General features: G+C 33.8%; 2 protein-coding genes and 1 non-coding gene across 4 annotated transcripts; 1 reads left to right on the top strand and 2 right to left on the bottom strand.

Moving 5' to 3' along the window:
* Positions 1-14,220: 14,220 nt before the first annotated feature.
* LOC107931735 (uncharacterized) lies at positions 14,221-16,162 on the bottom strand. The gene is made up of 4 exons (XM_016863669.2): positions 15,703-16,162; positions 15,423-15,603; positions 14,969-15,024; positions 14,221-14,584 (listed from the first exon to the last, which is right to left on the bottom strand). The coding sequence occupies exons 1-4, from the start codon at positions 15,817-15,819 to the stop codon at positions 14,420-14,422; spliced, it is 519 nt and encodes a 172-aa protein (XP_016719158.1). The 5' UTR covers positions 15,820-16,162; the 3' UTR covers positions 14,221-14,419.
* Positions 16,163-17,263: 1,101 nt separating this feature from the next.
* On the top strand, positions 17,264-19,446 carry LOC107931702 (ubiquitin-conjugating enzyme E2-23 kDa). 2 transcript variants are annotated; one of them, XR_001693293.2, is made up of 3 exons: positions 17,264-17,498; positions 17,700-17,784; positions 19,106-19,446. XR_001693293.2 is itself a non-coding variant. In XM_016863638.2 (3 exons), exons 1-3 carry the CDS (start codon positions 17,456-17,458, stop codon positions 19,228-19,230), a joined length of 249 nt encoding a protein of 82 aa, XP_016719127.1. In that variant the 5' UTR covers positions 17,310-17,455; the 3' UTR covers positions 19,231-19,446. The 2 variants fall into 2 exon arrangements, 1 of the variants encoding a protein (XP_016719127.1); XM_016863638.2 differs by having other exon boundaries at positions 17,310-17,498; positions 17,704-17,784.
* A 30,563-nt stretch (positions 19,447-50,009) lies between these two features.
* Positions 50,010-50,116, bottom strand: LOC121205154 (small nucleolar RNA R71). The gene has a single exon (XR_005900239.1). It is a non-coding gene; the product is annotated as a small nucleolar RNA R71 (small nucleolar RNA).
* Positions 50,117-62,104: the final 11,988 nt, after the last annotated feature.

Here is a 62,104-nt window from a genome sequence, read left to right on the forward strand (position 1 = left end):
ATTAAATTATATATGAAATATTTAAAACACAAATTCATTCAAAAATTGATAATCCACAAGATAACTTAAATAATGTATTAAATATGAAGGAATGCCAATACATGATATAAAATATAATAAATTTATGAAACATGTATATACAAGTATAATTAGGTATAATACAAAGTAAATGTATAAGTTATATAGGTAACAAAAATTTCTAAAAAAAACAAGGTCATATACAAAAGGCAAAACTATATTTTCACACAAATTTAGCGATATGTATTTATAAAATTATGTTTAGAAAGAGAATTTGGAAATAAATTAATAATATTTAATTTTACAGGAAACAAATTGATTTAGAGTGACGGAATATATAAATAATACGTATAAGGATAATAAAATATGAGAGTGTATACAATAAATATGATTTAAAATATGGTTCTTAAAAGAAGTATATTATACACATAAATAACTTTGAAATAGGATATATGCATGGAAAAATATTTACATAAAACCATATAAAACTAATAATGTGACTTATAAAAATTATGTAATATGAGTAATGTACATGTGAAGAAATTTTAGAAATAATGGTATGTCCAAAATAATATTGAATTAAAATATGACTTATAAGATTAACTTAATTTTATCATAAATTATATATGTAATAAATTTAATAACACAATTATATACAAATTTATTGAAAAAAAAACTATATATATAAAAATAACATGGCTTTAATAATGTATGTAAATTAAATATAAGTACTAAATATATGTTTAATAATAACTTAAATAATACATAAACTATGTGAGATTTTCCTTTAAATAATAAGAATATTTAATAAAATATGTGAATTAATCTAAAAGAAAATATATGTATAAAATACTATTATTTAGTAATGTATATAAATTTAATATATATACCAATGTTTTTTGTATACGTATAGTTTGAATTTAAATAATGTATAAAACACATGATTTCATTTTAAATATCCAAATACATATATATATAAATATGTGAGTAAATTAAAAAAAACAGTTAAATGTATATAATAATTTAACATTAATAATATTCGTAGAATAAAGCTAATTTTATTATAAGGTATATATATACATGTATAATAATATATAAAGCATTACAAAAAAAGTATACAACATGTGGAAATATAATTACACAAATTACAACAAATAAGTAACCAATAATACAAATGATACAATTAATATAAACATTCCCAAATAATATACATGTTTTTAAAAAAAATAAAAAAAAGTATTAAAGTAGCTCAAAATATACCAGTAGACAAGTTCAAATTTAAATAATATAAAAAAAATGAATCTAAACAAATAACCTAATTGAAATCAAAGTAAAATTCCTAATTGAAATCAAAGTAAAATTAAAAAGATAATTTACAAAATAGATGAACTACTAATAATAAAATAAGGACTCATATATAACACGCATGAATTCACAGGGACCACCATTGAAATTATCCCTGATCCTGAAACACTGCGTCGAGTACTTGGGTTAAAATGCAAAATCATACAAATTTTGGGAAAAATTAAAAAAAATCAAAACAAATCAGTCACAAATAGGATCCAATCACAATGCGGCGCAAAGGGAAGGGCCTGCTACATAAATAATTCATTTTAGGCGCAAAAAGCCCCTCCTTTTTACACTGCCGTTTTGCTTAATTGGTTTATTCAAAACCTTTCCTTTCCCATTTATTTTCCAAACGCAGCCAACAATTAAACTAAAAGCCACTGCCCTAAAATCAAATTTCTAGGGTTTATTCCAGCAGCCTCCATTTGCTAAGGCCCGTTCATCACCAATTCACCATTAAAATTGGTGAGTGATGTAGAAGCAGCCTTTACTTCCTCCGAAATCAACATTCAAAGACCATTCTCACTTGATAATCCGCATTGCTAACCCCGATTCCGACGGAGAAGCCAAGGGATCTCATCGATGCGTTTAACGAAGGTAACTTTCTCGCTTTTCTTGCTTTTTATTTTAAAAAAAACTAAACACACCAGACATATCCATAAGAAAAAGAAAAAAAATATTGAAGATGGAAAAAGATTTCAAATTACCTTTTGCTTTTCTTATATTTCAGTATATGTGTATATGTATAGCATGCGTCCATTTTGTAGGTACATATCATTGGCTTTTTATAGTTGATTTACAGAATAAATAAATAAATAATAAAAATATATTTTATTTGTTGTCATCTGTTGTATTCTGTTAGCCTCTTTCTCGTGTATTCTTTGCAGGATCATCCGTACGGAGGAGCGGGGAGAGGCACGCTTGAACGAAGCCGTGCGAGGAATTCGCTTGTGAGACCCAACTCCTTGGCTGGAGCACCCCAAACCTGGCCCAAACGTTATGACCGGATCTGACATGCCACATCGAAGCGTTCAAAACATTTTATATTGTTGATCCAGAAAAACTTACTTAGTGTTTTAAAAGATAATTTCATTATAGGTTAAAGTGAATGGAAGCTGTGCACCAGGTAGGAAACCGAAAAAGAGGTGGTGAGTCCATCGGACTGCTTAAGTACTAAGCTCCCTTCGGATCCAATCCTAGACATGCATACCGCCATTGCCACACCTTAACGTCATGGATATTTCTAGGAAACCGATTTGATTAAGTCATTTTTAGGAAAAGTGATTAATTTTGGAAAATACTTTCATTGCGGAAGTTTTGCTTGTTGTCGTGTTATTTTGAAATCAACTGTTGTTTTTGAAAACGCGCCCTAAAGCTATCCAATTTCAACAGTTAAAATAAGTAATACCTATCTTAGTAATACATATTAAAACCATCAAAAATAATAAGCGGCTTTATTACATTTAAAAACCCAAAACTTCAAACGTAAATAAAAGGATGTCCAGTTCACCAGAAGAAAATCAAACTTTCAGAACGGGTGGCCACTCCGAATTCCCTCACAACTCCAAGCCCACTATGGTTGGGGATTTCCTGCGTGGATGAAAATAAAAGGGGTGAGTTTGGGGAAACTCAGTGTGTAAGGAAAACCCATTCAAAGCCCAAGTCAGCTCAAGCCTATTGGGCCTAAGCCCATTTAGGTAACAGTGGTACTGGGCCAGAGCCCTTTTCAGATTACAATAAACTGGGCCTTAGCCCCTTATTCAGATAACAGTATGGCCCATAGGCTCATTTCAAAATACATGCAACATCAATAAACATATGCAAGCCCATTTGGGGAGACTACTCAACCCACCAACCACTACACTCCACCCGTACCAGCCATACACTCCATGTGGGGAATAGCTCAACCCACCCAGCCCAACACTCCACAGTTGCAGCCTTGCTGCTCAGTTAACAGTAAATTGAGGCAAAGCCTCCAGTACGTGGACAAGCCACTTTCAGTACTTCCTCCGTCAATATCCCAATTCCATGCATCAGATAATAACAACATGGCATGCAGTAAATAACAACAGTCAAACATGCATTTAGGTCAATTTAACCCTAGGGGTATTTCGGTAATTTTGCACCTAGGGGTATAATAGTAATTTTCCATACATAGGGGATTATAGTAATTTAGCTATTTTTAGGGTTTTTCATGCATATTCCTACTTTTCACGTACTAACAGAATCACGTACCGAGGGTTCTTACCGAATTGGGCCCGTTGGCCCATCATTCCAATTTTGGCCCATTAAGCCCAAAAATATCGAGGGCACAGAAATCATGCACTTCGCAGTCCAAATTTTGCAGCTTACCAAAAACATTAATCGATTTACCTTACGAGCATTCGCACACTCGCAAATCTACAAAATACCGGTTTTCGGCATTTCGGCTTTTCGACTTTTGCCGATCCAGACTAAGAAAGAGGGTGTTAGTTACACACCTGTTTGCGACGATATGCTGACGAGATCCACAAACGAACCGCCTACAATTGGATTACTAACACGTTAATCTAACTATTCAAATACGAACTACGTATTAACCCCTTACAATATTTGGCCAACCACACCTATAGATCATAGTAAGCTTATAAGAAAACAATAAGCAACTCATTAACAAATTTTTGTCAATGTTTACCACATAATCATAATTTCACTGCAAGCTGTCTTCCTGAGCAATAGTCACTAAATTATTTATAACTAGAGCTACGAAATTCCAAATCAAGTGCCGTTAATTTTCCCTGAAAATAGACTCATATATCTTCTATCCATAAAATTTTCAGAATTTTTGGTATGGCCAATCAATACCATATTTTTCTTAAAGTTTCCCATGTTTCACTGTTTGACTAATCCGACCACTCTGCATTACGAATCAAATTTCTCATTGTACAGAATTCAAAATATGTTCTCGTTTATTCCATTTGAAACTAGACTCATTAATCTTTAATTACATAATTTATGCAGCTTCTAACTCATCTCCCACAATTTATGGTGATTTTCTAAAGTCACGTTACTGCTGCTGTCCCAAGCAGATTTATTACCAAATCACTCTTTCACACCTAACTTGCATGCTTGTTATTTAAACATGTATATCACCAATAAATCATCACATATCTATGATTTTACTTAAGTATAATCTCCATTTCATCATTTTAAAGCACAACATGTTAGCTGATTTTTTTCCCCTTAGCATCTAAGGCACATGCATGCTCATTTGCTTGGCTCAACTTCACCTATCTTCCATTTTTCATCAAAAGAACATGAAACAACAACCATTTCCTTCATTTTAATTAATGACTAAATACTTACAACACAACTAAAAACCAAAATATGCTTCAAGAGTTAATGTAGAATCAAGAAGAACTCATGAACATCAAGATAGAAGCAAACTACCATGAACTTACCTTTAATTTTCTTCCCCAAGTGACCGAACATTCAAGAGCTTTCTCCTCTCCTTTCTCTTCTATAAATTTAGGCCATGATGAACAAAGATGGACAAAACTTTGTTCTTTTCACCCCTTTTTCTTTTAATAAAATTTCATATTTCATCCATTTAATTCTTTAATACAAAAGACATGAAATGCCCATCATGGAACATTTACCTAAACCATTATCATGGAACATTTACCTAACCCATTATCATGGAATATTTACCTAATCCATTATCATGGAACATTTACCTAACCCATTATCAATTTGTACCATGAATTATGGATATCAAGTACTCATATTGTCTACAACAACATGATGGCTGGCCACTTCATGTAAAATGGGAGGTTTGTCATGCAAATCCTCCTATTTTGCACTCCTATTTATTTGGCCACTTCAATTTAGCCTATAGCATTTTCAAACATTTTCACATAGGTTCTATTTCATAATTTCACCCCATTTTTCTTATGGAACAAAAATTAACTAAAATTGCCGGGTTCTATCTTAAGCTTGGGCCTTCTAGAGGCCCACTAACATAATTCAAAACTATTTATTATTAATTGTTATATTTTAATTAAAATGCATGACAAGTAAAATTAGGTAAGCAATTGAAATGATGATATTGATTTGAAAGAAATGGATTCAAAAATGTTTATGGCTATTGAAATTGAATGTGAACAAATTGGAAATTAAAAGTGATTTGAATTAAGTAATTGAATTATGAATTATATGAATATTTGAAAGTATATTGATTGGAAATTAAAAGTGATTTGAATTGAATCAAATTGAATTGAATGAAGAAAATATGTGAGTATTTGAAATGTATATTGATTGAAAAGTAATTAGTGATTTGAATTTGACTGGAAATGAATTAAAAATATGAATTAAATAAAAGTGAATTAATTTTTGAATATGTGTGAATATGTGAATTGTGTATTGATTGAAAAGTGGTTTGAATTGAATCGAAATATGATTATATGTGATTATTTGAAATATGTATTGGTATTGAATTGTTTATTGATTAGAAAGAGGAAAAGTGAATTTGAATTGAATGAGAATTGAATTGAATAGTGAATGTGTATGTATAATTGAACTGTATATTGATTTGAATGTGAAATTGTAATTGAAAAGTAATCTTGAATTGGAAATGAAAGTGAATTGAGAATTAAAATACCCTATTAACTAGTCGAGCTGAGTCATATATAATTGGCATGCCAGGCACTTTATGTGTCGTATATCAGACACTTTATGTGTCGTATTTCAGGCACCTCGTGTGTCGTTTTAGGCACTTATGTGTCGTATATTGATAGGTACTATGTACCGTTTTAGGCACAATGTGTCGTATTGGTGTGTTTGGGTTGGAATCCGTGTATCCGTCAAAGTCCGGGTTTGTTAATAGGGTGAATAACTGAAATGAGAAAATTAAATAAATTTGATTGATCGTACTATTAAAAATATAAGAAAGAAATTATGAGCTGAATTGTGAATGGAATTAAGATGTGAGATTTGAAGCATGAACTTAAGGTTCATGAATTTGCTAAAATATCGAATTATTGATATTGAAATTAGTTGAATAAATGAAATGAGAAAATCAAATGAATAGATCGATTGAACTATTGAAAGTATGAGAAAGTGAAATTATGAATTGAAATGCGAATTGACATTGAGATATCGAAATAAGAAGTGAAAATAGAATGAATTGGAAATAATGAAATAGTGTTTGAGTTAGTTGAATATAATCTTATGAATTAATTATAATTATTTTTATTGAAAAATGTTGGTTTAAATAATTATTGAAAGACTAATGTTGTAAGGTTTTAGATATGGAATAGAATAAGTTATTGAGCTAGGATATAGAAATAAAATATATGAAATAATGATTGAATGAAATGGTTATTGATGAAATGCATGAAATGGATATTGATATAATAAGAATATGTATAAAATAAAATAAAGAAAAGTTATTTAAGATACATATTATTAGAATAAATTTAAAGTTTAAATGCATGAATGATTTATTGAAGGTAAAATAATGGTAAGATTTAATGTGTATATATATTGTTTTTACCTTAAGTATTTGAATTATAGTAATACCAGTGGGTGTATACTCAGCGTAGGGTTTGTTTCCATGCGCAAATTAGGTACAAAAATTTTGAAAGGTTGTATTTGAGATTACGAGTCTTCATCTCATCACATCTTCAAGCAACAGGAGGGTACGTTTTAAAATTTTGAATAGAATGACATGTACTTAGGAAAAATTTAGTATGTCCCAAGTAGTAGTAATGGATTTAAATATAAATTATTTAAATTTATTATTTGTCCGTTTTTATGTTCAAATATAATAGTAATTAGCCAAGAATTACTTTGGCACCAAATGTAATATTCTTATATCAGGTTCCTTAAGTCAAACATGGTATAGGGGTATTACACCATTAATACCATATTTAATAATAAAATAAACACAATAACTCAAGGATGAAAATAAAAAATTGAGTAATTAAAAGGGGTAAAAGTGTAAATGACATAAAAGTGCTGGAAATAATGAAAGAAAATAAAAAAAGTAAGCAAAGGACTAAATTGAAACTTAAAATAAATTCAAGGTATAAATTACAAAAACAAAAAAAACTAAAGGATTAAATCAAAATATGTGAAAGGCGTAGGGACCTAGTGGGCAATTATCCCAAACTCAGTACACGTGTCATCCCCAAAGGGGTTAATGGCGAGTTAGAGATTGAAATGCAAAAGGATAAAAGAAAAGGGGTAAAAATAATAAAAATATGGGAAAAAATAAAAGAGAAAGCAAAAAGCGGAAGGGCCTAGACAATAATTAGATCCTCCCCTCAGAAACACGTGGATCCCAGGGGATCTAGGTCAGGTCATCGGGTCAAGGCTCAAAACGATGTCATTTTGGGGCTTCTGTAGCCAAACCAAAACAACGTTGTACCAGGGGCTCTATCTAAGTCAAAAAATTTTAAAAAATTCATTTCGTTCTATTTTTTAAAATTGTCCTTCTTCTTTTTTTTTCTCTCAAACCCCCTTTGGCCGGCGATTGAGACGATGGGTCTCTACCGTGGCCACTGGTCATCGACGATGGTGATCGCTGCCTCTGGTGGCCGAAGTTCTTCAAAAACGACCCATTTTGAACCTTTTAGCACCTAAAATATAGATATTGGGTTAACAAGTTCTGAAACCTAGTCAAAACTCAAAAAAAAAGAAGAAAAAAAGAAACTTTCAGTTTCTTTGAAAGAAAAAAATCTACTCCCTTCTTCCGATGAAACCTAAGCAAGCTAAGAAAAACCTAAGGGCCTCTCGCGTTGAAAACGGGCTATCCTTCATTGGAGATAGTGGCCTCGTTTACCTACTGTGATAAAGATGAAACGACACTTAGGTAAAACCTAGATCTTTTCATTTTTTTATATTTTTTAGAAATTTAAAAACAATAAAAATGAAATACCTTTTAAATTGTTGTTTTTTGTATTCTATTTCATTCATCCTCTTTACAGATTGGTAGTTGAGGCTTTTATAGCCACATTGGATATTACAAAATGTCTTTGTTTTTTTTCTCTGTTTTCTCTCTATTTTCTGTCTTTGTTTTACAGGTTTTTGCAAGTTGGTGGTGAAGGACTCTTCGGTTAATCATGGTGGGGGATGTGCCCCTTTGCCATTTTGATGAAATAGTGGTAGATGGGTGACAGTAGAAACCTTAGATGGTGTGCTACTGACATGGTGAATGTTGAAGAGCGGCGGTGACGCTGAAGGCTTAGAGATTTTTAGGGTTTCTATTTAGGGCATTTTAGGTCTTGGGATTATATTTGGGCTTTTGGATATTAGGTAGTTGGGTGATTTGTTTTATATTTGTAAAGTGGACTTTTATTAATTTTTGAACTTTTGAACCGGACGAATTTGGGTCATTATAGTTGTCCCACTTTGCTCATTGTTGTGTAAAGGAAAGGGAGCAAAGACTCAAATGAAGGCTAATTTCATCCGGTCCTATTGAATTTTGGCTTCTCTGGTGTTTCTTTTTTCAAGGGATCCACTCTTTTAATTCATTGGTTACTCTACTTCTCTGTATCCGCTTCGCTACAACTTTAGGAAGATAGGATTTAGTGTCACAGTTTCATCTTGCTTTATTGCAACTTCAAGGAGATAATGTTTGTTGTTTTAGTTTCATTCCAAACCGCTACAACTTCAGAGGGACTGGAACTATTGTTTTATTCATTTCACTGCAACTTTAGGAAGATAGGATTCAACGTTGTAGCTTTATCTTACTTCACTGCATTTTTAGGGAGATGAGATTTGCTACTGTAATTTCAATCCATTCCACTGCAACTTCAAGGATATAGGATTTACAGCTTCATCTTGCTCCACTGCATCTTTAGGGAGATAAGATTCGCTCTTATAGCTTCATTCTAACCTGTTACAATTTTAGGGCGACTGGAATTGCTGTTTTATCCGTTTCACTACAACTTCAAAAAGACATGATTTAGTGTCATTGTAACTTCACCCTATTCCACTGCAACATTAGGGATATGAGATTTGTAATTTTATCTTACTCCATTGCATCTTCAGGGATATGATATTTGCTACTGTAACTTTACCCCATTCCACTGCAACTTCAAAGTCATATGAGTTGTTGTTTTATTGATCCGTTATGCCATTCTTTTGGGGGAACAAGACTTGTAGAATCCATTTCATAGGTATTTTTGCCAAGTGATTAGGATGTTATGATTGAAATGAATCAAATGCTCCTAACTAGATATGTATAAATGGTATTTGTATGAATGTAAAATGTCATATTTGAGAATGGTCCCATCTTTTAGTCCTTAGATCGACATTGTTTGTCATTCGTCCTGGTTCTATCATTGATGTGTTACCATGCCTTCCATTCAGGTCCGGTATCTTTGACAGAAATTCGAAGGGGTAATCACAATCTAGACTATTTGTTTCAGGATCTTTCTAACCTTAAAATTTGATTATCTTTAACTAGTGGTCATGTTTCAGGTCCCTGTACTGTTTAGAAATTTTCCAGAGCGATATGGAAAAATCTTTTTATGCTTTATAACATTGTTAGTCCACTAACCATTATTTCAATGCAGAAATGCTTGAACAAGGTTGCAACATGGATAATAATGAAATTTATTGCAGACAAAACTTTAATGAAAAGATTAGTTAAAATGACAAATATTGCTAAAATGAAAAATGAGTAAAAATGAAATTAGGTGCCCGAGACATCACAGTATGAGCTTCTCTGAACAAATTTCCTGAGTACTATTATGAACCTAATATGTGTTTAGGAGATTTATAGTATTTTACCGATATCCCATGATGTAAAGCTCATCCTCTCTGTTATCTTTGAGGGGAAACAGCTATTACATGCTTATTCTTTAGTCCAAATTTGAGCCGCCCTTTTCGAGTTTTAACTCAAAACTCCTTAGGTTTCAAGACACCTTTTGCGGATTTTCATTCTGACCTCTCCTTTTTTTCAGGCGAAATATTTCTTAATTGAATCCGAATTCATAGGGTTAGACAGTCGTTGCTGTCCATCTTAGTCAAAATCAACACTCCTCCAGAAAAGACTTTTTTTACCACATAAGGTTCTTCTCAATTCGACATCCATTTTCCTCTGAAGTCTTTTTGTATGAGAATGATCGTTTTCAAAACCAAGATACCTTATGGAATTCTCTAGGGTATACCTTTTTGTAATAAGCTCACATTATTCGTTTTTGGTACATCTGACCATGATGAATAACTTTTATCCTCTTTTCTTCAATCAAGTTTAACTGATCATATCTAGATTGGATTCATTCTGCCTCATCTAAGTTCAACTCTGACAAAATTTGGAGGGATGGAATCTCGACAATGGGTAAAATTGCCTCTATTCCATAAACCAATGAAAAAGGTGTTGCCTCGGTGGAGGTTCTGACAGATGTTCGATAAGCATATAGGGCAAATGGTAATTTCTCATGTCAATCTTTATAAGTCTCCATCATTTTCCCCACAATCTTCTTAATGTTCTTATTAGTTGCCTTCACTACTCCATTCATTTTTGGGCGATATGGTGTTGAGTTGTGATGTTTGATCTTAAATTGACTGCAGGCATCTGGTATTGTACTGTTATTCAAATTCAATGCATTATCAGATATGATCTTTTCCGGCATTCCATACCGACATATAATCTCTTTCTTTAAGAATTTGCCAACTGTCGATTTCGTGACATTGACATAAGAAGCGGCTTCTACCCACTTGGTGAAGTAATCAATAACCACGAAGATGAATCGATGCCCATTGGAAGCCTTTGGCAAAATTTGCTAATAAATGATAAAACTAACATATTTTAATCTCGTTCTTAATACGTTTTTAGATGATTATTTATACAAATTGGTGAATTTGATGCTTCTAATCATTTGAATTCATGTTTTTATATTTAGGTGAGCATTTGAGAGAAAAATGAGTGAGAAACGAGCAAAATTTGGTAAAAAAAGAAGAAGCAAATTTCAAGAGCCACACGGGCTGGACACACGATTATGTGTCAGACCATGTCGATTTCGCAACTCGCATCCCAAACACATGGAAAAATGCAATTTTTAAGCTTTTTGGGCATTCTAAATTCTACAAATACCAAAAAAAGAAGAGAGAAGGGATCCATCAAAGAATATTGTAGAAAACAACTTGAAGAACACCATTGGAGCCAATTCTGAAGCAGATTTCCATCAAGATTGAAGACCTTTTAATTTCTTTTGATGTTTTTATGAGTTTCTTTATTTCTTGTGGCTATTCTGATTTTGAGATGTTTTTATTTACAATTATAAACTAATTCCCTAGATACTTAGGGAAGATGAACCCTATGATGAATTTTATTATTTAGTTTCTATTTTACGCGATAAATATTCAATTTTTGTTCTTAGTTATGTGTGTTTATCTCTTGTTTTAATATTTTCAAGATATTAATTCTTGTTTAATGTGCTTAAATTAGTGGAGGAAAAGTCCTTATTTAAGGGTAGATCTAACATAATTGCGTGGAGTTGCATGCAATTCTAGAAATTGGAGACATAAATCTACCGGATTTGAGTCAAATCTAATAGAGGAATCCATAGATCGAGTTAATGTGACAATAATGGTTTTAATTAGAAAGAAATTTTAATTAATCAACTTAGAGTTAGTTGCTCTTACTCTCGAAAGAGATATTAGCATAATTTAGGGATTTCTACGGATCAAGATACCAAGTGAATAAATAATTTAATTCAAATTCATAATAATCGATGAAGTTTAGGAGGATTTTTTCTGGGTATTACCTCTCTCTTTGGTTATTATTCGATTATTTTCCTGATTCATTCTCTGTTGAGTTCTTTAGTTAAATTAATTTAGTAATTTTAGTAGGAAAACGGTAATTACTAGTACTTTTAGTCCTCATGGATATGATATCTTTACTCACTATAGCTATACTATTTATAGATAGGTACACTTGCCTTTGTCTTATTTTTAGTTAATTTTGTGACTATCAAATACGTTTTGACTTTTTTTTTGTGTATGTGTTCTATTTCATTTATCTTCTTTACAGATTGGTAGTTGAGGCTTTTATAGCCACATTGAATATTACAAAATGTCTTTGTTTTTCTTTTCTTTGTTTTTTGTCTTTGTTTTGTAGGTTTTTGCATGGTGGTGGTGAGGGACTCTTCGGTCAACCATGGTGAAGGATGTGCCCCTTTGCCATTTCGATGAAACAGTGGCAGATGGGTGACACCAAGAGCCTCGGATGGTGTGCTGTTGATGTGGCAAATACTGGGGAACGACGGCGACGCTGAAGGCTTAAAAATTTTTAGGGTTTCTGTTTAGGGCATTTTAGGATCTTGGGCTTATATTTGAACTTTTGAGTATTGGGTAGTTGGGTATTGGATAGTTGAGCCAATTTATTTTTATATTTTTAAAGTGAAATTTTATTAATTTTTTAAGTTTTAAACGGGACGAATTTGGACCCTGCATAGATATTCTGATGTTGAATACTCAATTAATCATGTTGTTTTATGTCTATTACATGTAACACAAAGAATCCTTATATCTCAATCTATGTGCCAGCTTAAAGGCTGGTCCACAATTCCTAACATTAGCTGAAATGAGTTGTTGCCAGTCTGATACATCATTGACAAATGCAGTTGTGGAAGTTTTTTTTTTTTTGGTGTGTATGCTTATTCCTTGTTCACAAGATGATACCTTAAGTGAACTGGTAAAGATAAAAGCTAAAGATGTTTTGTGGCACGGTAGATTGAATAGGCTGTAGGCAATGTAACTTACCTGAAACTCAGTGCCATCAATTAGCCAGTGGTAGATGACTTGCGTTGCCCAAATCATTATTAATACTAAGTCCCAAAATCAAATCTGGACAACCACTTTGTTCTATCTTAATTAAAAAAAAAACATGAGTGACACTGCACACTCAAGGGGTTATTATAAGTACTATATTGCAAATTCCAATAAGAAACAGGAAACCAACTTAAATGTTGCTTATCGAGGGTATTATCTATCTTGATAGACTAAATGCGTGATAATAGCACATAGTGAGAGGCAGGGGGAGTTTATTTATTTATTGTTATTATTCTTCTAGTAACGGGATAAAGTTGAAAGCGGTTTGAGGTAATTTTGGATGAAGCTATTGTAAAGCTTAATCTTGATTTCTTCTGAATGGGTGGAGGAGAGGATTTCAAGCTCGGAATCTGAGCCCCTGAAGTTATCAAGTACTCTGTCAAGCCTTTCATTGCCAGCTGCAGTGGTTGCTGATCATGTCAGTTTGTTTTGCAGCAGTTCAATTTATTTGGCAATAGTGACACATGATTCAGAGACGGCCACGTTTTGCATAAATCTAGGCTATTCAATTCTAGAAAGAGGAAGGGACAGAACAAGATTGCAGTGTTTCAATTCATGCACCATTTTTATAGCGTTTGACATCCTTGTGTTTCAATGTCCCAATTTTCTTCAGGATGACTTGCTACATAACAATCTTTTAACTAGTTTGATGTTTCCATGGAGGGAATATATCAGTTGATGATTTCAAATAAGCAACCCATGTAACTGTTTCCTTTTTCATATAATGAACAACAACTCAATGCAAATGGCTACGGAATGTTTACGGCCTCATTCTTAACCAGTAGTTTACTACATAGACATCCTTACCCTGTGCCTGTTAAATCTGTGTTCTTCCTTTTTAGTACGTATAGTATAAAATATGAATTCAAATTTACATGTGTTCGAACTTTAAATAAGAAATATTTTTATTACAAGCTATTATCCATCAATGATCTTCACAGCAACATAGTTGGGGTAAAAATTTCGAAGTTGAAACTGCTGATTTTATCTACTAAGACAATAATGCCTTTTGCATAGTTGGAGAATGGTGTCTGAATTTTTAACATTTATCTTATTAATTACAGACCATGAAATAGCATTCAATAATAATAATAATAATAATAAAAGCCCCTTGGAACTGGTCTTTTGTGGTCTTTGGGGACGACGAACCATATTTCTATTATATCGTGATTTTATATAAAACTAGAAGATAAGAATAGCATTTTTGGATACGATTAATTAGAAAGAGAGCCTAATTTTTTAATTTTTCATTATGAATAGGTGGTTTCCGATGCGGTTGTGCGTAATCCATTACATCAATGTCCCCCACATTATCCTTTTCCTTGGAATCGAGAGCTTCGTCAGCCCCAGCATCTGAATTTCCCAACATCGACCTTGCTCTTACTCTCTTCCATCCCTACATAATATCACGTATAAAAAAAAACAATGAATTTTCTCCAGGTTATGAACTTCTTTTTATCTCTTTCTAATTTTCCATGTCAAGAATCCGAAAAGACCAAACAACTTGAACTACTTCCTCTCAAATATTGTTTTGTTATTTTTCTTTTTTTCAAACTAATAATTTTTTTACTACAATTGCATGCAAAACAATACCCAAGCATGCACGTGAATACCATCTGATTTCTGTGTTCTGTCCTGACTTGCTGAAGAAGATGGGCCATTAGTAAGTACGTAGTCTTGGTCTTTTACCATAACCAGTACTGCACTTTAACAAACCTGAATCACTTACTGAATCTAGGTTCTAAAGATATGGTCTCTTTTTTTCTTTTTTTTTTTTTACCTCGACTGTTTCCTTGCTTTGCAAATCAACCCGAGAGGAACTCATAATTCCATATTCTGCATGCGAATATCAGCAAAATTCCAGCACCGTCAATAATATTTACATGAAACATGGTGTCTGAGGAAGATTAAATCTTAGTTTTGTACATGTACATATGTAACTATATTTATATCCCAATGACTGATTAGGATCAGATAAAGTTGTTTGTGATATTCTTTAGTAATCTTTATCAACGAATTATTGAGGTTTATCATTATGCGACAGAACAACAGATTTCCTGAGCCAACCAAGTTGTAGAAGTGTTGAAGAATAATAAATGGTGTAAAGCTTGAAGAAAGTTCAAATTTAGTTTAAATAATGATATCTTTTTTGAATTATTTGCATGTATATTTCCTGTTGAAAAGGCACATAAATTCCAAATAAAAAAGAGAATAATAATTAGTTTGAATATAACCTGAAATTGCATTTTGAACAGCTTCTTTCGCCAGAAAAGAGTCCGAAATTGTTTGCTTCATAGTTTTTGCACCAATTATTCTCCTTCCATGTGGCCTAACTTCTTGTAATTCTGGTATTTGTAGCTTCTTTGAGATTGAAGGCCCCATCTCTAACTTATGGCCTTTCAACTTATTGGCATCCTGTATCAAATTAATTAATAACTTAGTTATTACTAGACCAAGATTTTAACATAAAATTATTATAATCTATAAAGTCAATAATATCTTTTCTGCACTAACCTTGCTGGCAAGAAAATCGACATGATTGCCATTCTCTTCAGCAGAAAAACCAAGACGGTGAGCATTGCATGCATGCAAAGAAAAATAAAGGAGAAATAATATCGCAAGGGAAGACATGATTATGAAATTAGAGCTTAATTAGTTCTGACGAGAAACAGAGAAGATTTAAAAAAAAAAAAACGATATGCAGTTTGGGGATGCTACTGCAATGTTAAGTTTCTTTTCTTTTTCCAAGTATTTGTAATGATGGAAGCATCAAAGGAGCATTAAATGCAAGTTTTGTATTGAATTGAAATACGTTCTTTAAGAGAACATGCAGGTGTTCGGATGATGGATCCTGAAAACGAAATTGAAGATATTCGGGGGGGCCTCCCTTTGTCGCTTACACTTGAGTTTTTAATCAAAATTTGGGGCCCTAAAGTAAAGAATTATAGAGCAATACGGACGAGACATATGTAAGGTCTCAAAGATATTAACAAGGGAAGCTGGGAGATTTTATAGAAATATATACACTGTACGCATGTATATAATTTTATTTTTTTATTAAACCAACCATCTGGTTTGTGTATGTTGGAATTGCAAATATATTTAATTGGCTAATGAAATTGGAGGGGAAAAGTATGAGTTTCTTTTTTTGTCGGGGGATAGGTGATGATAGGTTTGTTAAGTATTATGAAACATGAAAAAATGGAAATTAAATATAATAGAATTTTTATAAAAAAAAACTGAAAGAAGAAAAGATTTGGAATTAGGATAAAGAAGTAAAATAAGGCAGCTACAACAGTAAATCAAGGTCCTACCCATGTGTTTCTGCTGAGGAAGTCAACTTCTTGCCCCCTAATTTATATTGTAGAATTATTACTGCTTTGATTATTTGCTTTTGTTTGACCGTTTCAGTTTTTTTTTTAATAGAAAAAAAAATGGTTGCAAACGCTATAACTCGAGCCCTATTATTTAAGGACAGAACGACGAAAGCTAACTCTTTCATTCTTCTATGTTAATAAGAAATTGAATTGTTATTTAACCGGAGTCAATTAATATAAGAGAATTCCGAGATGGAGAATTTTGGTTGTTGAAATTAAGAGGGCAAAAATTAATATCAATTTACCATCGATTACGCTATTTAGGATTTTGTTTCAATCAATTCAACAAGTTTTATAAAAAAAAAAGGGAAAAGAGAAATTAATTGTGGTTGTGGGAGAGAAAACACATCTCTTTCTTTCAGGTTGAAAAGGTTCAAAGTTACCTCCACAATTTTTAAGTTTTTAGCGTGGGATCATCCAATAGTTTCAAGATCTTTCTTCTATTTTTTAACCATAACTGTAGATTTAACATGGATCCCATGAAACCCCACTTTAGATGTTATTGTGCATTTCATAATACAATGTATCACAATATATACAAATTATATAGATAGAGATGACGATTCATTTTATAATACCACATATTATATAATAAGTATATAAATTCCATAAACCATATTAATAGCTTTTTATGCATCTATTCATCCATAACACATACATCATGTTTGGTTGGGGGGCTTAAGAATAGATTCCAGCCCAATTCGGCGGGCCCATCACCAAACATTAGTTTGGTTGCTGTAATGCTATTACAGCCAGAATCTATTCAGGGCGTATTACAGGGAAAATGTTGAATAGCCATTCCGTTCCCTCACCACTGAATAGCCATTCGTTCCCATATGAAGTAAAAAGTTTTCCCCCTTTTCAATTTTTGCCCTCACCTCTAACAGAGAATGAAGCAACACTGGAACCATCATCTTCTCCCTCAGTTCACAGGTAACTTTCTTTTTTCCTCATCTCTATGTTTCCCTTTTTCCCTTTGATTGCAGAAAATACCTAGGTCAATCTATTCTTCGTTCCTTCTTTTTTTTTTCTTTACCTTTTAAACCAATAAAACCCTTTGGTTGCAGAGTTGCAACACTTTTTTTTAGCTTTTTCACTGCATTTTTGATTTCCCCTATATGAACTTTTTGGTAGTTAGAGTCATCAAAAAGGAATCAAGAGATATCGGAATGGGGAAATCTGGGACTTCGAGCACGAAGTGGTGGTGGCAGCGTCGACGGTAATTTCACTCCCTCCCTTTGAATTTTTTCTATTTATTGTTATTTTTAAGCTTAGGGTTCTCATCTTTATTTTTCTTAGTTGGAAGCCAAAGACAATAAACTTTTCATGCATTTAACAGAAATAGTTTCATATTCGAATAATTAAAGCACGAAGATTAACATTTGTGAAGAAAAAAAAACAAAGGCAGTATTTTGTTTTTATTGGCAGCATGATTATGTGAAAATGCTGAAGTTGTCTCTTCATTAGAAACTTCTAAAGAACTAGTGAAAAACAGGATTAGATAGTGCATGGAATGCATTTTGATATTTGATTGTGGTTACACGAATTATCATTCATTTGGGGATCATCTCCATGAAGATTTTCCCAGCTTGTAAAAGCATGTGTGTGTTGTCCTGCTTTAAGGTCAAGATCTCGACAACCTGTTAAGCATTACAAGAAATTATTATCTGAAATATTCCCTAAGTCTCCTGTGAGTATCTACTCTTTTCTTTTTCTTCTTTTTGGATTATACATTTTGGTTATAGTGGTTTTGGTGAAATTAGAGAGGAAATCTTTGTACATATTTGGGTTTTTGGTGATGGCTATTTAAGTTAGCTTGCTTTTGAGTACTTTAATTTTTAATATGGGGATATCAATAAGGAATATTCGATCCTGCAATAGGCCAATAATGTCTGCTAGAGTTTTTCTTTTTGAATCGGCGCTAGATTGTTGTTGTGATTGTGGCTATTCAGTTGGTTACTCAGACTCACCTGTGAGTGTTGGATACAAGTATGTGTCCTGTAAGGATATGTTCAATTTTGACACAAGTTTTTCATGTATTTGGAGATTCATATCCTACACTCATATTCATGCAAAATGAAGAATTAAGCTACATAGCTGCCTAGAGTTCTCGGCTTTGACTCTAATTCCATTTGAGTACTGTAATTTCACAAATAGAATAAAAATACACTCCTCTATAGTTGGTTTTTATACTTTAAAAGAAAAAAAAGTTATTCTTTGATTGGATCTTGGAAGTAACTAGAGATTAAGCAAAATTGTTAGATGCGGTTAATTAGAAGTTCAGTTGGTGCATTTCTGAAGAGTCATTGTTCATTTTTTGTTAGTTCATGCCATTGTTTTATATGTCAATTTTCGATACATTACAGAAACTATGGCCAGGGAAACATTAGATCAAGTTATGGCAGATGCACTTTCAAAATCTGGTTTTAATCAATCTGCAGCATACATTTCATGTCTTCTTTTTGCAATGGCATTTTAAGGATGCCTTTTTTTTCTTATTCCTAGAATGCTTACAAGTTATGACTCTTTTCGTGTACCAGAATACTGTGAGAAATATGTCAAGCCTAAAGATATTGTAGAAGCAGAAGAAGTGAAGTCAAGTGACGAAAAACTGAGTGAAGATGAATATGCTGCCTCGGATGATGATGAAATCGCCGGAAAATAGATCTTTAGGCACATATCTGGTATACTCACTACGAAAATTGTCTTGTGTTGTACATGATGTTCAGCTCCAGGAAAATTCGAACATGACAGAACCGGGGAATATTTGGAAAAATTCCTACTTACCCTTTTTTGTCATTACTTTCCATGGATGTTTGTGTAAATTGATCCATTGTTGTTCAATAATTCAAATATTTATCCACTGCTGAGACTTTAAAAAGCAATTCTCCCATATGCTCCTACTCCTTATGTGCCTGCATCAATTATAATACCGTTTATTATGCTTTGTTAGTGTTCATTTATACATTGGTTGATCTAACTTTGGTGATGAATTATTTGGCTGCCAATGGAATTTATATCTCCTATATCTCCAACACTTTATGGTGGAATCCATTTTGCATGGCTTTTGATTTGGTCTACAAATTTTTGGTTGGCTAGGGTAGTCTCATAGAGAAGTTAAAACATGGGTTTGTTTGGTGTATAAATGTTTGATATTTTTCATATATATAAAAATAAGAATAATTATTGCTTTTGGATCAATATTTGTAATTTTGGCAACTTTGTAATTTTGGCAACTCCGATCCTATGAGATTATGTTATGATTTTTATTAATTCATATTTTAATAAAAATTATATTAAGAATATTATTAAATTATATGTTTTTATTTTTATTTAATTATATTTAGTAATAATTATATTAAAATATGATTAAATTATTTACTATTTTAATAATAATCTTAGTAAAATTTAATAACAATAATTATGTACTTAAAAAAATCTGTTAGGGGTATTCTGATCATTTTAACTTTTTTTCTTATACTATTACAACATCATTCTATTCAACCAAACACAAGAATACCATTACAGTTTTATTCCATTCCATTCAACCAAACAATTGAATTACTGATTACAGTTCTATTCCATTACAACTCTATTCCGTTACAGCTCTATTCCATTACAGCGAACCAAACGCACCGATAGTGTATTTATTACAATGTTTCTTGAATTATTATTTTTTATGAATATATTTAGCTAAAAATTTTGCAAAGAGAAACCTAATAAATTAGAAAAGCTTAGAGAACGAAAAAGAGTACAATATTCATAAGAAACATTCCCTTAAGTATAACCAATCATATAATACTTTAGGACGACGAATTCCAATGTTACGTACATGCATTTTGAAAGTTAAAATTGGTATTGAGTATGGATTTGCAAATTTAGCACCTTTATGTAGCTACTTTTAATGTGTGTAATGTGTTGCATTATGTTGTTGGCTTGTCAATTTTTACAAGCAAATCACATGTTTCTCTAATATGTTAACTCATGTCCACGAATTGCTTTGTGGAAGTTCATATTTATGAATGGTTTGATAATAGTGGCAATAGTTTGTTTGCATATTGTTCTCAGATAGCAGTATAAACACATATGAATACATAGTATGTTCATGATTGAGCTTTATAGGAATCAAAAAGATATCTTACATCAGTATACGTCATCAATTCTAGTTTTGCTTCATTTTGGGAAGAAAAGAAAGAAAGTCCATATTTGATGTGCCAAGGAGATCACAAAGAACATGTTTCACTCAATTCCAATGTCCTTGTGTTGATACTAAACTAAGCCTTGCAAGTAATTGATTACAAATGATATATTTGGTCTAGTGTAATTTTCCAGATACAAAAGTACTCATTTTACACAAAGAGACGATACTTTAAGATTGGAATTTCTTTATCATCTTCTTGGTTATAAAAAAGATCTCTTTTTACATAATGTAAAACACACTATTAAATTGTTTCAAAGGCTTTTCTATATAAGTTGATTTATGAACAAGTATTGTGCTTGCTAAATATTTAATTTGAAATTCAAGCAAAGTTTTGTTTTCCCAAAATCTTTCATAATTCTTTTAGATAATTAAGCAGTCAAAGAGATATATTTTGAAGTTTTATTATGTTTTAGTCATCAACATAAATTGCAGCTATAGCTATCCCAAAAATTCACTCTCTTGATAAAAATAGAAAGATAAAACAATATTGCTTTCATATCATTTTTCAATAAATATTCATTTGGACAATTGTACCACAAACATTGGGATTGCTTTAGTATGTCTAAGGATCTTTGAAGTTAAATGGAATATATTTGCTAATGTTTCTAATTATCAGCATCAAACACCTTAAACCCTTTAAGGGTTATCATGTAGATGTCATTATCTAATGACCCATACAAGTAAGTCATTACATCGTTTATTTTTTCTAAACTGGGCAGAGAGTATCAGGATGCAATGAAGTGGATTATGAGATATCTTTGGGGCTCATCCAACTTAAACTTTGTTTCGGCAATGAGAAATTCATTCTAGTTGGATACACAAATCCTAATATGGTCAGAGATATTGTTTTAAGAATATCATCTTTGGTTTACTTGATCCCTTTTGCAGGGGGAGTTGTGGCTTGGCAATATAGATTGCAGAAATGTGTTGCATTGTCTATTACTGAGTTTAAGTTTATTACAATTGCCAAAGCTTGAAAGGAACAACTTTGGATAAAGAAATTTTTCCAAGAACTTATATTTGCTGAAGATAAGTATTACTTTGTGATAGAAGCGCTAATCATCATGGTAAGAATTTGACTTTTCATACTCGGTTTAAACATATCAATGTGAGGTATCAAAAGATACAAGAAGTTCTTGAGGCTAAGTTGTTAAAACTTGAGAAAATTCACACTGATAATAATGGTGCAGATATATTGACCCTCACATAGTGGGAGGGAGAGATTTGTTGGACTTTGGTTCCCACCATATGTAGGAATCCTAATTGTCCATATGACCTATCATATATAAGAGGGGGCATTAACTTTTTATTAAATTTTTAAGTGTGTATGTGACGCGCCACATAAGTCAAAGAAAAAAAGAGAAAAATTGGGAGAAAAAGACAGCTTTGTTCACCAAGTGCAATTTTGATAAACTATTTGATCAAGTTTTTATTTGATATCCATTTGAACTGTTTTTTGGGTAGTATCTAGTAGACTTAGTGATCTCAATTATGTATGATGGGATTTCCATACGAGTATTGTAGCTTCTAGTTTTCATTTTCAAAGTTAGCCCTATTTGTGGTGATATTTTCCACTTTTCTCTTTATTTTATTTGAGATTACTTGTTGATAACATTATTGTAACTTTTTATTGTGGCTTTGTTTTATGACCTCGTAGTAAGACTTTTGATTACATTGGAGTTTTGAGTGGATTTTCAAGTCTCGATGTTTTTGCCTTTTTCTTTAAAAGAGTTTTCCACATAAAAATGAGTCTCATTTTATTTTTCTTACTTGTGGTATTATGGTCAATTTGTGTTTATTGTTGATATATATTGTGCTATTAGGTTTGCCATAATTACCAGCTCATATTTCTCAAGAGAGAAAGAACATCAAGTGTGCTTCTGCACTGTTGGATGAGTTGTGTTTCATCCCATCAATATGTTAGACATATTAATAAATATAAACTAATAAAAGTTAATGAATTAATGCAGATTTTTATGTGATAGACATGGAGGATGACAAATCTTTGAGTTCTTCAGACATTTTGTTAGGAAGACCATTTCTTAGCACTACAAAAACCAAAATAGATGTCTGCAATGATGCACTCACTCTAGAGTTTAATGATGTAATAATTAATTTTAATGTTTATGATGCAATGAAACATCTCAGTGAAGTGCCCAATGTTTGTAGTATAGATACTAGGTGTTCTTTAACTAAAAAAATCCTTTGACTTTAATGATAAAAATGAGTTGGATTTAGTATTTTGTAGGATTATCAACAAAGAAATTTGAAACCAACTTGAAGGAAGAAAAAATTATTTATAAAAATTTACTAGACCTATTGTGCGAAACGGAGGCATTGAAGCCTCTAAAGTATTTTTTTAAAATATTTTCTACTAAGTTGCATACAAGATAGTTAAGCCCTTTTATAATTACTAAAATTTATTCTTATGTTGTAGTACAATTTCAAAGCATAGAGACAAGTAAAATATTTAAGGTTAATGGACAAAAGTTAAACCTTTTTATGGAGGATTCAATTACACAAGATAGAAGAAATTACCTTAGGATATTTAGATACATAAACAGAACTAATGGACAATATTGAGTCAACGACACTAAACAAATGTGCTTGTGGGAAGCAACCCACGAATAAGGCATTACAATGCCATATGTTTTGACCATTTCTTTCATTGTTTTAGTTTCTTTTATTTTAATCAATATTCTGGTCCTCCATTTATCTCAACGCTTTCAATCTAATGTGTCTTTCAAAAATGTCACTAAACACAACCCCATGACATTAGCAATCATGATAGTATCCTATCACCTAGCGGGTAGTATTCTTTATCATTCTTTACTTTTATTTTCGATAATTTTTGTAATTGTCATTACATTGGGGACAATTTGAGATTAAGTGCGGGGAATTTAAATTAAATATGATAAATATATACTTTTTCCTATATTGAAATTGATTATTATGTTAATGATTTTTTTTTGTTTGAGCTTAGTCACACTCAAGTCTTAATTAGATCAATGAATCAGTTCTATGCTCTTCTCAACTTATAGTAGTCCAAAATTCACCTCATTATCACCTTAAACATCTAGACATTAGGTAAATAGCCTTTCACAATTAATCTTTGCAAAATATGCTTTAGGTTTACATAATTATATAAAGCTAAATTTAGCATGAATTAAATGTTCTATAATTGCTAGCCTTTACTAAACATTGTTTAGAAGCTCCATTTGCATGATTTGAGTTTTTCACATTCATAAAAAAATATAAAAAAAAGAGAATAAAAAAGGAATCATACTCTATTAATTATTTAGATAATGAAATGTTTGGAATTTTGATCGATTTTAATAAATGGGATCAGGTACTTGAGTTGTCACCTATTTTATCGTCAAAAGATAGAGTAACATTCCAAGAATTTTATTTACTCAATTGATTATAATAATTATGAGTGGAATTAGTAGCCATCTAAAACCATGATTGATGTAGTAACTAGGGTTAAGTTCTTGGATTGTCATCTGCTTTCGTGTCAAAAGATCAAGCGTCAAAAAAAGAAAATGTGAAAAAATTACAATTTTGAATTTTTCATATTATGACGTCTTGACATGTTTGGTACAATGTTGAATTTATGGAGCTTAATAATGTTCAAGCTAGAGCAATTGTATACTTAAAAGGACTTGCAAATCATTTTATATATTATTAAGGAATTGGTTGTAAGATTATTATTTTAATTATGTCTTTTTGCTTAATTTGATTAAATATTGTGGACTTAAATTAGGTGACTTTAGCATGTTTTGAGTAATTAATATATGAGATACTTAAGGACAAGCATAAACTAAGTTGGGGAATTTATTAGCAAGCATATTTGACATGTTTTGGATACTAATTCTAGTAAAATTGGGACATGAGTACTTATAATTTCAATAATTTGTACTGATTCTTTATAGATGCAATATACATAGTAAGGATACTACGATTTGGAGCCAATTTGTGTGGTTGACACATGATGATAGGTGACCATGGCATAGGAGACAATATGAATTCAATTAATAATTGTGGAGATTAGTTTTAGATAAAGAATTGTTATGTATTTGGTAATTTAGGATTTTCCTTGAAGGACAAATATTATATTTAGTGGTTTTATCATTTCAGAATTTGTATTTTGTATTACTATTATCATTTTAGAGAGGAAGGTAAGGATAGAACTCCTTTCTATAAATGAGGAATTCAACACCTCCCAAGCGATTGGAGTTGAGAATACTTTTTATTTGAGTTAATTTTATTATTTTGACAATTACAAAATTTTGAGTGGCTAAATTTGATATCTTTTAATCAATGGTAGATAGAAATTTTGATTTTGTTTAGGATTGTAAGATTCAAGTGATCTTCATTCTTTCTTATTCAATTGGTATTTACACATTCTCCTATTTATGTGATAGGTCTTTTACATCTTTTGTTATTATTTTTAATATCTTTTACGACTGCTCCAATTGTTTGGTATTTAGAATAGTAAATCGTTAGTTGGAATAACTAGATTTGTAATTGTGTTATTGTTCTAACAATTAGTAACAAGTTTTTTTTCGCTCAATAGAGATAATACACAATAAGCGAAAGCGAAGAATGTTACAATCAACAAGATGCAATATCTCCCACAAAATAGTCCCACATCCAAAACAACAATACCAAATCTCAAAATGAGAACATCTTAATATCTAACCACTAAGACCCCCAAATCCCCCTAAAAATCTACTCTCAAAAAGACAAGAATGCTATAGCCAACACCAAAACCACGTATAACCAAGAAACCATTGATAAACATGTTAATTTGCATATTTTTTGTGTTTAATTTAGTTTATTGTTGAATTAAATCTTGCTAATTAAGTGCTTTTATGATCTAATCTTGTCAGGAATACAATCGGTCGAAAACAAGCCAAAAATGGACAAATTGAAAGATAATCATTAAATTGGGGCCAAATAAAAAAGATGGAGAAAGTCAATGAGTTATCAAAATTTGTTGACTTAGTAAAAAGCCAAAAATAGGAAGATATTGTTTTTTTTATTTTTATTTTATTAAATTAGTTAGGCTATTTTTAGTAAACCACATGTATATAAATATGAGTATTTTGTTCTTTAAAAATGATCCATTCATTTTGTATTTCCTACTCTAATTTGGAATAGAATTACTTTTCTTTTTCTTTCACTTTAACGTTAACATTTAGTACCATTGTTGCAAATTTTTTGCTTCTTTATAAGATTGGGCTAATTGCCTTCCAAGTACTTTTCCTTCCCAATTTCCATCACCTTTCATACAAATCCCATCATCTTCCACAACTTTCAAGCATGAATAATTTCATGCTTCATTGAACTTCATCTTAGCTTTAGGTCAATGTTCTTTCCGGTCGAGATTCGTGAGATACGAATTTGTGCTAAAATTTGTCCAATCGGTATTCATTCTTTTCCTAAGTATCAGGATTGACAACTCATCCTTTAAGGTTAACTCGATAACAAGTCAAATAGTACACGTTGGGTTGGAGTCGTGTTAACTGAAAGTTGGAGGAACGAGTCAGCCGTGCTGTATTCAGATCTCTGAGAACAAATCGAAGATGAAGTGATCGGATTTAAACGACCCACGCGGTTGAGGCTGTTAATTCGAGTTGGGTTCTTCAGAACGCAAGGCTGTCGGAATCTTGAATCGGGAACACATGTATCTTGATTAGACAATCGGTAAGGGTTCGTTTGTAGGTCGTAGCGGAACTAGCTACTAGAGGAGGAATTGGTGGTTAGGACGTTTTTAGCTGCTATAACCAACTTTTCATTTAGAAGAGAAGATTAATTTTCGAGGATCGATTCTTGATACGAAATTTACCGAGTCTAAAGCTAAGGCTTATTTTATCAGTTGCAAAATTTTGAATTTATTTTATAATTTATTTAATTTATGTTGTTTCAGTTATCTAGTTTCTAAACATTTCAAAAATCTCCAACTTCCTTTTATTTCTAATTTTTGCAGGTACGATTGGAGTCGTGGCACGACTATTGCCATGACACTTGACACAACAAACAATCTGATCATAAGCTATACACGGAAGTAGATTATAGTATCCAATCCTTGTGGACTCGACCCTACTACCACTCTTACTACTAATAAGGGTTATTTTGTAGGAATTATATTTGGTGGTTTCGACACCTATCAACCATAAAGTAGAAAATAGCAAACCCAAACTTCTGAACAACAACAGCAACATAATATAAATTAAAATCACCACCATGCCTTAAACTTACCAGGCCTTTTTTATTCCCGTAACCGCTAGAGCATAAGCCAAATCGTTTTCATTCTTTTCAGCTAACACAAAGGAGACATTGCCAATTCTAATCAACTTGTTTTCAATTTCCCTGAAGAAAGGAAGCAGCAAGCACGGTCTCAACCCTTTGTTCTCAATCCAACAACATACCTCATTAGATCCAACCTCAATGATTAGAGAGCTTTTACTTTCCCACCCCATTTCTAAAAACACATCCAAAGCAATTATACTCACTCCCACCTCGGCAGAAATAGAGTCTTTTGCAACCACTGGACCCGAAAATAATGCCTTTGCCACCTCATCTGAGTCTCTTAACACCCCTCTACATCCGGCTTCTTCCTCGTTCACTACACCACTTAAATTAAAATTTACCCATCCCTTCCTCGTAGGACACCAAAATCTGCCACCCATCCCAGCTTTTTAACGTCACACTAGCTTCTAAAAGAACAAATCCACCAAGATCTTTCATCCACTCTTAGTTCATCTTGAACAGACCTAACCCATATCAATGCCTGCAACTTGGAGTGAAAAACCAAACTGTTCATTGTAGGCCACTTCCTTTCGAACACCATCTCGTTCCTAGCCATCCAAACTTACCAGCATGCCGCTGTCACCGAAATCAACCATAAACTTTTACCCACACCTAAATATGAAACATTGTTACATAAAGAGAAAAAATCAAAAAAATCCTTCAACTGGAAACCACTTAACGTCCCACAATTAGAAAATTTTTCTCTAAACCCTTTAATGAATTTGCATTAGAAAAAAAGATGCTCTACTTTCTCCAATACTCTAGTGCACCAAGGACAACCACTCTCCATAAGACTAAACTGCATACCTCTTCTACTTAGGAACTCCTTAGTAGGAAGTCTATCAGTTGAAATCATCCAAAGGAAGTTTCTTACCCTAGGAGGCACCTTTAACTTCCAAATCTTGTCAAAAGCATAACTTATATCTTCCACTCATTCCTTGATTAATAATTTAGTTAATTTTTTCATTGAGAACACCCTTTTACTATCATGAATCCATACTAATCTATCCTCCGCTTCTGGCACCAACACCTTGTTGCAAACAACTTCTTTTAATCGACTGAGCATATTCAACTCCCTATCTAATGATGGTTGACAAAATAAATCAACCCAATTAACCTCGTTAAACCCGTTCGAGAACGAATAGTCTTTCACCAATCTTTTCTTATTATTGACTAAATGAAATAGCCTTGGAAATTCCACTCTCAAAGGCCGGCCACCACACCAAATATCCTCCCAGAACAATATTGTGTTCCCATTCCTAACCTACCATCGAAAAGAATCATTCCCCATCCATTTAGCCACTATTGAGTCTTTAGCATTCTCTACGATACCCCTTTAAACCACCGACATATCTCTTATGTTGCTCGTTCTAAATTGCCAATGTTGCACTGGGGAATTGTACTTCGCGACAATAATCTTTCTCCGCAAAGCTTCTCTTTCCATTGCAAATCTCCAACTCCATTTGTCCAGAAGAGATAGTTTTAACCCTGATATCGACCACCCTTACTCCCCCTTATCTTTTGGCAAACAGATTTGTTTCCACTTTATCTTTGCCATTTTCCTTCAGCGTCCAACACTTCCCCACAAAAAATTCCTTCTAATTTTGTCAATTTTATTAATCACAGCAATAGGCGCTTGAAAAATTAACATGAAATAAATAGCCAACGAGGATAACACTGTGTTAATAAGCACAATACGACTAGCCCAAGATAAAGAGCGACACTTCCAGCCCGATAATTTCCTCTCCACTCTATCATTATTCCATTGCAAGAAGAAATCTTCCTCGGATCGACTTCAAGAGGAATTCCCAAATAATTGAACGGAAATTCCCCTATCTTACACCTATAAACAACAACCATTCTATACAAAAACTCCTCATCAATACCAAACCCCACAATGCATGACTTACAAATATTAATACTTAACCTAGAGAAAATTTCAAAGTAGCAAAGAATATACTTAAAATTCCTCACCACATCCTCTTCTGCCCTAAAAAATAAAATGGTATCATCCACGAATTGTAAATGTGATATAGACTGCCCAGGAATAACCTCTTTTATCCCCTCTATGATCCCCAACTCCTCCGCTTCCACCAACATTAAGTGCAAAACTTCTGTCACTAGAATAAATAAGAAATGTGATAATGGGTCTCTTTGTTTAAGACCTCTGAAGATGCTGAATTCATTTGTGGCCATACCATTTATCAACACTGCTGCTCTAGCTGTTGACACACACTCCAGCATCCAACTAGTCCACCTCGCACTAAAACCCATCTTCAACAATACCAACTCTGAAAAATCCTAGCGCACATTGTCATAAGCCTTAGAAAAATCCAGTTTAAAGATCAAATAAACCCCTGCACCAACCTTTTTCTTAACTGAATAAATTATCTCATTTGCAATTAAAATACCATCAAAGATTTGTCTACCACGAATAAATGCACATTGTGTATCACTTACCACAACCCCAATAACTTCACGTAATCTTCTCGATAGAATTTTTGCAACAATTTTATACAACAAACTCACCAAACAGATTGGTTTCAATTCAGAGATGTCGAGCAGGTTTTCATTCTTGGGGATGAGTGCAATAAAAGACGAATTAATGCTTCTCTCCAACTTTCCAATTTTATAAAAATCCATCATCATATCAAACAAATATTTTTGTACGACCTCCCAACATTTTCTAAAAAAGCATATATTAAATCCATCTGGACCCAGAGCTGTGTTCTCATCACAGCTCCACACCGCTTCCTTGATTTCCTCCATGGAAAAAGGCACTTCAAGTTTTCGAGCTTCTACTTCATTCAGCCTCTTGAAATTCAAGACCAAATCTATTTTCCATTTCCTCAAAGGACAATTAAAATGTTTTTTAAAATAATTAATCATCTTCTCTTTTAACTCATTAGGATCACTATACCAAGAATTACCAATTTTCATCCCATGCACCATATTCCTCTTTGCTTTAATCTTTACCGCCCTATAAAAAAAGTCGTATTAGAGTCTCCATCTTTCAGCCAAGTCATTCTTGATTTTTGTCTCCACACCGATTCCTTATATTTAATTATTTCTCCAAGTTCAAGATTCAAACTTTTCATCTCCTCCAATTCCATTTTAGTAAGCTCTCTATTGTCGTTTTCACCATCCACTATCTTAATCCTCTCTTCAATCTCATTTATTCTTTTTTCCAACATATTTCTATCTTGCCCACTCTATTTTTTAATGGCTCCTTTTAACTTCATCAATTTCCCCGATATTCTACCATTCATGCTACCCATAACATCCTATTCCTTTCTTATTAAGCTCGGACACTCTTTATTGCTAAGCCACGCGTTTCTGAACTTAAAAGGTTTTGAACCCCAATCCACAGAACCGTTAGTTAACAAAATCGAAATATGATCCGAAATAGATCTTTTTAGACCCTACTGTTGAATATCATCAAAATGTTCCAACCATTCTTCTTTCACCAAAAATCGATCCAACTTACTCTTCTCTTATCCGAACTATACCAGGTGAATTTTTTCCCCAACAAATGCAAATCAACCAATTTGCAGTTATCAATAAAATTCCCGAAATCCTTTGAACCCTTTAATAACCCCACACAATTACTCCTTTCGTTCTTATTCATAATCGCATTAAAATCACCTCCTATAATCCAATATTCGGTGTACTGATTTCGAAACTCCAGCAACTTTTCCCATAAAATCTTTTGTTCTAACAACAAATTGGGTGCATAAACATTGATCAAAACACCATCCCAACATTCAGACAACCAATTCCCATCTAATACTATAAGTCGATTACCACAATATTCCTTTTTCAACAGAAAATGTGTTTTTATCTCAAACTGTAATTAACCCTCCTCCAAACGACCTAAAGCAGCCGTATATCTAAAATCAAAGTTATCGTTTCCCCAAATTCTTCTAATTAGATCCCCAAACACTACTTCTAATTTTGACTCCTGTAAAAAACAAACGTTTACCCTCTGTATTTTTACTAATCTTCTCACCATAGCAACTTTAACCTCTGATCCCAAATCCCTAATATTCCAGGAAACTATTCTTATCTCACTCAAGCAAAAACACTAGAATACTCAAAACAACAAACTCAAACACGCACCTGATGCAACAATAGGGCTCTATGAATTCTTCAATTCTATTTCCTCTAGTCTTCAAGACTTATAATATCCTAAATAAGATCTCTTTCATCTCCTCACACTTTTAACCCTAATTTCTTCCCTACTTCTCAAGTCTGCTTTGCCTCTATTAGAATTACCTTCCTCCTATTGTAAATGTCTGAATCTAACAACGATAAATTCACTAATTTCTCTTCACACCTTAACGCAACCCAGCCCTTATCCTTTCTCCTGATTCTATCCCTTTTTTGTTTTTCTTTAGAAGTCAGCACATTATCCTGAATATCTTGCATAGAATTGATTTTTTTGTTAAATTGTTTCTTCTTCCTTCTGCTTCAGATTATGTTAAGTAATACGTCTTCAATCTCCTTGCAGAACCCCCGACCCCCTAATTTTGGTTCTTCTGATTTATTTGAAGAATTTTGTTCTACTGTCATAGAATTATTCTCACATAAACACTGCCTTCATTTCTAAACGAGCCCACACACTCTTCTAAATCCATCTAAGCAACTGAACCCCCACTTGGGCCTAAAACAAGTGCCAGACCCATGTTAACTAAGTCTTCTCTAGCCCGAACCAAACTTTTATTATTTCTGATGACACCAGATTCTCCTTCCACTACATTTCCATTGCAATCAACATCATAATCTCCTTCATTTAATTCCCCCAACATCTTCTAACATTCTTTTTCGGCTCTATCATTTTAATGCCTTTTTTCATAATAGCATCCTCTATGACATTTCGGTTGCCTTTCAGAAATTTTTTTTATTCTAATCCAACCACCAATCTCGATTTCGACACACTTTCTTCAACCTTCTCTTGATAATCTCCATATTTGATAAGTTATTTTTAAATTCTTCCGACCATCCCTTTTCCTTTACACTGATTGGAAAACTATTATCTCTCACCTCTAGAAAAATTACTTCTTCGATCTTTCTCGCTTGATTGATTGAATCCATCATCTCCATCTTCTCATAATTGGTTGCTTTTATGAAGTTCTCCCCCATTGAAACCAAATTGCGCCAAATTCCAGCCACCCTTTTGAACATTTCATAATTCCAACAATTTAGAGGTACCCCTGAAATTTCAACCCAAGTAACTCTTTCCGAGAACATAAACTTTTTTGTCCAAGGTTCAATGCTTATGAAAAACTCCTTCAAGTACGACCATTCTCTCTATTTTAATATATCTAATATTTCTTCATCTAGAATTTCAATAAGGAAATAATTACCTTAAACTCTTTTCACACTGATTTCTCCTAAACCGATGGTCACAACTCTATCCGCTAAATTCCTTGTTTCACAGAATGAAGCCACTTCCCCTACCAAACATTTTTGTAACTTCCATAGTTGCTCATTCTCAATGTGACCATGTACTAATTTTGTTTGATTCACCTTCCTTATACTCAATCCATCACCTCTCCTTTGTTCACTTGTATTAGCTACCCATTTTACTTCCAACTCCTCATCATATTCCTTCCTTTTTTTCTCACCTTTCACCCTTCCTGATTTGTTTCATTGATAAACAATGTTTTTCGTTGTGAGGATACCTTTCTCCAAATATGCCTCCTTCCTTTGAATTTAGCCAGTTTTATCCAGATTCTACTCCCAAGAATCACAAAACCATTTAGTCTTGATATTGCCCGTTGAGCATCCATGAAGTTGGTGAATCTCACAAAACCAAATCTCTTCCCACTTTTGCATTTTTTCTTCGGAATGAAAGCATCCACCACCCGGCCGTGAAAACTAAATAATATCCATAAACCCTTCCAATGCATGGTCATCGAAATATTGAACACAAATACCGTAATCTAATAACATCTTCTCTCTTCTATGAGTTTTATGTCTGATGATTAGAAAGATAATTAGTAACAAGTTAACATAATTTGATTGAAATAAGGTGTCCTAATTGTGTTATGGAAACTGTACAATTGAGTTCGTTGATTAGGTTCATATTTGTCTACTTTGTAAGGTTGTTAGTCAATTAAATTCTAGGAGCACCTCTTAAGGTTATTTTGACTTGCAATGATTAATTTTCATGTTGTTCTTACAGTTAGTTTGTAATATAGAGAATGATTGATGGTGTAAAGTTGTTCTTCAATTACTATAACCAACTTATTATTGAATAAGAAGGAATAATATAATACATGATGAATCCCCAATACCGACACCAATGTTACATTGAGGCTGAAATTTTCATCATATTGGTTTCTTTATTATTTTTTTAGTGAAAAAAGAATAAATAGAACAAATTACATCAACTTTATAAGACAACTATTAACTCTATCTACTTGTAGTAGATCTATTATTTCCTTAAGAGCATCATTAATGACTTGCAGACTAGATCTCCCTCCCAATCTAAGCTTGGCAAGGCGATTTGCTACCAAGTTCTGATTTCTTTGGACATGCTTAATCTTTCATTCCCCTACCGACTGTAAGAGGCGTTGGGTTATGCGTAGCACATTAATCCCGAAATCTTTTAAATCCAAGTCCTCTAAATTTTGAGCGACTTCAAGGTTGTCAGTTATGATAATGTCGTGTCTATATCCCTTATTAAGCAGAATGAGAATCCCATCTAGTATACCCTAAACTTTAGCCTCAAACGGAGAGCAAACACCTAAGAATCAAGTGAATCCCAATATCCACTTTCCATCATGATCCCGAATCACTCCAGTTGCTGCAAATCCAGAGTCTTTAGCCATAGCCCCATCAGCGGATAAGTATACCCAAGTGTCATCTGGGTTAATTATACAATTTGAGCTAGAAGTGATGGTTTTTTATCCACCAAGATGAAATCATATTGGCGAGCGCAACACTTAGATATTTTCACCATTTCTATTACTTCCCAGAAGATGTTCTGAAAAATGAACAAATTTCTATTCTTCCAGATATGCCAAGCGATTATTCCATAAAGACATGACCAGGTGAGTCCACTATCCTGCAGTTTTTCATGAAAACAAAGGGTAAATAAAAGCCAATCTTGAAAAGAAATAGACAAAAAACTTTGTTTTAGCTGGTCTGGAAGCACAAGCATCTACACATCTTTCATTGCAGGACAATCTTTAAGAACATGCACCAAATCCTCAAAGTTATGCCCACATAAGGTACACGAGCTACTGTGGCCTATACCCTGTCTAGTGCATTTGGAGTTAGTAAGAAGTCTTTGCTCAAAGGCTAACCAAAGAAAAACTCTTATTCTTTGAGGACCTGAATATCTCTAAGTTATCTTCTAATACTCCTCTTGAGAATTCTACAATTCCTCTTTTAAAGTCCAATAAGCACTACAAACTGAAAATATCCCTGAAGATGAATGAGCCCAAATCATTCTATCTGAATCGGAATTGGGATGTAGAAGGGGGATACTAGTAATCCTACTAATAACATCATCAAATTTGGAACATCTCTAAATTCTAGCTTCCATCAGGGTTAACCATCTTCCTAACACAACAATCCAAATCAAGGTTAGTAGAAGAAGGAATTTTAGAGATCAAGGGACCCATACTTGGGGCACTGGCACCATCTCCAATAGACCAAGCTAAATTTTCATGTTGAAGTGGCCAAATCCTAGACAGAGAATGCCATAGATGAGAGCAGTGATTTCTACCAATAGAATCAAGAAGCTGCTCTTTCCAACCATACTTAGAGCGAAGGATGCGAACCCAAAGTGCTCAGAAGCAAGACTAAAACCAATCTTCATAAGAAATGACAAATTTTGGTCACTCAGATGTCTAAAACCAATGCCACCTTGATTCTTAGGTTGACATATAGAATCCCAACCCACTAAGGACATTTTAGGTTGTCCATCAACACACCCCTAAATAAACTGTTTAACCAATCTTTCAATTTCATCACAAACACCAATCGAAATCATCAACGACTACATAAAATAATTAGGAATGGAGAGAAGCACTGATTGAGCTAAATTTATTCTTCCCGCAATAGAAAGCTTCCTCATGTCCCAGTTCTATAATTTTCACCTTACCTTATCAACAACAAAACTTAGAGTATTCCTAGTAACCCTATCATGAAGAAGATGGACACCTAAGTAAGTACCCAGATTCTGAACCTTTTGGAAGCTGAAAAGTTGACTAATTTGTTTACGAACATCATTTCAATAGACTTGGAAAAAATGTTACTTTCCCTACACTGACTCTGTGATCCAAAAACATACAAAACTGAAACAGAATGTTATCCAAAAGTTAGGCCTGATGAAGCTGAGCTTTGCAAAAAATCACCAAGTCATCAGCAAAGAACATATGAGATACTTCAAGCCCGTTATGAGATAATTGAATTGGATCCCAATTACCTTTTCCCATTTTTGCCCTAATAAGATGACCCAGCCATTCCATGCAGAGCACAAAAAGATACGACGATAGAGGACACCCTTGTTGAATTCCTCTTATTAATTTGAACTTCTGAATAGGCACCCCATTCCATAAAATTTGCATAGAAACAGAAGAGATAGATAACATAATCATGTTTCTAAAAAAAATAGGGATTCCAGCTACAACCAAAGAAGCATTAATAAAATCCTAACTAACTCTATTGTAAGCTTTCTCCAAATCCAGCTTAATAGCCATCCAATTCCTCCCCTTCGGTTTACCTCGAATAAAATTGATGGCTTTTTGCACCAAAATGATATTGTCAGAAATGTTTTGCCCAGCTATAAAACCAGCTTGTTCCTGGGATATCAATTTGGGAAAAATCACCTTGAACCGATTTGCAATCACTTTCATCACCAACTTATAAAGAACTGAACATAAACTAAGGGGCCGAAAGTGACTAAAATCTTCAGGGCTCTCTTTTATTAGAACAAGGACAATCAACGTATTATTCAAGTCTTGATCGATCATCCTACCTGTAAAGACATTTTTAACCCATTGACATACATCATTACCAATGATATCCCACTGGCTTTGAAAAAAGTAAGCATGAAAACCATCACTCCTAAGAGCTTTTAGTGGAGCCATGTCGAACAACGCTTTTTTAATCTCCTCGTTAGTTATATCAGCTTCCAAAAAAGAAATTTCTAAAGGATTAAGACAAGGAAAACCAAAGTTAGGAATGTCTTGTAGGACAGGGGTTACCTCACTGTAGAGTCTTTCAAAGAATTCCACCGCCTTAGATTGCAGAATATCCTGATTAGAGAACCAATCTCCATTATCGATGCAGAAGGATGTGATTAGGTTAAATTTCTTTTTCGTAACTGTACGACTGTGGAAGAATTTGGTATTGTGATCACCTAATTGGAGCCAATCACACCGAGTTTTTTGTCTCTAAGGTAAATCTTTGTGATCTAGAATGTTCTCCAACTAATCCCAAATTTCCATCTCTTTTTTAGCTGAATGTGTAGAGGTAGAATTGGCTAAGGCATTTTGAATACTATTAAGCAATCTCATGAGATTTCTTTTACGAGTGCCCAAAAAGCCTTACACATTCCTATTCCAATCTTTGACAGAATAAGTGAAGTTAGTTAATGAATCAACTATATTACCTGCAAATTTCCACTTATCTCTGACAAAGTTGGGGAAATCATTATGTTGCATCCACCCTACTAAAAAACTGAAAGGTCTACCTTTATTAGTACAAAATTCAGGTCTAACAGACCGTAAAAGAGGTTGATGATCGGATTTAATCTGAGTGAGGTGGTGGACTAGGCATTGCGGGAAAATTGTCAACCAAGCGTCGTTAGCTAATGCCCGATCTAGTCTGACAAAAGTACCACCTCGTTGCCAAGTGTAAGGAGAACCACTATAGCCCAAGTTCTGCAGCTCACAAGAATCAACAAAATTCTCAAATAAATCACAACACTTACCTAGGTAAATGGACTTTTCTTGTTCACAGGTGATAAAATGGCATTGAAATCTCCCATAATTAGCCAATGGATAGAATGATTTGGGACTACAAATTTTAACCCCTCCCAAAGAAGCTTACATTTTGATCTATTTGGGCTACCATAAACAAAAGAAATAAAAAGAAATTTATTAGGGACAAAATTATCAATATGTAAAAAAATAAATTGAGGGTGATTTTGAATGATTTGAACTTGAAAAGTCTCCTTCCACATGGCCTATATACCACCTGAAAAACCAACAGCTTCAACTCAACCCGGTTTGATAAATTAAAACCCAATTTCTCAACAATAAAATTAGCCTTAATACCACTCACTCTCTGTTCTACCAAGCAAAATATATTAGGCTGGTTTTCCGTGTTGTATTCCCGAAAAGCTCGAATAAAATTCCTGTTAGCACACCCTTGGCAATTCCATGTAAAAATTTATAAGTTTATTCCCATAATAGATAAATAAAAATAAAACAAAGCAAAAAAATTTGAAACTGCAAAGCTTTAAAATAAAGCAAACTCCAAATCCCCAGAAAAGCTCAAAGGACCAAAAATACCCACAACACCTAATGTTACTTCCTAGGGAGCCTAACTCCCTCTTGTTGTTCATCCGATTTTGGAATCACTTCAAAAACAAGATCGTCTTTAGGTACAATCGAAAGACTGCCAGCCAATTGCACCATATACGTCTTCAACATTACTCGAGTTGAGCCAGAGGTCTTGAATCGGGTGTTATTACCATGATAAATTTTGTTATGTTTTTTGGTAATTCCCTTTCCCCTATTTTTCATTCCCTTACCAATACCCGAGAAAGCCCTTTTAGACGAACCCAGAGTGTTTTCTAGAATATGCTCTCTGCTGTTGATACTAAAATTTTTGTTTGCAGGAAAAACCACAGCCGAGTGTTTGCCGGAATCAAGGCCTCCTACTTCTACCAAGACTTCATTTTTGTCTTGCACAGCAGATGATAGTCCTATTTGAACAATTGATGCCTCGCCTTCAGGCTGTGGATCGCCCCAAAGTTAGGTTTCCTTTGCGATCCGGCCACTTTAGGGAACTGACTGCACCTGCTAGCACCATCTGAATTGGAATGGGCCCTTATATTCGATCCTACCTGATCCAACATGTCTCGAGCTTGAGTAACCAGAGTGACCCCAAGGCCCAACTACTTAGCCAGATCTTTAAAAGACTATAAGCTTTTATTACTGCCATTGGGTCGTAGCTTGGGTCCCTCTATTTGACCCATGTTCTCTTTTGCAGACGGGCCAGGGTCAATGTTGAGGCCCACTTCCTTTCTTTTACCTTTAATATTATTTCTTTTAGTTGAGTCAATCTAACCGTTGTGCTGGGGGCCAGAAACTCCCTTTTGGGAATTTCCAATTAGGACTTCTTTCCCTTTAAGTCTTTAAGAATCTTGGGAATCTACTTCATAATTTCCTTTAGTCAAATCTCTGTTATTAAGGACCCTAAAATGGGAACCTTTCTTTCCCTTCTCCTGGTTTCCTAAAGAGTTTTGGACAATTTCTTTAGGCTTCTGCCATGATTTCCTTTCAACAATCATCCACGGCCCATAGATTTCGTTTGTCTTCTCCAACCCGTTCACACCCTATTTTGCCTTTTCGAAGACACTTCCGTTGAGTCAACCTTCTTTCCACTAGTGTCATATCCATATCTCCTACAATGGAAACAGATTGTGGATAACAATTCTTACTCCACATTTGTTTTCAACCATTAATCAAAATTTGGGAAACCAACAGTTTATCCAGGTCAACATAGACTGCCATTCTAGCGGAACGACCCCTTACTTTGTTATTTGTGTTCATGTCCAACTTGACTACTTTTCCAACCATTCACCCTATCTCAGTGATGATTTTATGATTGTATAAATAACCAGGAAGGCCAGGAAATCTGATCCATGCCATCACAACACTTAGATATGCTTGTGAAGGGTCGAAGGCTAACATCCAAGGCTGAACAGTCAAATATTGACCCAAAATGATCCAAGGTCCTTCAGAAAGAGCTCTTTCACAATCCATTTATTTTGAAATTTGACCCGAAAATATCCATTTTCGATATCCATCATATGCAAAGGCTCTACGGGCCTTCACAAATTGTATATTTTGTTCTGTAAAACAGAAAATCCAATATTATGACAAAAAAGTTTTAAAATCACTGTGTTCTCCATACCTTGAATGAGGATTTGATGAATCTTATCTGGGAAAGTTATAGCAGAAATGCCATTCACAAAAGATTTTTGGATGTCTCCTTCTAATATGTTAAGGTCTTCTTTTCCTTTCGATCTATTGAAAGTGTCCTTTAGAGATTGTCCAACGAGCTTGTCTTTCCACGAGATCGGTTGTTCCGAAGACAGATCAACCATCATATCACTACTCATGTCATCATTTTTCTCTCTAAATTGAACCTTTTAAGGTATCAACTCCTCCACTATGGATTTATCAGAACCAGAATTATCATAGAGAGAAGACATATTTTTCAATTGGGCTAATCTTAACTATTTTAATCGATAATTTTAATACATATCCCATGCATAATCCGTCAGAGGAACTACTAACTTTCGTTTCTTCATTATTTCAGATTTATGTTATTTTGCTTTATCTGTTTCCTTATTTTATGTTTTTTTTGGGACTAATTAAAAACTTTTAGTTATTTTCCTTACAAATGACTTATTTGTGTCCATGATTTTGGTTACAATATTTAATTCTTTTTATCTATGCGAGATTCAATTCCATTTCCTTATTTGCAAGTTTATTTTATTTATAGATAAAAGAAATTAAGCACGATAAATTTGATTCCCATAAAAAAAGTATATTCCAAACACCAAGACACCGGAGTCAAACCATCGATCATCATTAGCAAAAATACCATACGTGTAAACCTTACACTATGTTTGAATTGCATTAAAACTAGGGAAAGGAAAGGAAAATTAACATTATTTCCTTTGTTGGGATGGTTTCTTTTATTTAAGCAACTATTTTTTCTTGAGTTACTTTTTAATTTGGGGTAAAAGCTAAAGAAAAAAAATGGAATAATTTTTAAGATGCTAAATTATATTTTTATCCTATTAATTTTTTTACATGAATTATTTTACAAAAAGATATAATTGGAAAAATAATTATAATTAATCATTTCCTTAACTTTCTACCGTTTAATCGCAAATATTCCTTCACTTTATTAATTTTATTTGTCCATACAAAATAATAACATCCTTTCTTTAAACTTCTTTCTCTTTCTTTTTCTTTTTTTTCATTTTTTCTTCTTTTATAATTATTTACCCAAACATAGGGCTAATTTTACACGTACCTAGCTTTCTTTGATCATTGATAATCATCACACATTTATGAGATTTTTAGTCGAATAGGTAAAACTAGAGTTTATTATGACAAATTAAATTTCAAATTTTTGAATGGATGAAGATATAAATTTCTCATAATTTTAATTTAGAATTATATAACTTTTAAAAGAAATAGAATTTTTTTATTTTCACATATCATAATTGAATTATAAATATTTAAGAGGTTATAATCTAATTTTACTATTGTGTTAAATAAATAAAAAAATTCATTTTAAAAAGGATTAAAAATAAAATTACGAACCTCATGGGATAACACGACGATCAAAGGTGTTCATTGTTCTCAGTATGATCTGAGTTCGAGTCAAATTTATTGTTTGGGCTTTATTCTAATTAAAAAAAAATAATTCTATTATGGGTAAGACCCCTGCATAGTTCTGGGTTGATTAAGCACGAAGAAGATGTCTTAATTTACCTACAAACATGAATGTTTACTTAGGATTTAAAAAACGCGGTTTCAGCTGAAAACACCCAAGAAAAAATATGTATCACTCTACACGCATGAACAAAGGGAGTTACCTTTCTCTCTCACAAGGAAACCTTTTATATTTTGTAAAAGCTGTCAATTTGAATATATTGGGATAGACGATAGGCTGGGCGTCACAATGTAATGGCTAATCTAAGAGCTTAGCCCTCCTTTTATCAAACAAATATATACATCCCAGTTTCAGACCTAGAAATTAAAATATATACTTCTTTTTATTGCAACTTCCTTTTTTAAAAAAGAAATTACGATCAGAAGCGTGAGAAAGCATGCAAAACTAAAATTTCCATTTCATTGACCATGCTTTAATTTTTGAAGTGCTTAGCGTTCTCCAGAGCTGAACCATTCATAAAATTTGTAAAATAGAAGAATATATGTAATCAAGCTAGTAGAGGAAGAGCCGATTCCAGTTTTGCCCCTGAAGTAGGGATTATTCTATATATTTTTTTACTTGCAAGAAATAAGTAACCTGATATACATAGTTTTCAATTTTGTATACGAAGCTTATACAAAGCCTGAGAGCTATCGTCATAATTTAATTATGGCTAAGGATGAGATTCAAGTCATTCAACTTTGGTGATCTTTAAACATGTCGACCGTATACGCTAAGTATATATTCATACAATTCCAAATTACGATTAAACATGTGGATTTGGGTGAAGAAGTCAGTAGAATTGAAAAAAGAGGGAACTGAGAGGGCACGGGGTGCAAACAGCCACAAGAACACATGGGTCCGACAGTGGAAGGGAAGGTGGGTAGGGGCCAGTGTTTTGAAGACAAAGCTGCATGGCCAAACCGCCACTTGCATTGCATCTTCTCGAGTCTTGAGGGACATGGAGGGTTAAATTTCCCTCATCTCCGCCTGTTTAGATCATGCATGCCACGTGCTATTCACATATGGTAGGCTGCTAAGTCAATCACGGAGACCTTCATTGCCTGGTCTCTGGGTCAACAAGTTTCAGTTGTCGATGCTCTCTCTTTTAGTTCAATTTTTTGTCAGGTAGTTTCCATGGCGTGTGAATTGGGCATCTTGGCGAGAAACATGGTCCTGACCAATTCACAGCGATGTAGACGCACATCCAATTAACTCTTGCATATAATCTGTCTCCGATTGGGACCCTAAACTAAAACTCAGGTGTTACTATTAGCTAGGAGGGCGAGAGAGAGTTCGGTACATAATCTAGTGATTAAAATTTTATTATACGTATTTCAAAAATGCATAAACATGGTTCAGATTGGCACGGGTTTATGTGATCATTATTTTATAATACATATGTACAACAATACATAGGACAAGAGTTCAATTTGATCCTAACATTTTGGTGACCCTCATCCTTTAAAGGTTAGATTTCAGTAAGTGCTAAAGAAGTAAAAGCATTGGGCTTACTTTCTTTTTTTCTCTATTCTCAATAATTGAGACAGATAGGAAAGGATAATACTTTAAACGCAGATGTTTCAGCTCATATTTACGACGTGAACCATATGTTCTTCCAGGATTTCGGCTAAGTTGTCTTGTTGTAGAAAGAGGCTCTTTATTATAGTGTTTAACATATGAGCAATGTGGATTATGCAAATAATATTCGTGCTGAGTTGCAAACAACTGAAAACTAGAAATGTAAAATAAATGAAGATTTATTTAAGCTCAATTCTCACTCATTCTTGTACAATTATAGATATTCAACTTTTTTGTAATTTATTTACAACATAAAAACACTTACAGATATAATTCTCTGCTATAATTCTCTCGGACAATCTGGATGTCATTTGAGCTATTCAGGGAAGTAACCTTGCCACTACAAACTTTGCTTTAATCGGGCGAATTCAGAGGATGCTATCTCAGGAGAGTTCATAGAGTTTGCGCTATATCCCCAGAGAACAAAATGAAGCTGCTGATTACATGGCAAATGAAGCTCTATCTTCTAGAAGGAATCTGCACTTCTTTAATTTTCCTTCTCTCAGGATTCGGAATCTGTTAGATTTAGAGCAGTCAAAAGGTTTTTTCTCAAGTATGTTGGATGTAACTAATTAGTTTTGTCTCTTTTGTTTTTCACAAAAAAAAAACTTACAGATATTCCTAATAATGAATGGATTGAGTTTTCTCCTTTCACACCTAAAATCATAAAACAATAACCAATCTTAATATTAATTTTTTGGAGAATAATTAAAATTTTCAAAAATATATTAAAAATTTTAAACTGCGGCAATTCCCTTTTTTCTTTGGGTTCTAAGCTCCTTTTAAGGATATGCCTCTGTCATAAAAAAATTAATTACATATTGTTGGAATTGACCTAACTAAGCAATAAGTAAAAAAAAAAACTAAAGAAATTGAGAAATTAAACACTTAAATTTAATGTGGAAAAACTCTCCAAAGAGAATAAAAAATCACAGGCAAAGATAATTTTACTATAATGGCAAAAGAACAAAAAGTACAAAAATAGAGATAAAAACTTAACCCTGAAAATCTGAAAACAAAGAACCCTCAAAATGTAAACATAACATTCTCTAAATGTATTATGAGTTCTAATATCTAATGGGTATATTGCAAAAAAGCCTATTTATAGGCTAAATTCATAGGTCAAATAATAATAAAACAATCTAAACTAATCAAAGTTTGATTAAAACAAATAAATAAAGTTTAACTGAAATATTATTTCTCAAATTTGACTGAAATAGGAGTCACATATATTATTAAAAAAAGATTATAAATTTTTTTTTCAAATTTATTCAACCACGATGATAAATACATATTTTACTTAATTGAAATGAAAAATTCATCCATGCGAAACAAGGGTAAATGGAAATCCTAACAAAAGCTTATAAAGAAAGAGAGAAAACATGGTCTTTGGTTGCTTGATAATGGGATAGAATTAGGCTTTTATCTCATGTACAAAGGATGTAACTAAAGGATCCTTTGAATTCAATATGGCCCTTTCCCGACCCAAAATCGTTGATAGGTACAATAGAAGCGGTCTAAGATCCAAAGATCTAAAGTGGGTAAAAATCGTGTCTCATGATAGCATGCTTTCTGGCCTCCAGTATAAGCCATGCTCGAACAACTGTCCCAATTTCCGATGACCAGTGACAATGGTGGTGTTGAGAGTTTGACTAGTGAACAAAGCGGGTGAAGTTGGAAAGTTAGGATCATCTTTGAGTTTGAACTTTGAATGCAGCAAGGAAAAAGGCATTTGATGGAAAGTTCCTATGTGTAGACAAGGATGGAATTAGGATCAAACACTAGGGATCAAATGTAAATTAAGGCCTCAATTTGTCATTATTTTATTGGCTCTCAGTAATAAATACATTGCAGAGTTCATTCTTTTTGAATTAGAAAAGTATTCTTTGTTCATTAATAGGAAGTTCGAAAGTTCCGATTTTTTTAAAACTTTTACAAAGATGCTTAAGTAGCTTAAATGTTAAATATAAAAACTAAATGAAAAAAGGTCTTGTTCACTAACTAGGGTGAGAAATTAAAGTCATTATTTGTCATATCCTTGTTCCCTCTCAACACCAAATACTTGTAGTGTGTGTGTATTTTTTTTTTTAAAATTGATTGGGAAGGATTGAAAATTAAAAGTAGAGGTATTTTTCTCCATAAAACTAAAAAAACAAATGTAAGTATTTTTTAAAAAGGTTTTTAGAAATAGATTAAAGATAAAATTAATTAAATTATCTATTTTTAATTTGGATCAGCGTTTGAGTTTATAAACTACAATTAAGCCCACATAACTCAAAAGCTTTCACTCTCGAACTTTCACTTTTAAGTTTCCCATTTTCATTTTTTTCCTTTGTCGCTCACCCCATTTGTCTTTTTTCTCATTAATCTTTTATATGTCCCCTTTTTTTTTTCGTTCAATCTACGAGAAAACCACCTTTCAGTGTTCAGTTCATCTCTGACTTTCCTCTTTCTCATCAGTCTTTTTCGCTTGATTGATTCAATGTTGTAAGTATTAGGTTTTTAGCAAAAAAAAAGGGGGAGGGGGGGGAATGCTGAGGTTTTTTTTCTAGATGTTGAGTTTGATCTGGTTATCTTGAGCATAGAAACTAAGTGTGCGGAGACAAAAAGTAGAAAAGCTTCAAGGGATTTGGGCAAAAAACGTTTTCATTTTGTAGTTTGGGTGAAGATATTTGATCCAAAATGTAAACAATGGATTCAACTTGTTTTTAATGACTTCATCTACTTGATGGTTCGCGATTTAATTGCAATTTACACTGATTTGCAAGTTATTTAATTCTTTCCCTTATTACGAATTGATGTACAAATTGGTTTTTGGTCTGATTTTTCTTTTAGGCAAAAATAAAATAGAAACAATATATAAATAGAAGAGAGAGAGAGAAAAATTGGACTTGAATCTAATTGGAAGAAGTTTCTAAAATAAAAGTAAACAAATTTAAGTGCACAAGAAATATAAGTTAAAAACAATAAATAAATGAAAGAAGGAAAGAAACAAATTGGGCTGTAGTAATAAATTTCAAAATTATATATATATTTTGATTTAATGTGTAATTGTATACATAAATTTTAATTTGATGTAATTATACATGTGAAACTAATTGTGGTTCAAATGTATACTTGAAACTTTAGTTTTGATTTAATCATGCACATTTAAAGAAATAAATACATCAATTTATTTTATATTAGATAAATATAATTATTTATGTATGCAATATATAAACATAAAATAATATTATATCAATAATTTAGTTAAAAAATCGTATCGAATCAAAATTTCATGTATAAAATGGAATAAAATAAAAAATCATATATACAATTGTACATTAAACCATAGTTCATGTATAACTTTCATATTTATCCCAATCTAATAAGATGTAATTAAATAAATATAAGTATTTTTTGTGTCGAAAGAAATATGGATAAATATCAAAACTATGCATGAACTTCGATTCAATATACAATGTCATAAATGAATTTTGATTTTGTGTAATTTTATACATGAAATTTTTATTTGATTCAATTTTCACAAATCATTGATAACATTATCGAATTAACACAACTTTATGTTAATATATTGCATATACAAACAATTATATTAATTTAATATGAAAATAAAAGTATGTATTCATTTCTTTAAATGTGTACACTTGAATAAAAATCAAAGTTTCATGTATACATATGAATTACAATTCAAGTTTCATGTATGTAATTGTATCAAATCGAAGTTCTTGTATCAAATTGAATATTAAAGCAAACTTCATGTATATCTTTAACATTTATCCCAAAGAAATATAAGTTAGAAGCAATAAATAAATAAGAAACTAGGCTTCCATCAAATTGAATCTAAAAAGTGAGTCATGTTTTATTTGATGGCCCAATCCATGGGCAAAATAAGGACTATAGGCCATTTTTTTTAATTAATTAAGTTTTTAGGCTAATTTTAAATTTAATTGGGGAAATACGTCATTTTTAAGAGAGAGAAATAGAAATTACATTCAGTTGGGTGCAATTTCCATTTCTCTATCCAAGGTTAGGACTTTTTGTTTTTTAGGGTTAGGGTTTATAGTTTTTAGGGTTTAGGATATCTTGAAAGTTTTTAGGGTTTTTGATTGAAACGATAGAAGTTCTTAGATAGTTTTAAGGGGTTAGGGATGTGATAACGTGTCTCAACACACATAGATTTCATATGTTATGGCGGGATAGGACCATCACCTGAGAAACCAATCTTGGGGAAATCAGGTTTTGGGGGCAACAATGCTTGATACAATCAGAGGTTGAAGTCCTAGTGGAAGTTCTAATCGGCAGTCGTGATGCGGTTATTGGTTCGAGTATAACTAAGAGTTCGATGACAATTGTTATGCGGTAAGGAGTTCAAGCTTTTTTGACACCCACAAACAATTCCCCATATATACCATAAATAAGATTGATGGCACAATCATATGGAAAAACTTTGAGAACTTCTGGTGTAATCAATGTAATTCTTTTTCTCTATTTTCAAATAGCTAGTATCTTGAACCTTTCATTCTTGTCCGAAGGCTGATACTGATGTAGATATAAGAAGGCTCTTAAGAGGAGAGCAAATGCACAGTAGAGGTCAAACTCGGGTCGACGCGATAGTAGTTGTAATTATTAATAGGTTGTGTAATAATGACAACCATCGTCGCCCCAGAATGAGCACCACCTTTACTGCACCACAACAGCTGCTCCCTGCCTGAGAGTCTTCTTGCGTTTACAATGGTGTCGACTTTTGAATAATAAGTAAGGTTAAAGGTACTGGTTGCTTAGAAATGGAGAAAAAAATTACATCGATTATAGCGGGAAACCTCAAAGTTTTTTTATATGAATATACAATCAAATTATTGTATGTTATTTATAGGGCATTATTTTAAGGTATTTGAAAAGATTGAGCTTGTGATCATGTAACGACTATCAACTGGCTCCTCCATTATACCCCGATCCATTATCGTATAACGGTCGTCGATTGAGACATTCACGCTGACTTACACCCTTGATCGTAGAAAGCAAAATCACCCCATAATCAATTTCTTTAGGATAGGTTTCGGAGGAAATGTTCTCATTTTGACATGATATATGAAATGTGTGCAGCACATAGCGATATCGCATCACCAACGACTCAATAATACCTCAAACGCAAACCAAATATTTTTAACGATCAAAATTTTTAAGACCGAGAAATAGTTTATAGTAGAGAAATGGAGAGGATTGGAGAGAAATTATATGATTGAGAGATTATGAAGAATAGTGTGTGTGAGCCATTTTATAGCAACAGGGAAAGGTCTGTTGAGAAAAATGGTTCGTAAATGGGTAAGGATTGCATCCTACAATCCCACGTCTTGATGGGTTCCCCAAGCCACAACACCCAGTTGTTGTTGTCCTTCCCCTACATGTCTACCTTGTACAGTTCCTTCAGGTCTTATAGTGGCGGCGAAATTTGTTACCTCGATCTGAACTATCGAAACATCCGGTTTGATTTGTACATTTCCATTATCACTTACACTACCAATGACACCTTGACGTCCCACATTTTTCAATTGTCTAACACTTCTGGCATGATGAAAGATATGATATCGATGTCGATGTACGACATATGATAAACCGTAGTATATACATATTTTTACCTCATACTTGGCATATTTATGATTGATTTTTCTTTGGTTTTATTGAATTTGATGCTCTTAATCCTTTAATTTGATGTTTTATACTCAGGAGAGTTTAGGATAGCAAAAAGAGTTAGAAACAGGCCAAAAACGGGCAAAATAGGCCAAATTCAGCTTAGCACGCGGCCTAGGCACTTCTACACTGGTGACCCACACGCCTGCGTGACACACAGGTAGACCACACGCCGTGTGGCATGGCTGTGTCAACATTAATCCAAGTCAGAATTGTACACGGCCTGAGCACCTTCAAACAGACGTAGCACACGACCGTGTCCCTGTCGAGCCCAAATCTAATTCTACTCGAAAAAGGCTAATTTTGAGGGTTTTAAAGCATTCCAAAGCCTATATAAAGACCCTAGAAGAGGATTAAAAGGACATGCAGAGTAGAAGGCAGAGAATACTGAAGGATAACCATCGGAATTAGCTCAGGAGGAAGATCTACATTAAGACTGAAGATTTCTATCCAATTTCCTAGAAATTCTTCGGGTTTCTTTACGTTTTGTTGTTTTCCAAATTTTGAGATGTTTTCCATTATTATGAACTAAACTACCTAAGGGAGATGAAGCCTAAGACGAATCTTATTACTCTTTGATTTATATGATAAATACTTGTTCTTATTCTTGATTGTGAAATTAACCCTTGCTTTAATATTCCAAGATATTAATTCAGGTTTTTGATGTTCTTATTCAGTGGAGCAAAAGCCCCTATTTAAGAGTAGATCATTCATAATTAAGTGGAGTTGCATGCAATCCTAGAGATAGGATGACATAAATCTACCGGATTAGAGTCAAATCTAATAAAGGAATCCATAGATAGAGTTAATGCGACAATAGAAGTTTTAATTAGAAAGATGTTTCGATTAATCAACCTAGAGTCAGTTGTTCTTAGTCTTAAGAAAGATATTAACATAAATCAGGGATTTCTACGGATTAAGTCAAGTGAATAAATCGTCTAATTCAAAGGTAATAAGTGAAGTCTAGGTGGATTCTTCATTGGGTATTGTCTTCTCCACTGGTTTTTCAAAAGTATTTTCCAACTTCAATCTCTGTTGTAATTTTAATTAATAGATAATCAGTTTTAGATAAAACATTCTCTTAATTTTTAGGCTAGATAATAAAAAGATAGTAATTACTAGTACTTTTAGTCCTCGTGGATACGATATTTTTGGTCTCACCATAACTATACTACTGTTTGATAGGTGCGCTTGCCTTAGTCGAATTTTTAGTTAGTTTCACGACTATCAAGTTTTTGGCGCCGTTGCCGGGGACTAAGATATTAGGAACACTTAATTTTTATTACTTTAGCCATTTTTACTTTTATTGCAATTTACTTTTTGTTTTTAGTTTACTTTTTCTTTACTAATTTTTCTTTTCTTTACCTCTGGTAGGTTTTTATAGTTTATGACTAGAAGAAACCCGTCAAGACCTTTGCTTTTTGACAGTGAGATCGAGAGCACAGCTCGTAGAAACTGAAGAGAAATAAGGCAAAGCCTACAATACATAGAGGAAGGGTAAGAGGATGATAACCATACTACAACCGAGGAGATGGCTGAAAATCAGAATAATCTACTACCTCCAGTGGTTGCTACAAATCCAGTCGAACAGAATCCTACTCCTCGTACTATGTATGATTATGCTAAACCTAATTTAACAGGAGTTGAATCGAGTATAGTTAGACCTGCTGTTGTTGCAAATAATTTTGAACTGAAACCTAACACGATTCAAATGATACAACAGTTTGTTCAGTTTGATGGTTTGCAGGACGAGAATCCAAACACTCATTTAGCAAATTTTTTGGAATTCTGTGACACTTTTAAGATCAATGGCATTTCTAATGATGCCATTCGTCTTCGGTTATTCCCCTTTTCGTTAAAGAATAAGGCTAAGTAGTGGTTGAACTCGTTACCACGATGATCAATCACCACTTGGGAACAAATAACCGAAACATTTTCCTCCGGCTAAAACAGCTAAACTAAGGAATGATATCTCTTCTTTGGTACAGATGGATTTGGAAACACTTTATGATGCATGGGAGAGATACAATGACTTATTGAGAAGGTGCCCTCACCATGGGTTACCTCTATGGCTATAGGTTCAGACTTTTTATAACAGTATGAACCTCTCAACAAGACAACTTATCGACACAGCCACCGGTGGAACTTTAAACAACAAAACACTTGAAGAGGCTTACGAATTTATTGAAGAGATGTCAGTGAATAACTATCAGTGGCAAGTCATGAGAACGAAGCCAACAAAAGCAGCTGGTGTTTTCAACCTCGATGTGGTCACTATGTTATCTAACCAGGTAGAACTTTTAAATAAAAGCATTGATGGTTTGTATGGTTCTACTCAGGCACATCTAGTAATGAGGTGTGATTCAAATGAAGGAGGAATACACAACACAGATTTTCCATCCTTCAACCCTAGCACCGAGGAGGAATAAGTCCAATATATGGGTAATAATCCTAAACCTCAAAATAACCCATATAGTAACACTTATAATGCAGGTTAGAGGAACCATCCCAATTTCTCGTGGGGTGGTCAAGAAAATCAAAGGCCACAACATCCCCCAGGCTTTCAATAACCACCTTACCAACAAGAGAAGAAACCGAACCTTAAAGAGATGCTCACAAAATTCATCTCGGTGTCAGAAACACGTTTTCAGAATACTGATACAGTGCTTAAGAATCAGTAAATGTTAATTCAAGGGCTCGAAACTCAAATAGGACAGCTTGCTAAGTTGATTTCTAAAAGACCATAAGGTGCCCTACCAAGGAACACTAAAACTAAGCCAAGGGGACAACTTCATGAGATTATTTTTCGAGATGATGAAGGGTTAGTTGAACCTGAACCAGAACCAAAGCAATGACTTGTGGCAAGTAACGGTAAGGATGAGGTGAACCACGGTAAGTAGAAACTAGTAAGCAAAGAGTATAAACCTCGTATGCCATACCCCAATACGACAAGGAAAGACCACACAGACGAACAATTCGATAAATTCCTTAAATTATTAAAAAAATTACATATTAACTTACCATTTATTGAAGCTCTTTCGCAGATGCCAAATGCAATGAAATTTTTAAAGGAGCTTTTAGCTAAGAAACGAAAGTTAGATAATGCATCGTATGTGGAATTAAATGCAGTTTGTTCAGCCATTTTACAAAATAAGCTACCCAACAAGTTGAAAGATCCAGGGAGTTTTACAATTCCTTGTCTAATTGGTAGTTTATAAGTTAACAATGCTTTGGATGATTTAGGGGCAAGCATTAATGTCATGCCTTATAAAATGTTTACACAACTAGGTTTTGGGAAAACCAAACAAACTAAGATGAGCATTCAATTGGCAGATAAAACAATTAGATTTCCTAGGGGTATTATTGAAGATGTGCTTGTCAAAATTGATAAATTTATATTCCCAATTGATTTTGTTGTTCTAGATATGGAAGAAGATAGTGACGTGCCTTTGATTTTAGGACGACCCTTTTTAGCAACTACTAGGACTATCATTAATGTTGGCACAGGAGAACTAATACTTCGTGTAGAAGATGGCACGATTACTTTCCAAGCTCGTGATTTGGTTAAATTATCTAGTAAGTAAGATGGTTATACAAGTTCTGTTGATATAAATAACATTATGGCTCAAACTTCTTTTGAGGAAACCCCTAAAAAGAACATGATGGAGACACATTCTAGTCCATGTGACAAAAATAGAACGAGTCATGAGGAACGAAGACTAAACATCGATGAACTAGACGAATGGCGAACACATGTCAAGGAGAAACCAAAAGTACACGATGAATCAAAACAACACCACGACAAGCGTAGGGATGAAACAATGCAATTTAAGGTTGGGGACAAAGTATTGTTGATGAAAAGGACCCCCGAATTGCTACTTTCGAGCACAATACAAACGGAGCAATCCCCTTCATGGTACTCAAAACCTTCTCACATGGTACAGTCGAGGTAACACACACTGAATTCAGAACTTTCAAGGTAAATAATACTCGACTCAGACCTTATTTTGATAAAATTAATAGCAGAGGTGAGGAGTTTCAACTCCTCAATCCACTGTGACCACACGAAATTGAGGTAAGTCGAGCTTAGACTTTAAATAAGCGCTTTTTAAGAGGCAACTCGAGCACTAACCCCATTAAATAACTTAGATTGTTTTTCCTTTTTATCTTACAATCTAACTGCAGGTATTCTTGGCACACACGGGTGTGCTTTAGGCTGTGGGCTCCCCACAGGCAGGAGACACGGGCATGGCCATGGCCTTGCTAAAACAGGATAAACATTTTTCCAAAGGCAGGATGACACACGGGCTACGACAAATAGCCATTGCCGTGCGAGACGGCCGTGTGCACCACACGGTTAAGGGGCACGAGCGTGTCCGAGACCGTGGTAAAACTGCACTTTAATTTCCAAAAATATCAGCAGAGGCACGACCTGGGATAAATCGCCACAGTCGTGCGAGGTAGCCATGGGAGACACACGGCCTATCACACGGGCGTGTTATAGGCCGTGTGAGAACTTACCCAAAGATCGAAACTTGCGACAAAGTCAGAATAGAACACGGGCTGATGCCACGGCCGTGCTTGAAGGTCGTGCGCAATCCTGATTAATGACTACGGGTGTGTTGGACTTACCACGGGCGTGGGAGAAACGAAGGGAGCACCACATGGCCTTACGATGCAGCCATGTAGGCCACACGGCCTAGACACATGGGCATGTCCACAGGCCATGTGCGATATTGACTTAAAGCATCAACCCACAAGCACAAATCATGACCACGGGCGTGTTGTATATAACACGGGCGTGGGAGAAGCGAACGAACATGCGCACGGCTATGCGACGCGGTCGTGCGCACCACACCACTTAGGAACACGGGCTTGGCCAAGGAACTGTGTTCGACACTGACTACGATTTCACGAAAAACATGGGCCAAGAATGCACCACACGGGCGTGTGCCACGATCGTGTGGCTCAAAACGGGGCTTACACGATCGTGGCCCCTTTTAATCCCCCTAACCCTAATTTCTCCCCTTTCCCTTCCCCTTCACTATTCATCATCTTCCCCAACCAGCCCTCCCCTCTCCTTCTCCCTTCTCCCTTTTCCCTCTCTTCCCGCCCTCCGACCACCACGTGCCGTCGCTAGCAACATCCCCCTCTTCCTTCTAACTTTTCCCTCTCCTAACTTCACCCCTATCTTCCTTCTCCATTTTTCTTTTTCCCTTCTTTCCCTTTCTATCCGTTCCCCCTCTCATTCTTTTCCTCTTTCCCTCTCTTCCCTCTTCCCCTTCGACCACCACGCGCCGCCGCTCACCATCGTCGGCCCGTACCCGCTCCAACCTGCGCCAACCAGTAACCACTACCGTCGGTCACATTTCCTTGACCCATCTATTCCTCGTTATTATTATTTATTTAGCTATCATTAATATTATTTATTTCTTTATTATTTCTTATTACATTATGTTTATTATTTGACTTTATTGCTTTACTTACTTCATATCTAAATGTTTAATGAATCTGGACCTGCTGATTATTGATTTGGTTTGATGAAATTCTTCTTTTGGTGGTATTCTACATAGTTTTTCTATTTCTATTTTTCCTGAATATTCAATTAGTTTAGTTAAATCTTCCTCTATTCTTTTGTGGCTTTAGTATCTTGTTCATTTTTTTTATGTTCCCAGTCATTATTACTATCGGCTCCATTTTACATCCTTATTTTTACTTGAGTTTTGCTACTATTTTTATGTTATTATCTTGCCACTCTGTCTCTTCATTTTTATTTACTTATTCATGATCATTATTAGTTTTAATTCAGCTTATTAGGTTATTGTTGGGTAGTGGCATATTGATTTGTCCAAGTTGTTGAGCCAAATCAAGTTATTGGACTGGCCTATTGTGTTAATTTGTCAAATTTGATTTATTTACTCCATTTATTGCAGATACATTATGATGAATCCAAAAGGCAAGAAAGCTGCAATCCCTACCTCTAAAAAACGAAAAGGAGCGACATCCTTATCTGGCCCAACCATTGAGATACAACATCCATTCATCCAATTTCCACCAGGGCCCCAAGAGGAACTATTTTAGATTCTACGTGCCCGACCCCTTGGTGTGGGGCATTGCATTGATTGGGCCGCACTAGAGGAGGTCCACCTAGCTGATTTAGTTCAGGCACTCCTTATCACCGCTCCGTGGGACCGCTTCTTCGATATCATCAAGTCGACATATTTGGAGTTCACCTTGGAACTCGGCTCCACTTTCCAGTTACAGATAGTGATGGCAGAGTACGAGGACCTAGGAACAGTTCAATTTCGCCTTGATGGTTTAATATGTCAGTTGAGTGTCTCGAAATTTGGAGCTGCCTAGGGACTCTATACCTACAAGTTTATAGAGGCTGACAACTTTCCCCACCTCTACTGTCACATCCACTGTTCACCTTCATTGTGTTGGATAGACCTCCAGCCTGCTACAGACATTTATAATCCTAGCCATTCAAAGGCATCGGCTCTAGCTCGAGCTCTACGTTATCTCCATGCCCTTTTGGCACACACATTAACGAGGAGGCGAGAGAGCACTGGCGTCATCAACACTCACGACGCATACTTCCTGTGGAGCATGAGGCAAGGGCATATTTTTTATCTTGCATACTTTGTTGCCCTTGCCTTTCGCCATCAGACAGAACGACACCGAAAGGGAGTCATCAGCATTAGCCCATATGTAACTCGTCTAACGTGATATTTTAGGCTCCTGAATACAGTGGTGTAGTCTTCATCGCTCACTCTTCTCAGCCAGATGAGCCCACAGGGCATCCAAAGTATGCTCCATATGCGAATAATTGAGCGTCGTCGTGGGTTCAACCCTCCTCAGTACCGACTTGCACGAGCCATCGATAAGGATGACACCGAGGATATTCTTGACAATATCCCTGCATTTCAGAAGGACACACCTTCTTAGCCACCACCGAGTCACCGACCAGTTCATACGGCTGCTTCATTGTCTGAAGTTTCAGACCACCTTCATCTCTTTAAGCAATGTTACACTCAGCGATTCGACAGCATCGAGGCGACTCTACAAAAAATTTGCCAACATTTTCACATATCGCCTCCAGCACCACCACCTCGGGATCTAGCTGTCGACGAGGACTTTAAGTCCATTTAATTTTCAACTTGTTTTTCTTTTTCTTTTTCTTTTTCTTTTTGCGTTTCTTTTGCACTTTATTTATCATTTTCTTATAAAACTTTTATTAGTATAATTTGGATTTTCTTTTCTCTTGTTTCTTCATTATTACTAACCATAACAACCCTATAAATATAAATCCCTTAAATATTATTGATGGCATTGCAGTTTCAAAAGGTTTAGTCGAAGGGTACTACTCAGGAATAAACAAACAATCCTCCACGACTGCCATGACCTGCTCGACCACGACCATAGCGACCATGACACTAACCACCACGATAACCTCTTCGCTAGGTACTGTGATTGTGGAACCCAACCTCTACCACCACCTTCACCTCTATCTACATGTCACATATACATCACTATCTCTTTATACCTATTTCCGCTCTTTCAAGGATTTCATCCAAATTCAGGGTAGTTTCACTTCTCTCCCTCTCTTCTGATATTTCTGCTTATATTTCTATTACTTATCTTTGTACATTGAGGACAATGTACATCTTAAGTGTGGGGAGGTTATTTATGTGATTATCAGAAAATTCCTGAATTTTTATCTTATTCTCAAATAATTTTCTCATATCATTATTAGAGTAAATTTTGATTAATTTATGATTTTTATTGATATGTTTTGAATTAAATCATAGGTAATTGTGCATTGATTGTTTCAACTTTAAGACATTAGAGAATCGAGCATAATAAGTTGACTTTTGAGAAGAAAAATTACTAGGTTGTTTCCCTTAATTGAGGTGTTATCTTGAAGTTTTGAATTCACAGGATTGACATCAAATACCCATAATTTTTTTGAGATCTTGAGCCTTTTAGAGCATATATCTTTCTTGCTCACTGATTTTTTTGGTTATGAGTATGTCAACATTGATTTGTTATTCTAGAACATGTTTCGATTATGCATGTCAAGACCACACCTTTGATTTGATATACAAAAATGATAAAGGCACTTAGGTTTTAACCCATTTACCCATAAAAAAGCCTACCCACATAATTGACTCCTTGTGAACCCCTTTGAGCCTTAACCATTATTTCTTGATATTCCCTAAAATTAACCCACAATTTAACACTTTGTGATTCATTAAGAATTTCTACCTTTTTATTAACTCCCTTTTTATCGAGATTTAATTTGATTAATTACCTAACTATGTTCGTTCATTTCAGTTCCTGAATTATTTCTTATTATGTACTTTCCATACTTGTTCTTAAAAAAAAACCCTGATTTTTTTGTAATTCAGCAATTAGCTTCATTTTTTTAAGTGTGGTAATTGTAATATCCTGATTTTGAGCCTAGTCGGAATAGCAGTTTCGTGACCACAAAATCCGAGATAGAAATAATTATTTTATGATTATTTTGAGGTCTATGATATGATTGCATGATTGTGTGAAAATTTCATGAAGAAATTTTATGCATAAAGTGCTTAAATTGAAATTAGGGACTAAATCGAATAATTTGTAAAACTTGCATTTTAGAAGTTTCTAGTATGAAATTGTTTTGAAATATTAATTAGGAGGTCTTAAATAGCAATTTTACCAATTTCTAAGTCTATGGACAAAAATTGGACATGGATGGAATTTTTGGAAAGTTTAGTAGTAAGGGCATTTTGGTCATTTAGGGGTAAAATGAATTAAAATACAAAATTAAAAGCCAATTTTGCTCATCTTCAACCCCATGGCCGAATATAGCAAGGAGAAACCATGGCTAGGGTTTTTCAAGCTTCCAAGCTCGATTGTAAGTCCGTTCTAGCCTCGTTTTTAATGATTTTTATGTTTTTGGAGTCCCGGTAGCTCGATTAAGATTATGCTAGCAATAATTCAACCTAGGGTTCATATTTGGAAAAATACCCATAAGTTAAATTTGTGTATTTTGGTGTTTTATGATAGAATATGAGGTTTTAAATTATGTTAGACAACTTGTACTACTCGGTTTTAAGTGAAAACGAGCAAAAGGGCTTAATCGGTAAAAATACCTAATAGTCATAAGTAAATGTTAGAGTGAGAATTTGATGTTTCCATAGAAGGGAAAAATGATCAGCATGTCATAAAACACAAGAAAATAGGCTGAAGTTTAATTTACGAGCTTTGGGGCAAAAGTGTAAATATGCAAAAGTTTAGGGGCAAAACTGTAATTTTGCCAAAATATGATTTTGGGTCAATTTGAATAATGTGAGTCCTAATTAGACTATATTTTAAATGATAGAGTAAGGAAAACTGAAATTCGGGCTAAAATGGAAAAATACCAAGTTGTGGACGAAATGGTAAAAGTAGCCATTTTCGCATACAAGGTAAGTTCATGTGTAAATAATGTAGCATAATTGTTATTTTTAAGTTATTGATATTAATTATATGATACGCTGATTTTTAATCGTGAAATATTATGCTTGGTGTTTAATGTTGAGTAATATGCAAATCATGTTTACTACTTGATAAATATGAATTGCTACCGAGTATCGGTTCCGATATTCCATGGAAGACGACAAATGTGAGATCGAGGGAAAAAGCCCGTTTGAACCTTAGGAATAGATTAGGATACAAGTGACATGTCACTAGGATGGTTGAGCATCCGAACTCGTTGAGTTGAGTCCGAGTTCACTTATGGATGCGAATGTCCGAACTCGTTGAGTTGAGTCCGAGTTCGTGAAATGTAACTAGGCATCCGAACTCGTTGAGTTGAGTCCGAGTTCACTTATAGATGCGAACGTCCGAGCTCGTTGAGTTGAGTCCGAGTTCACTTAGGGGCGGGTTACATGATTTCTTAATTACATATGAGGCACTTATATGCAAATTATCCGTGTATCTGAGTTGTATTCCGATGTGTTCAACGGGTGAAATTTCTAGTGAAATGAAAGAACACTTAAGATGCAAGCGACGTTTTGGTAAGTGTTGTGAAATGGACACTTTGGACAGGTATGTTCTTAACCCTCGGGTTGATAATAGATACAACAACGATAAGGTAGTAAGATGATGAATGATGTTTAGAAATATGATATATGTTTTGGTGATACCATGATAAAAGTTGTTTGGTATATTTGTATTGTTATGTTACTTGTTATTTACATATGAACTTACTAAGCATTTATGCTTACTCCCTCCTCTTTATTTACTATAGTTTTGAACAAGCCAGCTCGGGAATCGGGACGGGTCGAAGGTTCGATCACACTATCCAAAGGACTTTTATCTGGGTAAATGGCTTGTAAAACTTAAGTATGGCATGTCTAGCAATATATTTATTTTGTGTAAATAATTTTATGATATGGCCATGATTGGTTGAGAAAATGTTTGATATTGATAAGTCATGGTGATGGTTAAATTTAGATCATGTTTGATATCATGGAAGTTTAATAGGTTATCTAGTTCATAACAAATCATGAAAAGATGAAATTTGCCTTAAAACAGAATATTGCTGCAGCAATGACATGAATTTGAAAAATCACTAAAAATAGTATAAATGGAATTAAATGATGAGAAAGTTATGAAATTTAATCTTAATGAGTCTATTTTCATATGGATAAAAGGCATATAAATTATACTTTATGAGATATTTGAAACCTTGTGAAACAGGGCCAGAGTGATTTCTGGATCCTCTATTCTGACTTTAAAAATTCATAATAAATTGTAAAAAAATAATTAGAAGTCATTATTTATATGTACAGATTCCTTATTGAGTCTAGTTTTAATAGAAACAAACCTTGTAGTCATTGAAATTCTGTATAGAGAGATATCTGATTAGTAATACACATATGTCAGAGCAGTCAAACCCTGAAACAGGGGAGAATTTAACTAATAAACTGTACTAATTGGCCCAACTAAAAATTCTAGAAAAAAATTATTAAATAGATATATGAGTCTAGATTTATGGAAAATTTACGGATCTTGATTTCAAGTTTCGTAACTCGAGATATGATTTTTCTTGTAATTGTGACGCGAGTAGCTAGAAAGCTGTGAATGTAGAAACAAAAGATTTGAAGTTCTTATTTTGATAAATTATATTCGGTAACTCCTCAAGCTCGACTCCGGCGACGGTTTAGGGCGTGGGGGCATTACAGTAATTTATTAAATTAATCTCGATTCTGACCCTCTTTTTCAGCCTTTATCGACACCTTTAACCAAAGCCCCATTAAACCCAGTTAAAGACCTTTTAATTTGTGTATCATCTCATTTATAGTGGTGGAGATTTGATTTTCATGCAAGCCTATAGTAATAACTTTTCATGTTTGACTATTGAGTGCTTAATTATTGAACCTTAAACACTTTGAGTAATTTGAGAGAATCATTAGTGAGGATGTCAAACTTGTCAATTTGGAATTAAAGGTGATTACTTAGATAAAGGGGGATACCTATGATTTTATGATTGAAATGCTCAATTTGGATTGTTTGAAACTTTAATGTTCTTTTAGTTAAGCTCTTAACGTATGATTACTTGTGGATTATTTCGAACATTATTAATGAAAATTATAAGTTGAGAAGGATTTATTTTATTTGTGAGTTGAGGATTTTGCTTGAGGACAAGCAAATGCTTAAGTGTGGGGAACCGTAGTATATACATATTTTTACGCCATGCTTGGCATATTTATGAATGATTTTTCCTTGGTTTTATTGAATTTGATGCTCCTAATCCTTTAATTTCATGTTTTATACTCAGGAGAGCTTAGGATAGCAAAAATAGCGAGAAACGGGCCAAAAACAGACAAAATGGGTCAAATTCAGCTTAGCACATAGCCTACGCACTTCCACACGGGTGAGCCACACATCTACGTGTGACACACGGCCATGTGTCATAGCCGTATCGACATTAATCCAAGTCAGAATTGTACACGGCCTGAGCCCCTTCATACGGGCGTGGCACACGGCCATCAGAATCACCATCAGAGGCAGGATTTATATCAAGACTGAAGATTTCCATCCAATTTCCTAGAAGTTCTTTGGGTTTCTTTATGCTTTGTTGTTTTCCAAACTTTGAGATGTTTTCCATTATTATTATGAACTAAACTCCCTAAATACCTAAGGGAGATAAAACCTAAGACGGGTCTTATTATTATTTGAGTTATATGATAAATACTTGTTCTTATTTTAATTGTGAATTTAACCCTTGCTTTAATATTCCAGGATATTAATTCAGGTTTTTGATGTGCTTACTCAGTGGAGCAAAAGCCCCTGTTTAAGAGTAGATCATTTATAATTAAGCGGAGTTGCATGCAATCCTAGAGATAGGATGACATAAATCTGCCGGATTAGAGTCAAATCTAATAAGGAAATCCATAGATCGAGTTAATGCGAAAATAGGGGTTTTAATTAGAAAGATATTTCGATTAATCAACCTAGAGTCAGTTGTTCTTAGCCTCGAGAGAGATATTAACATAAATGGGGGATTTCTACGGATTAAGTCAAGTGAAAAAATCGTCTAATTCAAAGGTAATAAGTGAAGTCTAGGTGGATTATTCCTTGAGTATTGTCTTCTCCACTGGTTTTCCAAAAGTATTTTCCAACTTCAATCTCTGTCTTAATTTTAGTTAATAGATAATTAGTTTTAGATAAAACATTCTCTTAATTTTTAGGCTAGATAATAAAAAGATAGTAATTACTAGTACTTTTAGTCCTCGTGGATACGATATTTTCGGTCTCACCATAACTATACTACTGTTCGATAGGTGCGCTTGCCTTAGTCAAATTTTTAGTTAGTTTCACGACTATCAACATCCATTCAAAATGAAAAGCAAAATAGTAAATATCATTATATATGGATTTTTTTACTAATCATTACGTAACTAATATAGGTTTGAAAGAATAAGTAACTAACCTCAACTTCTGAGCGTTGATATAACAATAGCCTAATATCTTCTAACTCTTTGAGTAGTCCCACGTAACTCGGCCGATGGTTCCACTTGTATAAGTGATATGTTAGTCAAAACGTATAATAAAAAATTTACTGTACAGACTACGTATTTGTTAATATATGATGTTTACCTTGTCACCAACGGGAATATGTATGAGTCAGTCACCTTGGGATGTAGAAATGGTAGTTGCCACCAAGCCCACAACTACAAAAAAAAACACCAACGATCGATGTCGCACTCGGTTTGGTGGCTCGACACATCTCTTGGTAAAATGTGAACAATACAATAGATCCCAAACTTAGTTTTCCGTACTCGTTAAAGTCTACTAGATATAGTTACCACCTTACGTGCACCAAATTTCTAGATTTGTCGAGCATTAAAATGCCCCAATTAACCTCATGATGTATGCTTGAGCGTATTGTTCTACGACCTCCTCTATTCGGTCTTTAGGGAGCTTGTCGAAATTATCGTTCAACTAGTTCATCAAAATCCAACCACCTTCGAACTTATCGGGGACCTTTCCCAACAGTTATTCACAGAGGCCCACTTTACTCAGAATGATCGCTGATCCTGTGATGACTGGCCCATCCACCGATAAACTGAGTTGTAGCGCTACACTTTCGAATGTGATTGTTCACTCGCCGTATGAAATGTGGAAAATGTGTGTTTAGGGCCTTCATCTTTCCACCAATGCGTTGATTTGTGCCAAATTGTGTTTACAGCCCCCGAACATGTGAGACGCATGTAAGAATCCAGTCGCTTGCAAGTGGCAATGAATTTCAGGGATCGTAGGTTTTCCCATTTTATGAATGAAGCCCTCCAGAACATGATCACTTGTCTATTTACACAATAAAAATAATTTCAAATTAAAAAAATAAATTTAACATTGTTAAAATTAACAAAATTTAAATTTTCGTTTGATCATTACTGTTTGGGCGGCAAAAATATGCTAGTTGTCGAAGTGGATTAGATAGGCGACCATTCGTGAAAAATCGATTTTTAAGAAATAAAATACGAAATAATTAATAAAAATATTATTTTTA

Source organism: Gossypium hirsutum, chromosome A08 (assembly GCF_007990345.1).
Source record: "Gossypium hirsutum isolate 1008001.06 chromosome A08, Gossypium_hirsutum_v2.1, whole genome shotgun sequence".
Taxonomy (NCBI): domain Eukaryota; kingdom Viridiplantae; phylum Streptophyta; class Magnoliopsida; order Malvales; family Malvaceae; genus Gossypium; species Gossypium hirsutum.

Coding starts and splice junctions, on each gene's coding strand:
- LOC107931735 (XM_016863669.2), bottom strand. CDS start 15,819: ATGTCTTCCCTTGCGATATTATTTCTCCTTTATTTTTCTTTGCATGCA. Junction 15,025..15,422: donor TGTTCAAAATGCAATTTCAG/GTTATATTCAAA, acceptor ATTCGCATGCAG/AATATGGAATTATGAGTTCC. Junction 14,585..14,968: donor AAAGCAAGGAAACAGTCGAG/GTAAAAAAAAAA, acceptor GATATTATGTAG/GGATGGAAGAGAGTAAGAGC.
- LOC107931702 (XM_016863638.2), top strand. CDS start 17,456: ATGAAGCAACACTGGAACCATCATCTTCTCCCTCAGTTCACAG. Junction 17,499..17,703: donor TCTTCTCCCTCAGTTCACAG/GTAACTTTCTTT, acceptor TTTGGTAGTTAG/AGTCATCAAAAAGGAATCAA. Junction 17,785..19,105: donor TGGTGGTGGCAGCGTCGACG/GTAATTTCACTC, acceptor TTCGTGTACCAG/AATACTGTGAGAAATATGTC.